The 72,089-nt window shown below is 39.9% G+C and overlaps 2 protein-coding genes and 1 long non-coding RNA gene across 7 annotated transcripts; 1 reads left to right on the top strand and 2 right to left on the bottom strand.

The window, feature by feature from the left end:
* Nucleotides 1–2,877: 2,877 nt before the first annotated feature.
* ARL14EPL (ARF like GTPase 14 effector protein like) lies at nt 2,878–4,264 on the bottom strand. The gene is made up of 3 exons (XM_079331482.1): nt 3,860–4,264; nt 3,548–3,687; nt 2,878–3,193 (listed from the first exon to the last, which is right to left on the bottom strand). The coding sequence occupies exons 1-3, from the start codon at nt 3,983–3,985 to the stop codon at nt 2,971–2,973; spliced, it is 489 nt and encodes a 162-aa protein (XP_079187608.1). The 5' UTR covers nt 3,986–4,264; the 3' UTR covers nt 2,878–2,970.
* An 8,276-nt stretch (nt 4,265–12,540) lies between these two features.
* Nucleotides 12,541–46,449, bottom strand: LVRN (laeverin). 5 transcript variants are annotated; one of them, XR_013777294.1, is made up of 21 exons: nt 45,827–46,449; nt 40,592–40,734; nt 39,309–39,448; nt 37,070–37,196; nt 34,742–34,896; nt 33,270–33,383; nt 31,054–31,194; nt 30,320–30,385; nt 30,121–30,186; nt 28,936–29,105; nt 27,338–27,414; nt 25,387–25,526; nt 23,167–23,222; nt 21,762–21,915; nt 20,800–20,894; nt 20,006–20,113; nt 16,210–16,380; nt 14,580–14,720; nt 13,472–13,547; nt 12,948–13,073; nt 12,541–12,780 (listed from the first exon to the last, which is right to left on the bottom strand). XR_013777294.1 is itself a non-coding variant. In XM_079331547.1 (21 exons), exons 1-21 carry the CDS (start codon nt 46,411–46,413, stop codon nt 12,764–12,766), a joined length of 2,865 nt encoding a protein of 954 aa, XP_079187673.1. In that variant the 5' UTR covers nt 46,414–46,449; the 3' UTR covers nt 12,541–12,763. The 5 variants fall into 5 exon arrangements, 4 of the variants coding, with proteins under 4 accessions (XP_079187673.1, XP_079187672.1, XP_079187674.1 ...); XM_079331547.1 differs by having other exon boundaries at nt 12,948–13,068; XM_079331546.1 differs by lacking the exon at nt 12,948–13,073.
* Nucleotides 25,591–29,226, top strand: LOC306814985. The gene is made up of 2 exons (XR_013777295.1): nt 25,591–25,726; nt 29,069–29,226. It is a non-coding gene; the product is annotated as an uncharacterized lncRNA (long non-coding RNA).
* Nucleotides 46,450–72,089: the final 25,640 nt, after the last annotated feature.

Below are 72,089 nucleotides of genomic sequence, written 5' to 3'. Positions count from 1 at the left end.
ACTTCTCTATGTATTTATGAAAACATTTGATGTATACATAAAAATATTTGTCTTTTACAGCAGTAGCCAGATTAATTTCTGGGCTTTGTCCCTTCTGTTTCTTTCCCTGAATAACCTCACAACATCCCTGTAGTCCTCCTAAGTTGCCTTGCCCTTTCTCCAAAGGTAATATATTCTCTTTTTTACCCAGAATTCCAGCCAAAGCTCTCTGTTCAGCTAGGATGGTTTTCTTCCACACCATCTTGTCTTCTGGTACATGAGGACAGCCTGCAGCCTGAAGATTTCCTTCTTGAAAAACCTGGATTCCTTTGCACCCCAACAGATTTTGACAACCAGGCCCCTTGACAGACCTTCCTAAATCCAAGATGGCAGTTATGCTGACCCCCTTCCTTTCCTCTCTGAGAATTGAAAACTCTATCATTTCATGATCACTGGTGCCCAAGATTGCTTCATACCATCATGTCATCCTCATGTTCACAAAGAACAGGTCCAACAGGTACCTCCCCTTGGCTGTCTTTCTGAAATGACTTGCAGAAAATGGCCTTACATATACTCCAGGAACTTCCTACACTGTTTTCCCTCTCTGCTACATTGTATTGACAGTAGGTATCTGGAAAGCTGAAGCTCCCTGAGAGAAGAAGGGTGATGGTGAGACTCCTTATAGAATATTTCTTCTGCCTCTCCATGCTGTTTGGAGGTCTACAATAGATTCTGACCAGGATATCTGCCTTGTCCTTCCCTCTGATTCTTGCCCAGAAACACTCAACCCTATTGTCACAATTATTAAGCTTGAGACAACCAAACTCTTCATACATGGCTACCTCCCCACTTCTCCTTTCTTGCCCATCCCTTCTGAAAACTTTACAGCCACCTATCACAGTACTCCAGTTGAGCAAGTTGTCCCACCATGTTTCACTGATGATGACTGTGTCACAGCATTCCCACTACACAACGGCTTCCAGCTGCTCCAGCTTGTTGCCTGCTGGAGTGTGAAAAGAGAGGCCTCTCTGCATCCCTCAGAGGGAGAAGAGTATGCAGGAATTGAATTAAAGTTCTTAGAAAAATCAAAATATAAGGCCACACAGACATGAAATAGATGTGTAAGCTTAAGTAAGTAAGTAAGTTTAAGTAAGTAAAAATATATTTTAAGTGCCTTAAAGAGCAAAAGCCTTAGAATCAGGGTAAGAAACAAGCTTCAAAAGCAAGCTTCAATAAGAGCTCAAAAACAGTTCTAGACATTAGTGTAAAAAACAAGCTCCAAAAGCAGCTTCAGTGAAAGCTCAAAAACACAGTTGTAGACATAACAAAAATATAATATTGCCTACATTCTCCACATAGATAGACTATAAGTGCAAATTATGCATGAACTTTTGTATTCTAGAACTAGAATTCTAATAGGTTTAGAAGAAATACTTCAGGTTTGTGTTTTTAGTTCATTGGGTAATTTGCAAATAAAAATCTGTGTATTAGAGTGAGAGCTCTCTCACTCTCTCTCTTCTTCCACCATCATCATCATCACTACCACCACATGAAAGGACAAGAAGAAGAAGAAAAACCAGCCTTTGCTCAGGACTCTATCAGACTGCAGCCTTTGCCTCTCGAGACTCTGTACAGGCTGCTGCTCCTGCCTCTGCCCAGGACTTCTTACCAGGGAGCTGCTTCTATTTGGGACTTTGCCAGAAAGTTTTAGCATGGACTTTAACACTTGTGACTCTTTGTCTGTTGAGACTGATGTGCCTTTACAATAAACAACTTTACAGCAACTAACAATTGCTCTGCTCTTTTGAAAATATAAACCCATAGCAATCTCAACAGTTGCCCAAGCTGCCTGCATGATACAAGCTTAAGATGTCATTAGTTGAGAGGAACAAAAAATCTTTCCAAGGTAGCAACTCAGAAGGAGATTTTGGTGTTAAGTCATTCTTAGGTTCTGTTCTCAAGCTTCTTGTAAGATATCTTTGTCTTGGAGCAGAAGATCTCTGTCATAGAGAATGACATGTAGTAATGGAGAAAACTGATGCCACATTCAAAGTTGGGAGAGTCTCCTCAAAAACAAACAAGCACTAGGACCAAGGTATGAATCCCCCACTAGCAGCATGCTCCTGGAAATCACCTGCAACCATCTGCAGCCTCTTGCCTTCAAGATCTAGAGAGACACTCACTCCTCAAAAGGTTGTGGATGCCTACCGTGAATGAGAACACCTACCATAAGAAGACTGGATGTAAGTTGTTGTATTTTAAGTCTGTCATGTCTTATATGAAGAGGAAACTTCTGTAACTAAAAAGACTTTTCTGTACAGAAGGAATAATATCCACTCTGTCTAACTATATGATTAATGACCAGTGGATGTTTAATGTGCCACATGCTGTAAAAAATAGTGCTGACTGAATGCATTGGTTTCAGTTTTATAACCTGGGCAGCAAGAAAGAATTGCTGAGAGAGAGTGGTTTCCACTCTTTCTTAATATGCACATGAACATGGAAAATAGTGACCTAGTTTCAGAGAACAGTGTTATCTCAAATGCCTGCTGTCTCACCTATATGAGGAATGAATGCATTAGGATGAAAAGGCACTTGGACAAGCCAACACAAAAGAGCAGTGTCACACATCTGAGTAAATGATCAAACAGAGGAATTGGCAAAAAATCCTTATTACAAGTCATGTAGTTCAGCTTCCTAGGGTAAGAAAATTGTTTTCCCATAACAGTTCAGACACCTTCAATTTTAGAAAGTCAAGATTAAGAAAGGATTGACTAAGTGCCTCAGCAAAGCTCACAAGGATGAGGAAGAATGAAATAGACACTTTTACTTTATGGAGAATGCTAAAGTTTGCTAGGTAAGCAGCAATAAAAAAGCACAAACAACACTGTCAGGTGCTTCACTAGAGACAATTCACAAAACCTAGATTTATTTTAATAAAACATGAAGAAAAAAGAACAATGTTCAGGCACAAAAACTAACAGAACATAATCAATCAGGGACAAAAAATGGTAGTGCACTGATGACATCTCCAGCTTCAGTCTCAATCGTATCATAAACCCATTTTCTATTGCATCGACATTCTGGTCCACATTTGTTTGAGTTGCATTTGGGGCAAGGATAGAAGCAACCCAGGCAGTCAATTTCCAGGCAATCACATAAGTCTATGCCATTACAAAGCAGCCTGCCATGTTTGTCATACTTCTTTGTAAATCTGTAAAAGAGATCAAAAATTATAATGCTTCAACGCATTCAGAGACTAAACCAAACACAAGTGGGAAACATCTTTACAACAAGTATTTAGACTTTAACAAACTCACAGAAAAATAAAATACCAGCATTATATCCTAATTGCAACAGCTATTGCTACTAAAAATAAATGCATGCCATACTACATCAAAATTCCCTTAAAGTCACCCAGAAGTATCTTGTTTTCCCAACATAGCTTTCAATGGTAATAAGAAATCACTCTGCTAAATACAGTGCTTTTATTAATCTCATTTAGATTCAGTGAACAGCCTACCAGCTATTTTTTAAACTAAATCAGATAATAAATTAGAGGTCTTACTTGGACTCATAAAAAAAATTTTGTTTCATCTGTGACATGCACGCTTTCTTTTTCTGCTGTCTAGTTTCAGGATTGAAGTCAGCTACCTGAGGTCCTGGATTTTGAAAGGCTAAGTATTTTAATTGTTTCTTAAGTTTTTGCTATAAATAAACAACAGAAAGTTTGTAATTAGTACAATTGGAAAATATAGATGCCAAATGTCTTCACTGGCTTTTGCATGAAATTAAAATTAATATTCCTGATAACTTATAAGATCTTGCTGATTGTTTAAAATGTTTTCTTGTCTAATTACTAATCAAGTGTTACTTTTACCGACTGTGCATCCTGGCTGGAGATGGAACAATCATGACTCTGAACGCATGACTCTGGTACAGCAGCATGGGGTTTGCAAGTTGCCATGTAAGAGGCAGAATTACGGGTTTTGTTCTTTAGCTTCATCTAAAATGTAAAAACAAGTACTATGATTATAAACATCTCAAATGGATTAACTCTCATTTTCACTGTTCCCTCAGATGTCTAGGAATTATCTTTGTCCAAATAACCCGAGGGCAAGAAAAATGTCTGAAGGAGCAAATAACACAGTAAGAAAGCATTTGCACAAGTGAGAAGTATGAGGAAAAAACCCCTAACACACAGACAAAACAAAAAAAAATTTAACTAAGCATGGTTTTCTGAGAAATAAGAGGGTGCATTTTTCTTCCAATTTCATGGAATTCATGTCTGCAGATAGCTAAAACTGCTGGATACTTTTGGAAGCTAAAGCTCCAAGTATTACCATTCCACATAGTCCGTGGATGTTGGCAGATAATTTCAATGTCACTGCAAACAAACATAACCATCATGTTAAACAATCCCCCTTTGGACAGCAACTGTGAACCTTGACCATACTTGTCATTCTTTATGTAAAGGCATAAAAATACATACAAATTTATCTTTTTATCCTGTTATGTAAATGAGCTGCCTTGCCATATCTTAGCTTCCCTAGAGGGTATCATTCCCTTCAGAGACCACAGTGATTTTCCATAAACAATTCAATGCTTTAACTATTTCTCAGGGGAAAGCAGTGGCAGTTCAGCCCAGCCTGCTGATGCAGTGATTCCAAAATATCCATGCACTTGAAAGCACTTTTTTAGAAAGGTGGTTATTGCTGTGGATCTTCAGCTGCATCCTCCTGAAAACATACACGGCACTCTCATGTACCCTATTCAGACATGTCTGCTTTGGACTCTGGGGTAGATTTTCAGCATCATAACCCTTCTTGATCACACATAATGCATTTTTAAGTTGCAAAAAAACCAATAAGGTATGGCATAGTCCTTCCTTTAAGACTACTCTTCTATTTCCCTACTTATTTAGAATTTATCCTAGCCCTCTAAATTACTGCACTGCAAGCTTGATCTGTTTCACTATTGTCATTACTGATATTTCCCTCTTGGTTGCAGCTCTTTATTTTTGTAATGACTGAAGAAATTGAAGGCAATTATAAGTATCTCCATAAAACAATAGTACTGGAGAAGTCATACCAATTTTTTGTGTCTTACTGAGCAGTCCTTAGCAGTAGTATTTTTTTCTGCAGATGTTTCCTGGGAATAGTTTTTCTTGCGGTTTTCTTCCAGGAGATCACTCATTTCACTACCCTTGTGAAATATGCACATATTGGTTAAACATATACAATGGTATAAACATACTTGCAATTTAAAGTTTTAAGGATAGACAGGTGATATCGACACAAGGTTTTATGTATTCTTAATCATCAGCAAATGTAGAACAAAATGTGGCTCAGTAACAGTCTCGATTTTAAAACTGTATTAAATAAGAATATATAAATATATATATATATATAAAGCATATACACATAATATATGTATATAAAGAATAAATACATGAATATAAAGAATATACAAAAGCTATATCACCCAAGCCACTGCACGATTGGCTAAGCGCACGTCGGAGAGCCGCTGGTTCTCGAAAGGCACCGGGCTCGGCGGGGCGCGGCGCGCACACAGTCCCCGCGCCAGCCCGCAGGTGACGCTGCTACCCCAGCCGACATTCCGTGCGGATTCACCACGCTCTTCCCGGAGATTCCAACCAACGGAGTAAACCTAAGCTGCTTGGCTTTTGAGCCTCGCTGCTTCGCGAAAGATTTTTTTAAATAAAACACAATGTGGACCTTTTAGGTTTACTAGAAAAAACGGCATCACTCTTCCAACAAAGTACCCAGGGAGATCTATGGGTACTGTGAGTCTATCCTATAAATGCCATCCATCACCTCTCTGCCATCGACAAAAGTTCAGGATGGATATTAGCTACCTGTTATCAACCCTGTGCAGATACTTAGTTTAAAAATTTTATGTGATATATACAGTACAGTGCCTCATACTTTAACCCCAAACAGAACCAGGAATATTTAAGATTTCTGGAGTTCCTCCAACCCTGCCTCACGTGCTGCCCAGTCTCTCCCATAACCTCTGCACAGTGGCCTTCATCAGTTTACCCTATACTTTAGGACTGTTGCCCCAACCCTGTCCCAGAAAAGATTTTCATTTCACCCCTGCCGAAGGACCAACATCTCTCTAAGACAATCAGGAGTACAAGCCTTAGCTTTCCTCTCTTACAGCCACTTGCTGCAGGGCAACAGTCAAGGTGAGAATAGGAACCAGAAGGAAGTGACTGTGTATTACCTGAAGAGGATGACTTTTAGAGAGGTGAAACAGTCTTCAGCCTGTTTCAGAGGGGTTTTCTGGTTCTTTTCAGTAACTTGAAGAATGACAGATGTGACACTGTTCACAAGGGGAGGCTCGACAACAACAGTTTTAGTTCTGGAACTTAAGTATCGTTTCAGGGTTAGAAAAGGAATTCTACTACCAGGCAATTAATATTTACTGGATGGGGGAACCTGCTTCTCTACCAACCATTTGTTAGGGGTCCACAGGTGAATAAAGAATGAAGGGCAGCACTCTACAAAGGGTGAGTATTGCTCTTCATTCACACTCAAGTTGAAGTCCTGGTAAGGATTTGCTTCCTACATTTCCTTCTGAGTGCAACTATACATCTAGCATTGAGAACGCATGACCATCATCCATGACTTCTTTTCCACCATATGCCAGGTTCAGGAGCAGAAAAGCCACCAGCAGCTACCAGTCTAAACATGCGGAGTTTTCACGCATCCTGTTTTGACAGTCAGCAGTCCCATTTCACTGTTTTGACAACAAAGTCTTATCTAGTTATCTAAAGTTATCTAGAGCCAAATACACAAAATCAGAGACATCATTTTAAATATTAAGAGAAATGAACAAGCATCTTGTTCCAGATGTGTTTCAAATGCCCTCAAACTCAGCAAAATTTATGCAGAGACTGTAGCAGATTTCTATCTCCACAATACAAATACTTTAAGTACATAATGTCAAATTTTAATCTCCAGGAGAGATAACAAAAAATGAATCAAAACGTGACTAGTAAAGTGAGCAGGATTGATTATCCTCCAGAATGTGTTCTGAGGAGAGACAGAAATGAGGGAGACAGACATCCACTATGAAGTCTGCAGAATCTAATTATACAAAGAAAAGTATTCTTGGTCCTGAAACAGATTTTTTCCTTCTACTATTTTTAGTTTGACTGTAGTGACTATCTGGGGGCAATCCATTGAACACTGGTCTTTTCCATAAAAATTTCAACTCTGAGGATAACCACCCATTGCACTCATCTTCCACCAAAACCTGTGTTCTCCCATGCTTTTTGAATACAGCAAGTACTGTCTGGGAGGTGATCACCCACAGCTGAACATTCCATTGTGGCTACAGTGTATGGCTAAGAACTGGCAATTTCAGCCCAGAGCCTTGAAAGAGTGGACCTCAGGCTAAAAGCAGAGTAAGGGAGAAAGTAAATCAGAATCTGTGTTATATTGAGAGTCTTACCCATAACACATATGTTTCTGCTCAGGGAATAGTTTCAGGAGTTGTTGGGATTTGGAAGGAATTACATTTGTTTATGATTCTCATAAAAGAAATATTTTCCTATATCTGGTTTTTCAAGAATTTAATATTTCTGTTTATGATCCCTGCAGATTACACAGCTAAAAGTTTCAGCTGGTGTGAAATGTAGTGACCAGCATTCCAGATACTACAGGCTGTTTGATCTCAGCAGCCTTAAGCTAGCGTCTCTGCAGGGCTTGCCAGAGTGAATCCACATTGCTTTCAAGTTGCATTTGTTTGTGCCATTGGAAAAGTTTTGGCTAAGATATGTAAGCATGTTCATCACCTTCACCAGGATAAAATGGGATGCTGCCCCTATGGCTTTAATCCCACCTATGCACGCTCAGATCAGACAGACCTACTCCAAGTAAAATAACACAAATCCTCATGACTTCTCCCCTCTGAAACCCAGACACTTTCTGCTATATCTGGAAGTGAGGGCTCCTGTAGCTGAAGTTAAAAATTATAAATCATGTGCAACTTCTGGGTGTCAAGCAATAGGCAGAAGAGACCTGCCAGGTACTTACCCACCTTCTGAAACCTGTGGTTCTGAAAGATGTATGTTCAGTACAGAGCAGAGAGCAAGAGAGCAAGGGCGGTCTCGGTAACCTTACAAAAGAGAGGATGGGAACGGCGCAGTCCTGGATTTACTGCTGCACAATTCCTCTGATACTGCAAGTATGACATCAGCCCCAGAGAGACTGAAACAGAAGACAAATAATCAAAATAGTGGTCCCCAGAGGTGCAGGCTGAAGACAATGCCAGGTAACTGTCTTAAAGGACCTCACACTTCCTGTCTCATTAATTGTAGCTTTTATAAAGTACTTAGCACAAAGAGTAGGAATAAAGAAATTGGATAAACTGGGATGAGAGTTCTAATAGTTCTAATTTCTCATTTGCATCTGTGAAAAACAGAGCAAATGTATTTCTTAGAGCTTTTTTTTTTTTTTTCATAAAGGTAAGTAAAGAAGAATATCACAGTAATAAACTACTGCAATTTTTTATTTAAAAAAATTTAAAAGTTACATATTTTTAGGACATAGATGTAGCAAAGAAATATTTAAGGCAAAATGGTTTTGATTCTATTAACTGTTTCCAGAAGTCTAAAATAAACATACTTCCCAGTTACTGAAGTGCAACCTCTTGTTTCAGCTTGCTGCCTTTCAAGTTTATTTGTTGCACTAGTGTAGACAACTCAGCCTTCTCCTGATGACTCCAGATGCCAATTTTCAACATTCTATAATTACTAATGGTCTTCATTATTCTTCTCTAGAACACAGATAAATCCCAACATGTTGTAATCTGATACCAGAGGTATAAGAAAGGTCTTAACTCTTCCCTCCTGTCCCTATCCTATTGGCAGAGAGCCAAATATCCCCTCCCTGACCCTTTCCTAGAAAAAGCCAAGATCTCAGATCCTCTTCCTCTTTTGCCCTGGGACTACCATAAAATAAACTACAATTTTAAGAAAGGCAAGGAGCCTCTTTTGAACTTCTGTTTATCTTATGCTAAGCCTAGCTCCTTCTTATAGATACATAGGAAGAAGTTACAGTATTTAGCACCAACAAGCATCTGAAACTGTCAAGTCTTATAAATTCTCCTTTTGTGGCTTAGACAAATAGCCCAGCATGTCTTTTTATCTTAATATGCTGGATCCACCCATTCTCTGAGGTGTTTTATAACCTAGACAGAGGCAAGTAAATTTTTTATTTACCATCTTTTTCTTTCTCTCCAAATATTTTTTAAACTGATACACCATTCAAGCAGCAGATCTTAGCTGGGTGATGCAAATGCTGCTACATATATCTTCATTTTTCCTCACAGAGTGATTTTGGAGATTTTGTTGTGAAAAATAAACCAGAAATCACTCAAGGGAAAAAAGAAATCACAGTCTCCTGGGCATTTATATAACAACAAGCCGAAACCAAATAGCCAACAACCTATAACAACCTCTTATATCTTTTCCAAGGTTCTTCTTTCTCTATACTCTACTTGATGAAGAAGACAGAAATTAACTTTATTGGTATAAAAATTGCAATTAAACCATCTTATGCTTAATATCTCTTTCCACTTTCATAATTATACTTGTGTAGCTGAACTCTTTCTGAAATGCTTGTGCATTGGTTGTATTTGTTTACCATGGCATATGTGATAACACACGGCCTGCAATCTGGTCAGAACTTACACTGGGTGGGTGTTGGGCTACAAGGATGTAAACATAGGAGGATTAAAATTGTGATAAGAGAGATCAGTTTCAGAGGTGAAACTCCTAGGGGTTCCTACAGGGGCAAGTCTTCCCCACCATGAGCACAGGACTGTAAATACACCTGGGTAGACTGACAATACAAATGTCCCTTCCTGAGTGGAAGGATGTGCAGGGAAACGCATGCGTTGCATTTCTCTTGAGCTTCCTGGTCAGGCTGATTGTTCCTCCAACACCCCAACACACTGCCTGCAATGTGCTCAGTAGCACCTACAGCTAGACAAATGGGGCAGCCTCTTCCTACACGTTTTCAAATTGGCAACAGTCATTGGGAAGGATGGAGTGGACTGGAAGGGGTGAAACAGACAGGAGAAAATCCCACGACAGTCCAGGAGATGATTTTAGTGGCCGAGCTGGCTAGAAGAGAACTTGCAAGGCTTGTGTGAGGCACAAGGGGAGAGCCAACTCCCCTTGTCCAGAGAAGGCTGCAAATCCTCCTAGGCGACGAGCCCGGCTCTGCAGGTGCCGACAGACCCCTCACGGCCATGTCTCCCACAGGCACACCGACACACGGCTTCTGTGCCCAAAGCAGAGGTGCGACCGTATCGCTCCACGGCCCGCGCTCCTCGGCCTGGGAGCACAGTCCCATCTCGCTGAGCCCCACGGTGACCCAGGGCCTGCCCCTGCTCCCTCACAGCCGTGCCCACACCCGCCCCTCCCTCGCTCGCACCTCGCGGCGCGGCCCGTGTGGGATGCCAGGTTACGATTGTTACCGTGGGGAGGGCTCGTGTTCACCAGGCCCTGCGGGAAACGCACAGCTGCAGGCTGCGCGGCTGCCAGTCGGCTGCCGGGGATTCCGTTTTCTTGTTGCCTGTCGATTTTTTCCTATTGACTTGCTATAAGAAGCACTAAATGGCTAAGTGCGTAAAAAGGGGTGGGGGGAACTCCCCTGGTTTTTGGGGAGTTTTCCTCTCGGAATGATAGACACACCGGACGGCAGCTGCAGCAGCTGCGGATCTTTTTGCTCTCGCTCTTTGGCACCGGAGGAGGACAGCCAGGCTGCCGCTCACTGTGGGGAGAAATCGCCGGCACCTGAGGGGCCGATCACCATCTGCTTGTGTGCCCCGGGAGTCCTGAACTTGGCCTCTCCCCGCCTTGCTCAGAGCCAGGCTAGGCTGGCCCAGCCTCGCTGCTTGCTCGCTATTGCTCTGCGCTTCTCCACACGCCACCCGCACCCTCCTCCTGCCCGGAGCCTTCTGCAGCTACCGCACCCACTTTGGCATTTCCTGCTCCTTCCTACCGGCTGTGACAGTAAAGTGCCCACAACCGAGAAGACTGTTACTGTGCCCCTGGTTCTGTTATTAATTCCACAGTTGGTGATTTGTTTGCCTTGTTATACGCACTAGTAAAGATCTGTTACTCCTATCCCCATATCCTTGCCTAAGAGCCCCGTAATTTCAAAATCATAATAATTAGAGGGAGGAGGTTTACATATTCCACTCCAAGAGAGGTTCCTGCCTTCTCTAGCAAACTCCCGTCCTTCGAACCGACACAACAGCCGCGGGCTGAGTGAGGGCAGAGTCAGCTGAGGGACAGGTGGGAGCGAGATTGTGATTGGCTGGAGGAGGGGGCGGACAGCGAAGGAGCACGAAGCTGATTGGCTGAAGAAGTGGGCGGACAGCGAAGAAGCACGAAGCTGATTGGGGGAAGGCCGCGTGGAGAGCAGCACGGCAGCTGTGTCAGCCAATGGGTGCTCTCCTTTTGTTAAATGCGGTTAGGCCTCGGTTTGGTTTAAGTTATGTCAGGTGGAGTTTAAAGTTATAAAAACGGTGTGATTTCTACAGCAAAGGGATCTCCTTTGGATGAATCAGGGAATCCGTGTCCCTGAGTTTCCTATTGGTGGTGGAGAGACAGGGACATTCAGAGTTGTGGTCAGAAGCCAAATTTATTGAGTATACAGGGGCTTTTACAAGGTGTTACTTGTATGGCGCTTATGTAGGGTTCTGATTTTGGTAACAGTTTCCCACTGGTTACACACGCTTCACGACATCACATCACCTGGTAGCATTATCTTATCACAAAGTTTCTTGGTCACCTCTTTCCCGGGGAGCACCTACCTTGTGCCCGTTTCTCCCACGGTTCCTGCTCCGTAAGGCCCGAGATATCAATGCCCATTGTACTTTCTGTTTTATTCACTGTAGTTCCCCATTGCTACAAATGGCTCACCCAAGCTGGGACCTACGAGGCAGCACAAGGTGTGCAGACTGCTCCAGTGGCTATTCCCACTGGGTCAAGGAACCGGCCAGGAAGAGATGGGGAAAGGATCCAGGGGGTGATCGGGAAGAGTTCAGGGAGAAACTCTGGAATTTAAAGTGTGTACTCACCTAGAGGGTGAGTAGATCAGTTGGGGCAAATATGGGATGTGGAATATCTCTGGAACAAAGCAGGAGCTTGGGCCAGGTCAGGCGGCTCCTACATCAGCAAACTATTAATGTGGCTGATGTGAAACTAAGCACCCTGCTGGACTGGCCATGGATCACGGTACAAATGAAACAAAGAGTAAACTTTTTCAATTTCCTTATGTGGTTTTGCCACAAACACGCAGCATGTCTTTCATTTGGATATTCAGAAGAAAACCCCCAAAGGATTCAAGGATGTATCTGTATGTTAGACTATTTTTAGCAATGCATCCCTAAGACCTTATTCAGGAGGAAATTATTCTAGATACAAGACGCAAATATGTTTATAATTTGTTTTCCTAAATCCTTGATTTCTTTGTGAATTATTTTATCCAGAATTTCAGAAGACAACCACAGGACTCATAAAAATATGCTTTACCTTTAATTACAGTTTATAGTGAATACCAATATGACAGAAAATCACAAGTAATATACTGGAAATTGTTTTCCAAGTCAGTTATCTACATTTTTCTCCAACCAGCTGGCAACTTTGATTAGTAGTTTTCTCCTTTCAATATTTTCAAGTTTTGCAGATTCCAGTAGCATAGTAATGGCCTCTCTCTCATCCTCTTCCAAAGTAGCATTATAAAAAACCTGCAGCTGAAGAAATAAGCACATGAGCATAGTTTATGCATCACTTGCAGCAAGCAACTGTGTGCCTGACAGATGCTTTTGACAGAGGTGCACAGAAAAGGGGCAGATGACAGAGACTAAAGAGGGGGTGGGGGAAGGTTACTGATTTACACTAACGTGGGAAAGCTCCTTACATATCAAGAATGTGCCCTTTTGCTGTTCCTCTAAAATCCTTTCAAATGCAGCCAACTTCACTGGTACTGGTGGTACCACACTGTCTAGGACTAGTTGGGTAGAAGAATCCTCATGTGCTGCCTGTTCTACAATCACAGAACAAGAAATCTTTCTCATCAGTCTAATAGGCAAAAGACAAGAGAGGACTGGAGAATAGTAAATAAATATTTGGGGGAAGCAGTGATGAGAAAGCAATATGAGAAATTATGAGAATATGAGAAATTAAACAGATGTCAGTATGACAACCTAACAGGCCAGCAGCCCAAATGTTAGTATATTTTCAGTAGATATCAAGGCAGAGATTGTCTCTACAGAGAGACTTTATAGAGGAAAATGAGACAGTTATGAAAGAATTTATGGGGACTGTGCTCCAAACATGAAGATTTGGAAGACATCAACATTATGGTCAATGGTTGCTTTGAAGAACAAAAACTTGTATTTACAACTGGCAATGAAGTTGAGACTAAATGCTTCTCTATTTTACCTCTTGGATCTGTACATCTGTTTTGACAAATCTTCCCATGACTTTTAGTACATCATGCAATAATTCATGCCCATATCTGTAAAAAATGAGATAAAGTTCCTTGAAATAACACATTAGCAAATATACTAAATTTCATCTCATTTCAAAATATTTGCACTATTTAGTGATTATTTACTATGCTGCAAACACCAACTAAACTGAAGTTTGCAACTATGGACTGTTTTCCCTCTTTTAATATTCAATTCAGTCATTTGAGCCACATGAAATACAATTTTCATTTCCCAGTAAGATCTGGTATTTTGTACTTTGGTAATGTGAATTCTTTTAATGAAACAGATAATCTCTAAGCCCAAACTGAGCTAAAATGGGTAACCAGTAATGTGTTTAAAAAGCTGGTGTTCCTGCTGATATCCTGAGGGTGGCATATAAATAAACACTTGCACTATTCTTTTAGTTTGAAAAGAATGGAGCATTTTTCCAGCTAATTTCTCATCAATTTAGAACACAGGGAACAAGGGAACAAGCTGATATGACACAAATGTGCTACAACTTGCCTTTTGTAGTGTTAGCAATAATTTACACATTGAAATGCTCCTGAATTCCTGATTTTGGTTTTGCTGCCACTAATGGATCACAGTGGTCTCCTCTGCCATCAAAAGCAGCTGGAATGTACTGTGTCACAGCCCTGCTGCTTTTCAAAATTGCCAAGGAGAGAGGGAATCTTCAAAAAGACATCAAAAATACTTCCTTTGCTACACTCACAGTTTACAGCATTTACACCCACTTGTAAAATCCTAGTGGCTAAACTCACTTCTAGAGTCAGAATTCCTTGGGGTACTTAAAAGCACAGAAACAGTCATGAACAGACTAATTTCTAAAGTCTTCTGTGTTTGATGAGCCATTCTTTGTCATTAAACCCTGATCAGAATTAAATCCTTTGAAAACTTTGCTCTGCACACTTAATTAAATCAATCATTACAAATAGCTATCTCTGAAAGTACCTAACCCTAATCCAAATCTGCACCTGAATTTTACAGCTCAAACATAAAGACAGAGGAAGAAGCCAAAGAGCCACCGAAATTAAAGGAAGCCAAAACTTGTTGCTTACCCTTGACTTAAAAGTGGCCAATTTTCCGTGACAAATTCCCAGGCTATACGGTGCCCAATATCCTTAGTCATTACATGTGAGATGATGACTGAAGTACAATTGGAAGAAAATAAAGTGTCACTGAGTCCATATTGCAAGTATCTGTTAGAAAAGCAGGAAGGAAATAAACCTGTCACTTGCTGTTGCACAACAGAAATATACAGTATTGCAATCTGGAAATATAATCTGGTTCACAAGAGTTCCTATCTCAACAAATATCAGCATGTGTCACTCTGAACTGCGTATTCAGCTTAGGTTTTAACATTTGTCCTTTCACATTGACTCTTCACTTCTTAGTAAAGTGAGTGTATAAAATATCAAATGGACATGGATATGTTTCTTATTTTTGTGTCAGAAAGACAACTGTTCCTATCAGACTAGCTTGTGGAAGGACAGACTGCTGCTCTCCTTCAGGCAATTCACTTCACTGCGACTCAGATGGAGCCTGAATGTAAAAGTATTTTTTATACAAAAAGAACCTTTTTATAGGATCCCCTATGACAAGGCTCAAAGATCTTCATGAGGACTAATGGAGGATTTCAGAAGTATTTCAGGAATTGTCTTCTAATGGTGTCAGTAGCAGTGAATGCCTGAACATCTTGAAAAGTAATTATTCTCTTCGGTGTCTCAAAGTTTTACCTTGCATTCTTCTACTTCCAAATGAACCCTTTAAGAGATGTTTTCTCATAGGATCTTGCAAGCAGCTGGTTTATGGGTAAAGTAGTTGGGTTGGGTTTCTCCCCTCTGCATACCACCACTATGCTTAACATAATGCACAAAGAATTGTGAGGGCCAGGAAAACCACATCTTAACATTCTTCACCCCAAAACACTCCCTGAGTGGCATTTCAAAAAACAGATTGGCTCATCAGCTACTAAAGTACACGGAGGAAGAAGCTCATCACAATTCGCTGATTTACCATGGAATGGTGCTAGCCTGTTCCAAGGAAAAGGCAATTAAGCATCATAGTTTAAGAGGGAAATTAGTATAGCTGGTTGTGCGTCTCTTTGCAACATTTCTTGTCTTATTCTCAGTCATATTTTTCTGTCTTCCCAAATGACCACCACACTAGAGCAGGTGGCTGGAAGGACTAAAATGCTTTTTCCACACCTTTAGACCCGTGGGGTTTATGAGAATGTTTGAATGATAATTCTTTAGATCATCATTGCCAACATTACATCCCTTAACCAATGCTTTAGGTGATACATAATGATCCATTAGAGAATTCAACGTATTTTTACTGACAAAGATACAAATGCCAGTAAAAGAAAATAAACACATTGTTCCAAACTGTGTTCTGGAAACATTTGGACAAGATGCTTTGATACATGTCTTAACTTTTTGGTTGGCTCACATGGAGTTGGGACTTCAGACTTGATGACCCACAAGCTGTATTTGCAGAAGGATTGTTTATTTGCGTTTGTCCCATTTTTTATACTTGCTCCCTAACAAAACTCTTTAAAACTCTACCAGTGGTTGACAAGACATATACTTCTGTGGAGGCAGACCTTCGCCAGCTTTGCACAGTAAAGTATTTTTGTTCTTGTTCTTTATTTCTGCATACACAAAGATACACTTTGATCAAGATCACCTGTGAAGTAACCATGGCTCTTTGGCACAGCTCAAGGCATAGAGCAGAACATCTTCATCTTCCTCTATGGAGTCAGTGTGGTTGTACATTTCCCAGGCAAAATTCCATTCTTTATCAGTTCCCACTGCAATGCCATAGCAGGAAACTGTTCTTCTAATTAAAAAGGGAATTCTGCAAAGCAAAATACAATTTAAAGGTACTGTACTGTTGTAGAGGCAAACCCTGTTGTTAATGCATAACTGATGTTTATTTACAGTTAAAAGATACACAGTTAAAAGATACACATATATATGCAAATATAAAATAGAAGTGTAAATAAGGATAGGGAATCTAATTGCTTTAGTCATGATTTAAGCAGTTGAAAAGCATGCAGCTTAAAGGAAACCAAAAACCCCAATATTTTTCGAGCAGTTGGAACCAGACTATTTTGTGTACATACAGTGTCAATGCCACTGTTCCCACCACGACCTAGGAAATGGATCACACCATTAGAGTGTACTAATGCATGTATGAATCATCCCAGACAAACCTTTTCTAATTTTTTTCAGTGGATGCATCCAGTAGGAAAAGCCACTTACAGGGAAGAAGGAAACAGAAGGGACATTTTTCCATGCAACTGGCAGCCTTCTATTACTCCCACCCCAGGGAAGAACCCTCAACATGGCAATGAATTTCATAACAGAAACTAAATGTAAACATTACTAATACAATGCTCCTTATGCTGAACAGGAAATTTCTCCTGTAGCAATGATGTGTCCCTGACATTATGACACTGTTAACACTTTCCAGTGATAGCAGTATTCTACTATGTAGCTATCTGAAAACAGTTTGAACTAATGGTATTTTGAACTAATTCCCTACAGAAGAATGGGTCCCGTTGCTGCACGCAAAACATTTGACTTCCCTATGTCATACTGTTAGTCTGCTTATTATTACATTTAGCCAAGATTGTGAGTAGAGGAGTAAAAATTATCCTCCCTGTGATCAGGGGATACACTTGGAAAAACAGATAAGTCTCTGATCAGAAAAGCCATTCTTCAGGCCCAAAACTGGAAACAGGAAATTCAAATTTAAATGCTACTTAAAAATTCCTGAATTTCAGCAGACTATCCTAGAGAAAATGAGGATGATGACAACAGAGTTATTTATTCAGGAGAAAGGCTATATGACACCAATCTTTAGAGTACAAGGTAGAAAAAAGGAAGTTATAAATTTTGGAGACAAAGGACTAGCAGGAAAGAGGGAGAGAGTCAGAGGTGTTTTGCATGACAGACACCACTTGTTAGTGAAAAGGCAAAATGCAGGGATTTTGGTAGTTATGTTGTAGGTGGGGGATTTCACTGTCATGCTAACAGAAAGTGTGAGCATGTTCTATATTTACTTTTAAAAATAATTTGGATTCATTTACCTAGATATTTGCTGGAACATAAGGGATTTGCCATAAAAAATGAATGTAGAGTAGTTATGTCATGCTAAAGTATTGTCCTGTGAGGAATCCCTCTCTAACACATCTGAGTTACAGGGTTTGTTTAATAATCTTTTCATAATGTTGCAGTAAGAGTTCATGGTGAGGTAATAACAGGGTAAAGCTATTTTGCTCAAAGTACAGTCATTTATTTTGCTACTGAAGCTGTTCTAATAGTTGCAAGACAATGTTGATTAATAAGTGTAAAGTTGTTGTGTGTGAACAGACAGGTTCTGTGTATCATTTGGCTGTGCCTCTAATGTACAACCTTTGAAGCAGGCTGGATGGGCAGCCTGCTCTGAGGCAGTGGTTTGCTGGCTGGTAACATCTGTGCTGGCCCTGATGTGGTTTATGTTGTGTCCAGTATAGTCCAGAAGAGCTTGAGGTTATATTAAGTGAGGGGTGTGACTTATTAATCTTGAAGATTTCCCTGGGAGCAGCTGTGTGATCTGACCTTACTGGCCTGCCAGGATCCCTCATTTCTACATCTTGGGGAAGATGCAAAAAGCTCCTGGAAAGCAGGGCGGGTTGTTTCATACTGTTCTTTTGGAACCAATCCAGAAATGACATGGTCATTTCTTAACTTTTGGGGGTAGTAGCAGCATATGTGAACTTTTAGTAAAAAAGTAAAATGGATAGAAATGCTGTCCCTCCCCCATGCTATTTTCCTTCTTTCAAAAGGCAAGCCAGTAACAGGACCTAAGAGAATACATTAATTTAGCAAGCTTCACTACACTCCTACAATGAAAAAATAGTAAAACTGAGAAATTGGCTGGGGATTACAGCTCTAGTTATTTCCATGAAACAGATAAAAATGCACTGTATCAAGTCCAGTTATGTTCTGCCAGGAAGAGTTTGGCAATGTTCAGCTGAAAGTTGATCACACAATCTGAAACAGAAATGCGTTACTTCGTTCCACAGATGTGAGAATCCTTCTGGGCTCTACCTGTGGCAAAACAGCTGCAGTGTGCTGTTATGAATTTGCTCTCAGCATGGAGAACAAAAGAGCATCTAAAGGGATTTTTCTGTGAAATATGGGTCAAAAGTGTACTGTGCCTGTTTCCTTTCCTACCCTTCATTAACTGCATGGGAACAGTGTTCTGTCACTTGAAACCCAAGAAGTGTCCTATCTTCTATGGGGTTTTCTCCTTAAAGCATAATTATTTTCTCACTTAAACAAATTCAGAATTTCATTTTTTCCACGCATGTAGCCCAGTAAAATCCATTTTAACTTTTCTCAATGCCCAGAAGTACAGCAAAATTAATATTCTTTGTCAAATTCTAAACCAAATCAGCTAACATATTTCACTGACTTTTCAGCTATTCAAGTTAAACAAGAGATTCAAATGCTATTAATAGGGAAAGATGACTATTTTGAAAACAGACTGACAGTTCAGCACAGCATTATTGCTTTTAGTGTGGAATTGCAAGAATACAAAATGTGTGTATGTAGGCTATTTAAACTTTTCAGTCTAACTACAAAACTCAGTTTGGCTTTTATGAGGATGATCACTATGAAGCTATTTTAGAAAACTCAAATATAATAGTGCAAGTTCAGTTTCTTTAGCCATCTACATGTATCAACATACATCAAATAAAACAAAATATTTATCACAACTACAACAAATAAAAAGAAACTTTAAATATTCACTCACCGGTGCCAACACTATTTGATTATTGCATAGAAAGACATCAAAAGAAAGAAGGAGGAAAAAAAAGAGTAAGAATTTCAATACATTGAATTTTTGTTTTTTTAATGACGAAATACTTGAGTACAGAAAGCCTCTTTCTGGGGGAGTCCATTCTCACAGACCAGACACCTGACCACTGGTCTCCAGTGCCAGAATAAGGAATGTTCCCAACACCTCTTTATATGAACACAGAACATGCAAGGCACCTTGATGGGCTCACTGTGGGCAGATGGCTGTATCATGCAAACATCACTCAGTATTGTTAAGAAAAGCTTAAAAACTGAGTTGGTGTACATGACCACCTGAAGGCTGTATGACAGCAAAGGGACTGGGCTATATAGGATATTAGCTCTAACAGGAGGTTCACCTGTTACATGGCTAACCAGATTTTGGTCTTCATGGCAAAATCTGTATCCTTCAGCCTGGAAAGTCTATGTAAAAAGCAGCAATCATGAAATCATCATAAAGCAGGAATTTGTGGAAGAGGAGGAGGTTGGGCAGACAGAGTTGTCTTAAATTCTATCAAGAAATAAGAGCAGTGTACAGAGGCACTTTTCACTCTGCCTGTCTCTTGTAGCAGCCTTTAACTTTCCACCTCCCTTAGACATGCACACCTCTACAAGCAGATCACTGCTCTTACTTGTACTCAGGGCTGTCCCTCCACTTAGCAAACAGTTCAGATGACAGGTCCAAACAGTCTTGGAGGCCCAGCCAGCACACTGTTGCCATAAGTTTTTCCAAATACATTCTTGAAGAGAAGTTAAAACAGTAAGAATAAACCATATGCATACACCACATTTGCAGTACTTGAACTGTGCCGGACCACCACACTTTCAGAACATGATGCCATTAACCCACAAGAACCTCTACTACAAACAATTGAGTTTTAATAAAATAATTAAACAAACAATAATGGTCTCCAGATGTTAATATTAGTGGGTTTTAGTGAGGCAACCAATGTACTATATTTTCTGTAAGTTTTTTGTGTGGTTTATATGTCTCTTTGAAGTTTTAAGATACTAGTTGTGTCTAGTCCAAATTACTCTGATATTTATGCCTGTGGCTGCAGTGGCCTATCAAAATGAAGTATTTAAAAATTTTAGTAATTGATCCAAAAATCATATCATAAGTTCATTGCTGTCAGTTTTATTTCATCTAGCAGCAGCCTTTTGGGCCTGCTCTTTGACAAACAAGAGCTACCACTAAGATCCTTAAACTATCATCCCTTATGCTCCTGTCCTGACAGTGCAGTTTCACTGGAGGTGTCATCATAAAGAGTACACACTTACAGGACAGTAAAATAACAATTCAGTTGCATTCACACTAGGTAGAGATTTTTTCCTGTATCTTGTATTTAAATTTACACGAGCAAACTGCAATGTATCAGAGTCAATTACACCAGAAAAAAACTCTTAATAAAAGCAGGATACTTACTGAGCAAAATAATCATCTTCCAAAGCATCAACATTTTGACGGATAAAACCTGCATAATAATGGTATATTGGCAACATTCTCTTTAAAAGGTATTTCTTTTAAAAGAAGGGAAAGAAAAATTACTTTCATTTAGATACAAGTTTTTATTTTCCTTATTTACTCAGAATTATCCTGAAAATTTACCACTATTAATGTCCTGAAAACACAGGACATTAAATAAAATATAAACTGGGTCTAAAATGCAATATACCTGTACTCCAATTCAAACTGGCACATTACCATTTCACATCACTAGAACCTCTGAACTTATTATGGAAGACAACAAATTCTCCAAGAAACAGGAAAAACCCTTTTCAATAGGAAATACTTTACTCTTCTCACTTATTTTAACATGCCTTTATTTTTTAGAACTTAAGAGAACTAAAACTGTGGGATTGTACTGCAAGCAGAAATCTTCAAATAGAAGTCAAGGAAATGTGCCAATACCATCTCAGGCAAGTCAAGCATGGGAAAGAATAATTTCATTGAGTGTGTAAACACAGTTCCTTCTTTCACTCAATGAAGGTGAATGGAAAGCAGTATGAAGCACAAATACTATATGCCTTTTATACATAGCAGTGTTGGTCTTTTCACTTACTACTGACTGATAGTTCTATTTTCCAGATTTGCAGTTTCAAAAAACCAAGGACAAAGCTTAATGTAAAGACTGTGAATGTATTTCTGCATTTCAATAACAATCAACTCAAGATTCAACAAGACTTATCATTGACTAATATGTATAATTAGGCACCTCCTACTATTTAAAACAAAACAACTACTTGATAAAAGTCATGTAAAAGGACTCACAAGCATTCTGACTCATCATAGTCACCACTACATTATTTTAAATTTAAAAAGTATTACTTTTAGACTAATGTGTTTGCACAGCCTAATATCTTTGGTAACTAATAAAATGGTCATACCTTTAAAAGTGGATATACTTCATGGTTCTTCAGTGTGCTTTCCAATTTATCAGGTATTAGATTTAACAATACCATATTCCATATGAAGAGTTCATCTTCTCTGGCAAGGTATTTTGTTAGCTCAAGTGCTGTTTCAATTGGAACATATCCAAATCTATGTAAAAAACAACAAAGCAAAACAAAAATCCCCACATATTTTAGCATACTTATTCACATTAATTGCCTACCCCACATAAATCTGTTTGTTTATGAAACAGGCAATAAAACATCAGGATACTATGTAGAAAGTAACCTAGAAAAAGCCCCGGGAAAAAAAACAAAAAAACAAACAAAAAAAAACAAATATAAAGCAATGGTGATTTTAGGAGCTGAACTCTTAAAACACTTATTTAGGAGTCCTGTGCCACTATCAAACCAATAGGCCAGGCATGGCAGCATGCACACTGTGTCTGCTGGTGGCTGCAGGATATGGTACAAACACATTGACACCATGTGTCTGTCCCACAGAATCAAAAAGAAAAGCACCACTTTAGTTATAATACAACTTATTTTTTTTACATTGTGAAACAACTTATTTTCATTACATGTTCTTTTCTGGAATATGTAAAAGTCGAACAATTTAATTCATGTGCACACTATTTGTGGAATTGACAACTTCAGCATGGCATTTCTGTCCCTCAGTGTGGAATAAGCATGGAATACATTTTTTCACAACAAAATTCCAAGTCCCTCTCCTCAAAAAAAAAAAAATTTTTTTTGGTGTACTTAACATAGCAGCTCTGAACTTCACAGTTACATTTCTTGTTAGCTACTAGTTCTGAGCTCTCTTATGAGAAAGGACATTTTTATGGGAGACGAAATCAGATTTTTACTTCCTCCTGTCAGAGGTTCTTCCAGAGGCCCGAAGCAGGGCAGTGTGCTTGGGCCACCTCGTCCCTGAGATCCCTGATCACAGGCACACCCTCATCACAGGTGTCTGGTGCTTCTGGTACTCCTGGTGCATGTGGGGCACAGACACACTTAGTGCTTCTCAGCTCCCTACAGCACTGCTGGCCTCTTTAGCACCACTGACCTGAACAACCAGGTCATGACTCATCAACTGAAATTAAAGAGGTTTGGACATTTGGACTATTTTTTTTTTCCATTAAAACAAATGCAGGTTAATCCCTAAACTACTCATGGCAGTGCCACAATTTAAAATAATTTCCTTGGAAACAAAACAAAATTTTGAAGTAAATCACTCAGCATTGACAGAAGAAGGGATTAAATAACACCCCCACCATTTTGTGAGAGCAATAGCTCTTATGAGGCACACATGGGTAGGAATGAAGGAAGCAGAAGCAGAAATTTTGAGTGTAATCATATTGTTTAATCAATTTCAGTAACATATTGGAAACATACTTACTCTGTCAGTGCAAAAACATCATCTATCAGCTGGAACCTACTGACAGCGGGAATAGCCTGCAGAAAGCATTCATGTAGTGTTAGTGGATTTCAACATACCATTAAGAGTTTACAAAAAGTTTTTCAAGGTTTCAGAAGGATCCCTAACAGGTTTTCTATATCAAAACATCGTACAAAACATTGCAAAATGTATCCTGCATTTTAATCTGAAATCATTTATCTGTTTTAAGAGATATTTTTATGTATATACACACAGAGCTCCATAATATAATTATATATTATGTTGTATATAAATATGTAACTACAGTACATTAACCAGAGAATTTCAGGACTCCTCTTACTCTCATGCTGTAATTAAAATTAAAGCATGGAAATGCCACATTTCCTAAAAATATCCTGATTACAAAATTTTGGTACATTTTTCCCTTTTGAGGTTTAAATACAGAATCTGTACTCAATGCAGAGCAGTGTGTCTAGCACTGCCATGAAATAAATGACCGAGGCACAGCCATGGGTGTACCTCTGTCTACAGCTCATGCTCTTCTGGCAGGACTGCTGTCCTCCTTGTGCCCTCCCTGTTCCAAACCCTGTGGTTTGGTTACTGCTCCAGCAAACATTCCCCCTGACAGCTGGAAGCACAAAGCAGGGCAGAAAGGCAAAAAGCTGAAAGCCAGCAGGGTTTGGGCTGACTCCCTCCAGGGAGGAATGTGGAGCTGGGTGGAAGCTGTGTGTTCTTGTTCTGCTTCTTGATACCAAGAAATATTACACACAGCATGACCACACGGAACAGATGGTTTTGCACAACTGCTACCATGAGCACTTCCTACCAGGAAGCATTACCACAAAGGACAAGCAGTTTGACCACAGTGCCACCCACGGCACTTTGCACAGCTGTGGTTAGTAAGGCATAGAATGAACCCTGATTTTGTATATGGGTGGGGATTGTGAGAATTTAACACAAAATTGTAGGCACAGATCAATGTGTCTGTCCTCCTCACCCTTTCCGGAAGGGATGCCTTATGGTCAGGCTTGTGCCCTTGGCTATGCCAAATGTTGTCACTCAAGAAATTAGGCTTGTGATTGCCACCGTATTGTTAGTACTACCCAAAACTGTTCTGTAGTTAATGCACTTATCACCATCAATCCAAAATAACTACTTTGTTGCCTTTAATAACCCACGCTACTCCTGAACCTTAGTGACCAAACCTATAATTAATAGACAATCCCTGCACCTCCTATCCAGCCCATAGTTACATTTTTGCAATACTTCATGGTGCCAAAAAAGGGTCCCAAATCAGGACACGCCCAATGTCCTGATGGTGCAGATTTGCTGTGAAAGGAAGAAGCCTGGAAGAAACAAAGCACAGTGCTGTAGGAAAGTTTAATGTGCTCTGATCAGCTTTGTGTCCAGACTTTCTAGAGGAAGATTGTACTGATTACTGTTAGGTCAAAAGGTTAAATTTTCTCCCTTTTGCTGCCAGAACCAATGAGTTGACATTACTGCTTCAGCCTCTGGCTGACTGTGGGTTTAGGCAACATTGAAACCATGCAACCCCATATAGAGTCACATTTGTTCTGTACCACCTTCTCCTTCAGATCAGGCCACGGCAAGTCAAAGGTATTCTATGTCAGTGTCTACAGAGAACTGAAAGAGCTCAAATAGAATTGATTGGAACTTCTAGGAAAATCATTCACAAAAATCCAAAGCAAACAAATGGGGAAAAAAGCCCAAAAATCCACAAAAGCCCAACCAGCCAAATAACCAACCTGAAAAACTGAACCAAACTAACCAAACTGAAAAATCCACCTAAAAAATATCAGGTTGTTTGTTTTTTTAAAGTCCACAGGCAGAAACATTGTGGTTTGACAAAACGTAGAAATAACTCTGGTAATTTTCCTTCTTCATGGTTACTTTATACCAGCTAAAGCTCAGTCCCACATTCATACTGAAAGCTCAATGAAACAGATTTAAGGAGAGCAGAAAACCACAAGCAATTGACACAAATGTGAAGACAAAATGTAATGTAAAGGTGTTTTTCATGCTTATGTGAAACGCTTCAGGCCTGTTATCATCACTACAAAAAGCCAGTGACTTCAGTGGTGCAATTGTGAGTTTATCATTATTCCAGGTTTCCATCAATTTGATTCCAGGTAAAAACTGCATGAAAAAATATATGGAAAGAGTCTGCTCATAAGCTTGAGAAAACAAACATGATCTTACCTTTGGGTCATCTTCAAGCAAACGTGCTAATCTCTTCAAGTTTAATTGGTCATAGTTCACTCTGTAGTATCCACTTATATTTACATTTAACAAGATCCAGTCATATTCTGATTCTGACACTTGCATTTCAGGAAAATTTTCTGTAAAGTGACATTAGAATGCATCATTTTGTTTTCCAAGCACTGCTTCTTTTGCATGTATGAACAATGGACTTGGTGTTCCTCTGAGATATGAGACACAAGTTTGAGACTGGACTCTAAAAGAATTCCCCCAAACTCAATGCACTTGAGATCTCAGCTCTGCACAGCAGATTGCCTTCAACAAGCCAATGATTCCTCAGGTACTGAGCACCTTGAGATTCTAAGGGGTAGCTGGAAACCCACTTTGCTCCAGCCCTTTAGCTCAAAGGCAGGTGAGGGAGTTCAGAGAGTTTACCCAAGAGTAAGCTCTCAGGATGAGGAGCAATACCCTCCCAGCCATTGTAGGACATGGACCCACGGGACACCTGCTGCTCCCAGCTCCAAAACACAATGCCCAGGGAATCACAGAAGAACTGACCACCTACCAGTATTCAGATAAATGCAGATCAAGAAAAAAAACCCCAAACAACTGGTAAGTTTAACCGAGAGACAAGAAAATGCTTATTTTAAAGATGACAGTCTCACAGTCCTTTTGAGTTACATCACTCACTAACAGTTTCCTCCCGCAGTCCTCACTTATTCATATGTTCTTGCCTGATTGACTACTCCTGAGAGCTTACTGTGCATTGGAGGGGCCAGTGCAGCCTTGAAGGCTCTAGGCTGCTTCATCAGAAGAGTATTCTGTTTTCATGTCCTGATTTGAGAAGGCAGACTCTGTTAAGACACTAAGTCAATACTGGTGACTAGTCTACACCCATCAGTGTAGCTTTACTCTGAACAGAGGACCGAGACTCCAGTGTTTAGACAGAGCAAGTACTGCAAGATTCATCTTTGCAATGCAATATACATGCATTTTTTACTAATTTGCCTGTCTGTATATAGTTGAATTAATAATCACTCAAGCTATCTTACTGCCTGAAAAAGAAAGGAAGTAACTTTTAATCACTGCAAACAGAGGGTGGAGAGCTGCAATACACACAACATATTGAAGATTTGTCCTTAAGCATTCTACTGCATTAGCATTAGCCTGTGCATCTTCTTTTGACTCATCTAAAACCTGATACATGGCTTAATTGCCAAAGCAAAATAATTACCCATTTTAACGATCATACTTCTTTCTCAAAAAACCCCCAAAGCTGTTGGGAAGCACTGAGTTAAGAAAGAACTGAATTTTTTATTTGGTTGGAGATACCCATATAATCACTTTCTATAATAAAATTTTTTTAATCCTATTATTTTGATAATTTTAAAATTTAATTTGCATAAACAAATTAAATTAAATGCTGCTGAAAATAGTGATTTTCTGTTGTTACAGACATTAATGTGTTACAATATCTGGGACTTCCCACAGCCAGTATTAATTCTTTTCAGTCTTCTGTGTACTACTTGAGCTGATAATTTTCTGGTATTTCACAGCTGAGATCCTGTCTATACTCAAAAGCTTGTATTAACATCAATAAGATCTCTTGGGGGAAAAATATTACAGAAGCATGAGGACCGAAGTTTGGGATTTGTGTAAAAAAATATAAAATTAAAATTTCTGTGGAAATTTCTCTACTCATAATATGTGTTGTACCATATTATCAAAAACTCAAGCTAACACTGAAGTTTGATGCCAAATCAAAAAGAACATTATATTGACCTAATTGAAAATCTACTGCTATTGTAACATAAAATCATTACAATGGATAAACAGAGACATTTCTGTCTTAAAGCTTTATCTCCCTATTCAATTCAAATACATAATCTCTTTTTAAAAGACTTTGGAGTGTTCTCATAAGTTTGGTTTTATAATGTTTTATATTACTTACTGCTGCTTGTATCTAGCCAGGTTAAGGGCTGTGATGATCCATTTCTCATCCAAGAAATAGGAATAATCCAGGTGTTGCTTAACAAATAAAAGTATATGATTAAAATATAATAAATATCCCCCTTAATTGCTGCTAAACCACAGTGCAGATTAGTTCCATCTTACAATAGCATCCATCTACCTTCTGTCCTCCCTCATGCATGCAACCTCATCAGATAATGGTACTTTTGCTGGATCAGCATTTACATTCTCTAAAATATAAAGTTACATTTAATAAGGAGGAGTTTTGGCATGGCTTTAAAAATTTAGGAGTTTTAGCATGGCTTTATAAAGGCCCTTATATTAATGTTATTGTTCAGTGCTAGATATTTCAACACCATTGTCTTTCTATGCTGTCTTTCCTCCTCCAGGAGGTAATTTTATTCTCCTCACTTTTTACACTTCATCCTGTTTCTGGAGACATTAAAGTTACTTTTCAGAAGCACATCTACAAAAAAAAAAAGTCCCAGGAAAGCAATACAACAGTCTTTCCAACAGCTGTAATTTCTTTTCCAAGGAAATGTAAAACTCCTTTCTGGTAAAAGAGATGAAAGCTTCAAATGCCTGAAAAGTTCTGTCATATGGGTCCTGGGCTTTCTAATACCCACATGGTAATTTGTGCTTGCTGACTGTAAAGGACTTCACACTTGTGATGTGGAATTCTTTATCTGAGCTAACCAAGAATATTGAATGCATTAATGCTTTGCAGTTCCTGGAGATCAGGAGCAAAGGAAACTCTGTAGCTCTTGTCAAATTGTCTTTTTTCTGTTTGTATTACCAGCAATAATTTCCAAGAAAAAACTGCTTTGCATTTTGCTCTCCTTTACACTTTTTCCTCACATGACAACTCATCTCATGAGCTCCATCCATGCACCCCAAAACTCATATTAATTGCTCCTTCATAAATATTCACACCCTAGCCAGGAGTTTCCAAAGTGGGTGACAAAAGGCATCTATTTCTATCATCATTTTCAGACATTTAAATAAGTTTTCAAAAGCCCCAGGCACTTAGCAATGCTCACTGGCAAGAACTTAAAACTGTTCTGCTCTGAGAAAGGGATCATTTATTTAGGTATTTAAATGCATCCCTTTTATCCTTGTCAGGCAGCAGACACTGGGAATATGTGCAATGGAAAGAAGCTAAGCATGGTTCATCCAGGCCCTAGTCTGGACACCTAAGGGATGAGGAAAGAAAAAAATTCCAGGCAAAAATCCTCCCTGCAACACACTCATCACCTACATCTGTCTTTATTATTATGTGAATGGAAAAGCCACTATTCCAGAGGAAAGCAACTTCTGGGCTAAACAAGCAGAATTTGCAGAACTGTTGCAAACTCCAGCAAAATCTCAAACAGATTTTACTTGACTGCTCATCACAAGAAAAAAACACAAGTTAAAAAATCAGATGGTCAAAACATGTTGTTGTAACAAGAATTTCCTGTAAAAAACATGAATAAAACATACAATAAAATGTAAAATATATGTGTGTATGTATATATAAATATATATATATATAATAAAATGTAAAAAACATACAATAAAAGCATGAGCTAAACCTACTTGTAAGAATCAGTACTCTTTCTATTATTTTTATTAAAAAATTGCTCCTGTCTGACTGTTCCAGTAGTTAGATTTAATGTTAAGACTGGAAACCCATTTTGGCATGTCCAGGAATCCATTATTTGCTTTACAGGTGCTGGCAGCTGAACTTCATCCTGTGCATCTACAACCTGAAAGAGAAATTAGAAATATTTATGATGACAGGTGCTTACTGATATTGCTTCAGTGGATCTCTGGAAGTGTTTCTAATGTAACAGAGAAAATAAAGCTTAGCAGCTTACTGGTCTTTGACTCATGAAAAAAATCAATGCAGCAAAGTTCAAGGAACCTTTTGATATTCTAACAAAGACATAAGACAGGCACAAACCTTTTTCAGGAATTATAAAATACTGAGATGACATTTTTCATTCTACAACCTGCTGCTAACCTTTCCCTTTTTAGTGTTAATATACTTACACATCTCTATGGCTGTGACAGACTTGATTAGTTAATTTCATTCAAATAAAACTGATGGAACACTAATATTTTTAAGTGACACAATAAGCAAACTGAATTAGTGAAGACAAATTGAAAAATACATTAAGCTGGAGCCCCAGCTAGTGTGAATTGGTACATTCTTCACTGGCTTAAAACATGTGGTAACCTTGCATATCTTCCCACTCTAAAGACAGAGTCTGCAACACAAACAGGAAGGTGGATTTAAAAAAAAAAAATAACCTAATATAAGCATCTGTTTTCTTAGTCAGATCTCTGCCAAAACCAATGAAGGGTGAAATGCTGAGTTACTGCCCTGGGTATAGACTTTGCTGGATCTGTGACACACCAGCATCTTGAATCAAGCCCAAGGCATCACACACACTGATCCAGCAAAACCTAAGCTCCAGAACAATAGGCTATGCAATTTCATGTAGGCTTATGTAATTACCATGAAACCCAAAACTTCGCCTGGTCCTGATTTCCTGTCTCATCTCTCTACTCCTTGTACTCAGTCCCACTGATCTTATGTGCAGCAAAGCAGCCAAATAACCACTTGAGAAGACATTAGCTGAAATAGCCAGCAAAGCAAATTTTATGTAGTAGAAAGACTGCACTACAGATAATCACATTTCAATGAAATACTTTACACCTTAAATTTGGACTGTGCCAAACACCAGAGAAAGTATACTAGAGATATAAAATGAGTACCATCTGGATGTGGGTCCAGAGATCATCTTGATTAGCATTTGAGAAGGAAAATTCTTTCAGATACGACTGTGAGGAAACAAAGAGAAACATCAGAATTCATGGAGATAAAATGAATACCATCAGGAAGGCAAGCCATTTGTACAACTGACATTTTCAAGCTTATAAATGAAGATGAAGAGGGCTGTTTTTTTAAACTTACCGTAAGTGCTCTGACAAACAACTTTTCAGTCAGGAAGCCAGAAAGCATCCAGGTTATAGAAGCCCCCTGGAGTACAAAAAAAAAAAAAAAAAAAAAAAAAAGTCTGAGAAAAAATGAATTGTTATTGCAATTACTGTCGCAATATTTTTTCAAATGTTCCAGAGATGCTAGTTAGTCTAGACCTGGTGTGGGAGACAGGAATGTGACATGTATGCACTGAGTTCATGCAGCAGCAGCCAGTTTATAGATGAGGGCTTTTACACCCCCTTTTATGGGGGGTCCAAATTTCCCACTCTGACAGACGTGATTGGTTGGGCTCTTAACTCTGCCCAGCTGAATGATATGGGTGCTTCCATGGTTCCAAGGCATTGGCTTTGTTTGAGATTGAATTCCTATCATCTCATACCTGGGGTACATGCTTACTTCTACTGTCCAACGAACACCAGCAAACCAGGCTGGTCGAGTTGGTGTCTGTCCAGCCAAATTACCTGTGCAGCCATACACCAGCTATAGTTGTCACATACACCCACACTTCATATTTCACAGAGGTTAAAAATGTTTTTTAACCACTTCCTTCACAGCCAAGTAGATTTGCAACACTCAATAAATTTGCATGAGCAGCAGAAACACATTTTGAGTGACAAAAGAGTTTTGTTCAACAGTTCCATCCAAATTTACCTTGAACCATTAGCTTAGAATCTGTGAGAAATGGGAAGAATGTTCTATTTTTTTACCTTGCTGTATGTGATGTTGTCAAACAGAGACATTAAAGAAAATGATCCTTTGATCTTGTCTTCACTCTCTGACAGTGATCGAGCTATTCCACTGTCCTCCCTTAAGACAGGTTGCACAACATGAGCATAAAAGATTTTATCCTGCAAGAAGAAGACAACTCTAAGTGAGCTGAACAGAAGATACTAGTCCTTTGGAGAGAATGAGGAATATGGAATTAGCACTATTATGAATCATTTGTCTATAAGCAAACTCCCCCACTCCCCAACTTTCTCATGACATACAAGGGACCTGATCCCAACATTTTCTACATGCAGCATTAGTGCTCAGTGAAAATATTACATCTTCAAAGTACCATGTGCTTGGGTCTGACAGTCAATTACAGTGTAATCCTCAAGAAAAAAAAAAAATCAACTATATTAAACAGCAAATGAACAAATACTGAAAACCAAAAGCCTGCATTTCATTTACTTCTGTCATGAATATGGCAGCATTTTCCTCCTAAAATTTCCCATTTTTTTCCTGTAACCCTGAGCAATAACCTAAAACCTAAGCTACTGAAAGTACCAGGGTTCAGCTATGTGGCATTGCTGCTGTCACCCAGTGAGAAATACGGAAGGAAAACAGCTCCTCAGAAAATGCCTCCTCAATAAATGTCACCTGCCACGGTCAACAGCTCAGAGAAGGGACTGGGGCACCCCTCCTGCAAGAACAGGCTAAGAGAGCTGGAACTGCTCAGCTGGGGAAGAGAGGGCTCAGAGGGATCTCATCAGTTGTACAGCTGCAGGAAGGCTGAGCAGAGGACAGAGGCAGGCTTTTCCAGTGGAGCACAGTGGCAGGGCCAGAGGCAATGGGCACACACTGAGACACTGGAGGTTCTCTCTGAACACCAGGAAAACCTTTTCCACTGTGCAGGCAGCCCAGCATTTCCCCAGGTTGCCCCAAGAGGTTATGGAGCCCACGTCCTTGGAGACATTCAAAAGCTGTCTGGGCACAGTCTTGGGCAGCTGGCTCTTGAGTGGCCCTGCTGGTGCAGGGAGGCTGGACAAGATGATCTGCACATGTGCCTCCTAACCTCAGCCATTCTGTGACTCTGTGAACACCTATGGCTCAAAAAACTGTGCAAGAAAGACCTATATTCTTGCACCTGTGTTATTAATTCTGCATTCCCAAGGCACATTACCTAGCTGCAATGTATCAAACAGAATTATTGCCCAGGATTAAAATTTACTTATGGACAAAAATGACAACTGCTGATTTTTAGAAAGCCAAGCTTCTAAATTAGATTTCAAAGTAAAAAGAATTCAATAATTTATTTCCAATTTAAAATTTGGAGGCCTTTACACTTTTCAGTGTTATTAAGATGCTTGCTGCACTGTAGAGAATAAAGTGAGCTGTTGTTGAAATTCAAAGATGAAGCTAAGCACATCCCATGACATAGAAATCCTCCTGACAAAATTTGTTTGGCATGCCTTTTTAGTTTCCATTCAAACTTGCAATTAAGAGCTTTGGTAAAAGTGAAAAGGAAATTGACAAATGGTGTTTTGACTCAGCCAGATAAAAAGCAATCCAGACTTAAGGCCCTTCCTTCCTCCAGAAGTTGATGGCACCACAGACAGATATTTAAGATTGCTCAGGCAAGTGCATTTCATCTCATGGCTGCCATTAGCAGCCCCTATCCATCTGTCTCTGAATTTAACAATGGATGGAATCTTCTGATATGCTGTGGGATTTATGCTTGTTCTCATTTGGGCAGAATGGGAAGGAATTTTACCCTGATGTTGGATTAGCTATGTGCATTATATTTGTCTTATCTACAGCCAGATATCCAGGACCCAATAGGGTAAGCAGACTTAAAATGACCCAGCCTAATCTCTGCCTGGTGAAGATATCTGAGGACTGGGATAATTAGAAAAGAGCTTGGCAGGTGAGGAGGAAAACCATCACCTACAACAGGACCCAGGAGAGAAATCTGGGTTTGCTATGTGGCAGATCTAGGGCAAAATATCCACTCCTTGCACCAGCTGAGGAGAGCTGGATATGATCACATATTCTCCAGATGCTGTCCCAGACAGAGGCTACAAGGAAAGAATCAAGACCTGCTGGTCTTTCTCCCAGGAGTGAAGTTTCTAGCAGCACTGCTTAATTACCTTCCATCTCCTGCACCTTCCTTTCCTTTGCCCATGATGGAACTTTGCTAGCAAGTGTTGGTACTTACCAGTGAAAGCTTGGGCTCCACAAAGGTAGCTCCCAGGTATTCAAAGTAAGATGCCAGGCCCTCGTTGAGCCACAGATCATTCCACCAGTTCATTGTAACCAGATTTCCAAACCACTTAAATTGGAAGAAAAAATATCTCAAAATCTCCTAGGAGTGCTGTTTTCATGTTTTTTTGCAGGTGAAACACACAGGCTAAAGTAACAATATTTAACATCTACATATAAATTGAGTAAAATACTGAATGTTCTTTCAAATAGTGAAAATTCAGTATAAAAATAAATACTTCAGCAAAACTCAGAGCAGTAATTTTTTTAAATTGCTTCATCTATGATTTCATACCATAAGTGTCAAACTCAGTGTATTATGTAATTTTTATAGAATATTTAATTTTAAACACTTCTCAATATAAGTTAAATTTCTAAAATATCATACCAGGCTTGAAAGTAGGGTATTTATCAAGAAATTTTAAAAAATCATCTTTCCATGCTCTTAACAAAGTGAGGTTGTCGGAGCAATGATACACACAACTGGTAAAATAACCACTTTGATAACCTGCAAATCTCCCTCATGTACTTGCCCTCATGGTAAGTACAGAACTTCCAAAACAGCTGCTCTGTACTTTTATCTGGCATTTAATTAACAAAATACTGATCATTTCTGGATTTATATTTTATTTGCTAATTCTTAAAACCCAGAACTACAAGTCTATTTTTAAATCAGTTTTAGCTACTGATATTTATTTAATCGGCCTGCAGTAAAACCACTCTGTTCACCTGAAGGTCTGTGAAGTTACAGACCTTGTCAGAAAGGCATAAAAGTGCCCTAGCCATATTAAGCTTTTTTGCTGATTTTACTAAGTGCAAATAGCTATTGCTCTGGCAAGTAACAGGAAATTAAACATTGTCAATAAGGAAGTGCAACTGTATTATCATTCCAAATTATGTAAGAAAGAATTTGGAAATCTCTATGAAAGCTGGGGAAAGATCCAGTTACAGTGCAAAGTATGTTCATGTTAATTTTGTTCAATTGTACTGTGGGGTGTATCTTAGAGAAAAACTATCTTTTGCAGTATGTACATGCACTGCCACTATGAAAGAATCCTGATGAACCCACAATGAATGTCCCAACAAAGTACTAAATTTATTGTATAGAGAGTACTGTCATCCCTGCATCCCTAAAGCATCTTCTTTCTTGCAATTCAAGTACTGTGTAAGGAAAAAAAGAGTATCCCACAAAGAGTTTTGTATCAATGAGTCCTGTACAATAAGTACGCAGTCTTTAAGCTGACAGAATCTACTTTTAACATTGTTTTATCAGCAGAACATATGATTAAATAGGCTTTCAGTGCTCTAGTTCTCCCAGTCTCTGCTGTTACATGATTATTTTGCTTCTATAATCAGTAACTGCATCATCAGCAACTGTGAGGAAACAATCTCATAGCAAATACATGCACAGAATTTTTTACCACATGCCTGGTGTCCTAGTTCATGTGACACAATTAAGGCAATAATTGCCTTCCTGCTTGTGAATTCATCACTTGGGAGGTTCATCAAGGATGCTTCTTGGAAAATCATTAGCCCCCAGTTTTCCATACCACCTGCTCCAAAATCAGGCAGCGCCACCAGATCTAAATTGATTCAAACAGACACACATACACAAAAAGTTACCTTAAATATTTTCATAAATAAAATGCTCAGATGATTTTAATGCTCACATTGGCTCAGCACCCCTCTGAAGGATACCACATTGTAGTGCTTCTTTGTGGTATTACAGCAACACTTGCAAATGATCACTGAAATTTTTTCTTGTTGTGTTTTCTACCTGTGATGCCGTTCTTTCAGGAATTCTCATAATTAATTCCTGCAAAGCCCAGATCTGTACTGGATCTTCTACATACAAATGTTCTGAATGAAAATGGGGTTTAGAAGAGAATATATTCACTGCTGGCTGTCAGAAATCTACCTCTGTGAGCTCCTCTTGTGTTTGGATAAAATAAAAATTACCTTTCTCTTCAGCCCAGCAACTGGCAAAAAGAAGTCTTGTTCTTTCAGCTGCGTGAGTAGAGGTATCTTTTCCACTCTTGTTTAAGAGGTGCCTTAGAAAGATCATCTCTTTATTTACACAGTAAGACTGTAACCTCTGTGCTGCCCCTTCTGCATTATGCACAGCATTAGTTTTCCAGTCCAAACATGTGACCCAGACAAAACACCAGGGTCTTAAGGAAAGACATAGTGCTTAAACTCAGCAGCAAAGATCAAAATTTGGGAAAAAAAAAGGTATGCAGAACATTTAGAGGTAGCTGACCACAAGAAAGCTGCAGTCCAAAAGCAAGGCAATTAATGCAAGCATGGTGCTGAATCCCATCACAGGTAGGCTGCATCTCAGCTGGGATTATTGTCTCCATCTACAGAAAAGGAATTTCACTTTTGCTGAGGCAGCCCTTATCCAGCCTCGAGGCAAGAAACTTCACTTACAACTGCATTAAAATCAGGTGTAGACAAACCCTTAAAGACCTCCGGGTTTAAATGTGTTTACTCTTAATTTCAAATTTTGAGTTTGCAATAGAAATCTCTTGCATTTACAAGGAGGCACTCTTGATTGGTCTAATTTTACTATTTTTTAAGTGAAACTTCAAAGACACTGGGAAATCCAATGTGTGCTGCATTAGAGTGGGGATGGTAATGGTATTAAAGCCTTCTCTGAAGCTGAAATCCTACCTAGCAGAAGTGTACAACTTCCTGTTAGGAAGTTCCTCTGCTTCTGTTGTGTAATAGTTTTATGTTAATGAATTAATGTATCGACATTTCTGCTAAACAGAAGAATACAAGCATGAAACAGGATAATCTACAACCTTGATTAGCTCATAAGATTACTAAAAGGAGAAAATTTAAAGAGTGAAGACTGTATATATTGCATTTTCAAAAAAAAGTGTAGTGAGTCATTCTGCAAGTTATTAGAAATATACTGGGAGATAATAAATTTACACAGATTAGCATTTATTTATTTCAAGTGCCAAATTACAGATTTGACAAATCAACAAACTATACAGTCAAGAAAAGCGGCAAATTCCTTTCCCTCAGTCCTGCAATCTGGTAAAATCCCTGGCAGCTCCAAAATTAATTTTAGATAAGAACTGCTTTCTGTCTTCTCAGTATTCTACCGATTTTCCCATAAAATTTATGCTGAAACCCTTGGGAATCCAAGTGCAAGTAGCAAAAAACTGTACAGTGAAACTGCATGATGTCCTAATTTTTCTTGACTGAAGCTTGATTGAACCAACTTATGCAATGCCCATTTGAAGTAGAAACAATGTTTTCCTGCAGGGCAGTCCTCCCTGTTTTTCTGGGGAGGAATGTGCAGGAACATACACCCCAGGCAAGACAGGAAGACACCAAAGAAAACAAGGAATGCTTTGTGGGGACACAGGCTACATACAGGCAGCTTGGATTTACTGGGAGGACAGAGGAGCAAATCCTTGCATGTTGTGGTCTATGATCCCAAAGACAGACACGTGACTGAACTACTCCTTTATCTCCAGTTTGTTGTCCCACCTGCCCCTTTTATTAGGAAAATTGGTTTTAAAAGAATGAGTGGAATGCGAAGGTAAGAGTGCTGAATTGAGGTTAATAAAAGCCACAAGACAGAAAGGAAAATTCAGTGATTAAAAGTTTAGGGATTTTATTTCATGAATGTGGTAAGCTGTAAAAGAAGAGTCCTGGGAAAAAAAACCCCATAGCTTCTGTGAACATTACACCATCAGCAGCCATTTCTGATCCATTTCAGAAAGCAAGCCATCTCACCTGTCTTTGGCAGAGGGTAGCTGACATTCAGTATGTCTTCCAGAAATGAAAATATTTGGCCTGTGATATTTAAAGCATAGTCAAGATACCCATTTTTAATTGCCTCCTTCCGAGCCCAAATACGTATCTGCAATAAAACAAGGAAGAATTATTTTAAACCCTAAACAACCCTCACATTTAATTTGCATCTCTTCTGTGAGTCATTGTTGCACACCAGACCATGCAATGAAGCTTTTAATTAATAAAAAAAAAAAAACAACCCAGCTGAGGTTTTACTGGACCTAACAAAATGCAGCACAGTCCCTGATCCTGCTAAAATCTAGGAGAGCTTCAGTACTTCAAAAGGATAAAGATTTGAATACAACTATACATTGCAGGAACAAATGAAGTTATAGCTTTTATTTTCTTAAGTGAAAAATGCTGTAAAACTATTCAGAATTGCACATCTTAAGCCAATGTATCCAGTGAGTGTGTCTGAGTGGCAAGCTTCCATTTAGCCCACCTGAAGAGAGAGAAATAGATGTCCAGAGAGCTTTTGCAGTCTCAACACTCACATTTGTCCTCCTGAACTTTCTCCCAGACCACTGGCCTCCCCTTTGCTGGAGAGAGCAGGTGACATCTGAGCAGATGACATCCATACCTCTGAGTGATGAAGGCCACAGCAGCAAGAAACCTTTCCTCTCCTGTGTCTGGTACTGACAAGAGCAGCTGCTTGCCCAAAAATGATGGAGTAGCCTGAGAAAAGGTTTATATCTCTATCTTTGAACAAGACACTCCCTGCCAGATGCCCAGAAGCTCAAAACCTTCACATTTCTTGCATCTAAATGCAATGCATGATCTCACAAGGAGCTGCAGAGCCAACCCTAAGTGCATAATTGGGAACCATCAGTATCTAATTCATAATGAAAAGAAAAAAAACCAAACACTTAAGCATATTCAATCATCAGAGGCCTTCTTTTCAGCCAAGGCTTCAGAAGAGATTCAAAGAACTGATCACTTCATTTTGCAAAATCTAAACACAACTAGCATCTTAAAACCCTTATCCTAGTATGAGCTTTGAGTGTTTCAGATTACCAGAAACCTCAAAACAGGCACAATATTATGCTCACACAAATACTGTGGAGGATAAACTGACATCTCTGTCCAAAACCAATGGGTTAAATATGCTCTCCACTCAATCTCACAAACACAGGTGGTGCCTTTTCCCTGTGAAAAACAGCTTGTTTGAATACTCTGCTCTGTTGAGTCCTGTCAGTCCAAGAACTAGGCCCAGGAAAAATCCACCACAGCCATAGCTGTAAATATCCAACAAGGTCAACATAGGAGATGGCAGGTCTGACACACTAAATCCAATCTTCTCTTTAAAAAAAATACAACACTCTTCTTTTGAGACAATCTCTGCACTGTCCACTTACATTGTCCCACCTTTCCCCAGTAGGCTGAGAGTGAACTAACCATAAAGTGCTCTCATTTAATAAGGAGACCAAGTAAATTCTGTCTTTAATAGCTGTATGCTTGAACTTACTATTTATTTTGGAAAAACTTGATACATTTTTTCCCTGTTGAATTTGAGCAAAGGCAGAGAAACTGAAGCAACTTCTGCCCATACACTGTTTTTTTTTTTTTTTTAACTGATCTCTCAACAAGCCTTGGCCATATGAGTCCAACAGCAAAACTGAATACTCATAGATGAAGAAACTTCAAACCTAAAACAGTCACTTTTGGAGGCTAAAAAATGTGCAGACTATGGAACAGAAGGTTAGTATACTAGTATACAAAATGTTTGGAGCACAGTGTTATTCCTACTGATGTCCCCATGTGACTTCTCCAAGGACCTTGAGGAACAAGGCACCAGTGAACCACTGAACATCAGTGGTTTGTCACAGCAGTGGAAATGGGTGTGTTTTCCAACTAAGACACTTAAGAAAGTAAGAAGATTGTGAATTACAACCAGTACTTTCTGCAGAGTAGTTGCTCCTAGGCCATGCATAGGCCACATCCACTTGTGCAGTTGTATGAAATGAACAGGACAAGACAATAAACTAATTGTCCCAAGGGAAAGATTTCTGCAGAAATATCTATGGGACAAATGTTAGCAGCAGTTTTGCAATGTAAGCAGATAGTTTGGGAATGGTATTTAGCACAGTTAATGTCTGTGATGTCTTCAAACCACATGATGCACCAGAGGGCCAACTTTTGTTGTAAATTCCTATAATGTGCTCAGCAGCCTCATATCTACCTCATTTCCCCGCTCAGTTCTGCTGACATAACCGAAATCACAAATCACAAAAGCAGTCAAGTAAGTTGACATTTTCAGCGAGGTGTTAAATGTAGTAACTGTCCACAGGCTTCCATTTTCATCCTTCACTTCAGATACATCTAGAAAAAAAGTCAAAGAAATATTCAAACCAAAGTTCTTCCATAATAAACAAGCAATTTTGTGTTTTCTGCACAGGTTTTTTTCTTTACCCCTTTCTTCAATATGGTGTATTCCTGCACTAACTCATATGTTTCTGGTAGAAGAAAAGCAGCCAGATTTGTTTCTACTGACACATATCAGAGTCGTGACCTGCCATGCAAACAGACAAAATCCACTCCTGTGCTTCTTAACTGAAGTCTTGGAAGGATATCAAACTCCATCAATTTTAAGTTGCAGGCAAGCTGAGGACAATTTATCCCATGATACCTATCTAAAACATACAACAAAATATTGGTCAGGTTATCCTAAAAATTATTAAATACTTAATCAGATACCTTCCCTCTAAGTAAGGAGGACATAAGCAAAATTCTTTGGGGTAGAAAATGATTCCAGTGATTCTCATACCAATCTCACTCATTGTAATTCCAAAGTGACTTAGTGTCCATGCAAATTACTTTTATAGCTGAAAGTTACTTAGCTGAAAATAAAGATTCATTCAAAAAAAGAAGGAGGCAAAAGATCTAATGGATTTCCCTAGGAATACTAATTTAGAAAATTTGTTTGGGATCTTGTATCCCACACACATCCCTCATGAGATTCCAGCAAGGGACAGAAGGAGCATCTCTAGAGCCTTACAGTCCTTCTGTTCTTATTCTGCACATACAGAAGAGGCTAGAATGTCTCTGCCTGGAAAAAAATTTGTTTGTGTATGTAAATATCTTAACATCTATTGAGAATTAAAGTAATCCCTTGATGTCACAAATAAATTTTGCTTTAAAATATTGTCACACAGTAAGACAGACACTAACTAAGCAGCCAATACCAGAAATCAAATACTGTGCAGCCTCCAGCAGGCAGAGGAGAGCACACCACAACAGATAAAATAATTTGACAGAATGATTACCTTCAGAGACATTAATTATAAAAAACAGTGCCCAATTTTTTAAGTTCACAGACACAGATTTTCTGTGCCTTTGAAGACATTAGCAAATGGACAACAGGACATTTTTGGATGTCATAAACTTCTCAGATGAATGGCACACTTTTAAAAAGTAATGTAGGGGGGAAAAAAAAAAACATACATCAGCTTGTTGTTTACCTACCAATAGCAGGCATATTGGAAAGAGCCACATAGCTTGGGTCATGGATAATTCTGATATTAAATGTGGCCTTCATGGCAGGTTCATCAAAACATGGGTAAACTCTCCTGGCATACGTTGGTTCCATTTGGGAGGCAATGAGCATGCTGTATTAAAAGTGCAAATAAGATTAATCCAGCACGCTACAGCTGATCAAAATACATACATAACACATAAAGACATCAAATTAGAAAAAACAGCAAGTGAAACATGTAGATATGCAGATTTGAAAAAGATTCAGCTATTATTTAAAGTCATGGCTAAATCCCCATACCCAACAGCCAGTTCAATTTGCATGTTTGTAGAGAAAAGCAGCCTTTTCAAATTGCATCTGGGTGTTTTCCCTCACAGGCTTTTTCCAGATTAAATATTTGGGCATTTACATTATGTTTGCTAAAACAGAGTCAATTAAAGTTTTGCACACAGCAGACCATATCTCTTTACACCTGCTCTTCTCCCTAATGCAAGCACTCTTATTAATTAATCATACATTTTAATAAAACATCGTGATAACTGTTAACTAACTGCATATGCATGCACTTGCACAACCCCTGAGCATACAGCACCAGTGCTGTCCCAGTGCACTGGCAAGCCCAGAAAAATATTCAAAAGGGTCCTTTATGACAAGGAGCTACACCTCACGTGAGGCAGACCTCTGTGGCACACTGTGATGGATGCATTCCTCCTGTTCCACCAAGTGAGCTTTGCTCCACTCAGATGCTCAGCAAGCAGGTCCAATCAAAGTTAATCCTACTGTGTGAGGCTGTCAGTGAGAATTCAGCAGCAAGTCAAGATTGGAGACTGGATTGGTAAATGGCAGGAACTGCATTAATAGCAGAAAAACTGACTACAAATCAATCACTTTACACTGTAATACCTGTAGCTATCAGTCTGTTGAGCTCTCCCTCCACAGCACCTGGCTGCAGGGCAGTGATCTCCCCTCAAGGAGGTACACTCCTCAAGGTAGCCCCTTGAAGTTGTGAAACCCTTTACCTGGCACCAGACATGGATGAACTGGTGACAATTTTACCTGCACGCAACGTTTAAGATTTGTATCCCATCATAACTCTAAGTGTAGAGCATTGACTTCTAATCCATCTGTACTTACTAAATACTAAATTATCTATTTGTACTTAATACTTATTAATTGTTAAATATTAAAACCTTAAATGTACTGTTGGAGTGATCACTGACTCTTCTCCTCCAACATACATTTGCTGGAAGTAAAAGATAAATCAATGTCTTGTGGCAGTACATCTGAGCTGTTCACATGAGGGCATCTATCTGTACCAAGAATTAGAAAAAATACACACACAATGGCCCTCAAAGCTCCATACCTACCAGCAGCTGGGCACACAAGAACAGCATAATCTCCTGCTTCTGTGACCTCACTACTACAGGGCAACTATTTTTCTGCTGTACTTGAGGTGCTCCCCAAGAGTTTATTCACATCAGGGTCAGAAGCGCTCATTCTTAGCACTGAAGCATCCCAAAGAAGCCAGGAGCCATAAGGAGCCACCAGGAACCATCAGTATCTGAACCTCCAGTGTGCAACGACTCAGATCAGCACTACATTCTAGTAATTGATGCAGCAGCAACTAATAAAAATCAGTGTAAATACTGTGTTCAGTTACATTTCAGAATGCCTGTTCAGCCCTACCCAGTCAAGTATTTTATGTGCAGAGTGGCTTCCAAGCAAAATTCCAAAAGGATTTTGAAATAATGATGTGAACAGCAACATGCATAAACTCTGCACTTCATAGAACAGATCCTCTAACCCTGAAGTAGCACACATGAGCTTGTTCATGGCAGTACAAGAAGATCTCTGTGCAGAATGATGGACAACAAAACCCCTGCAGTGTGTATATTTGAGCCAGCAGTGCTAGAGAAGAAGAGCAAAACTGGTTTTTGTATTTTCCTGCCTACCCAGGTCGTGGTATGGACTAGCACAGCTACATGCAGAATACTGATTCCCCATTTCAAGAGGAAACCCTTGAGACACTTAAAGCTATAGAAGTGTGAGCTTACCCCCTTTTTCCTTCCTTTGCCCCTGTAAGCACTGAAGACATAGGCTATCCTTTATCCATAACAAGGACTCCCATTTTTCAGTGTTTTCTTCCATGTGTAAGACATGATCAGGTGGGCAGTAGGAATTGTCAGCAACAGTAAAGACTCATACAGTCAACAATGGTCAAGCTGACAACAAAAAAGTTTCTGTGTTGAATATTCAGTGAAGTTGGAGCTTTTGTTTATTCTTTTTTCACAGAGGTAAGGTTAATACTTCTAAAAGCAGCTGGTACTCTGAACAGCTTTCCCACCCAGCGCAAGAGCAGTGGGGTTAGGTGACCAAGAAACATGACCAGTAGAAAAGAAAATTCAGATGGAACAAACATTTCAGGGACTTAACTTCTCAAAGCTTGCCTTGCTCAGACTCTTCTGAAATGAGAGGTCTCCAGGGGCTCTTCAAGCAGAAATCACAAGACCCACTAAGGCTTTTAGTGCATGCAAGAAATACAGGATGGCACGACAGTAGACAGATGTCACCCTGTCTACTACAGCTGCTGTTTTAGTCAGGTGCTTTCAGCTCAGGTGCTGAAAGCCTCTGCAGGACACCGACTCAAGGGTCTGCTGAAGACTCACATGAGACACATTAGAAAAATTACAAGGCAGTCTGATGGAGGTGGAAGTTTCCTTGCAGGACAGTAACTAGCTTTGTACTGACAGCTGAGGGGCACTGAAAATTTGTATATCATTCCTCATCTATGTAATCCATTAGAATCTAACTTTTTCCATCATTAATAACTTGACAGATCTCACAAATCATTCAAAATGTATCTCCTTAAAAAAAAAAAAAAAAAAAAAAAAAGCAAAACCCTTTCAGTGTTATTGGAACCCATCAGGTTAGGAAATGGCTGGTAAAGTGATGACCTAAATCTTAGTGAAGGAAAAATAACAAGACACTATTGCATACCCTTGATTCAGAGAAAACCTTTTTTAAAGCAGAAAAAATATGCAAAATCATTCACTAATACCAGTTATGTGTTCAGAAACAAATAAGAAAACTGTACACATCATCTGCACTCAGTGGATTTTCTTTGATGTGTTCCACTGTCTAAATACCACTGGCATCTTTTTAACCAGACTGCAATCTCATATTTCATTAGTGCTTTGTGATAACCTAAGAATGAAAAGGAACATTTGTCATAAACCCTCTAAATAACTAAAAATTTAGTTGTACACATTATTGGAATGATTTTAAAACTTTTTTTCTTATTTTCTAGTGTTACAGCAAGGCTGATGATAACTTTTTTTTCCCCCAGAAAAATGCCAGGAACTCTGTATTTTATACAGCCTGAATAAAAAAAAAACTAGCACCTAATTCAGTGTTTCTTATGTTGCCTTATATGAAAAGACAAAACCCCTTGTAACAGTATTAAAATTGTAAGATACAAAAGCCATTCTTTATTGGAAGCTTCCAGGTGCCTCCACAGTTACAGGATGTAATGGATTTCTATGATTTTTACAAGTTTAACAAACTATCATATCTAACAAACATTGTCCAATTAGAAGAGCAGTTTTAGGTAATTTTTCTATTTGGTTGGTCCAGGGCTTTTTTGCTCCACTTCTTGTTATGTCTTCTCAGATTCTGATTGCAAAAAAAACAAATGTTCTTCTTGTAGGTTCTCTACTTGAAAATAAGACTAAACAGTATTTCAGGAATGTTTTAGAAGGTTGGCTTATTCCCCTAAAATGTAAGAGAAAGGGTAGGAAAAATACCAGTATCTGTATAACTATGTATAAATGGTCTAAAAAGCTACAAATACAAGAAAAAAACTTTAAAAGTAAAAATCTTTGTGTCACTTAGATAGGACTTAATTGAATTAGTACCATGTCAGAAAACACACAGACACAGAATTAAGTACTTGTTCCTTTCTAATTTTGATTTTTATAAAACTACGCAAATACAAAAATTCTAGACTTTTCTTACCTTAAATTGCACAAATAATCCTGTGAACAGCAATCAGTGAATAAAGAAATAGCAACTCAAGAAAAACAGAATGTGCTCCCTAAAATACTTATTGTCATATTGCACTTTTCTCTAAGGCTTCCCAAATTAACATATTTTTCTTAAACAAAACAAAACAAAACAAAACAAAACAAACAAATCGCCCCCCCCAAAACAATAAACTAACAACAAAAACCAAAAAAACAAACACAAAACCACACACAAAAAGCCCTGTATAAGTTCATAAGTTGCATTTTCCAGATGTGGCAGACAATGGTATCAAGATTCACACATGAACTGGCAGCTGAACAGCCAGCTTGTTGAGAAGAGCCACACAGTCCTCCCCTATTTAAATAAAAACTATTAACTTCATTTTGTGATGTTTTGTGGTTTCACATCCAGAAAAATAGGAAAAGAAGAAAAGGAAAAGGAAAAGGAAAAGGAAAAGGAAAAGGAAAAGGAAAAGGAAAAGGAAAAGGAAAAGGAAAAGGAAAAGGAAAAGGAAAAGGAAAAGGAAAAGGAAAAGGAAAAGGAAAAGGAAAAGGAAAAGGAAAAGGAAAATATTATTTTGAAGGTGAAAATATTTTAGATTATTTGCTACTTAGTAAACTCACACTGCCCCAGCACTGGTTTTGCAGCTCAAAAGAGAAGAAAAGCATTCTAATAGCACCCACAAAGCAAATCCTGGGCTGTCTGGTGATAGCTGAACAAGTTCACGTGCAATAGCACCTACGAGGCATAGCTGTTTAAAGCAGCCACCCATCCTACTCCACCACGCTTCTGAAACTGCATGTGGGCAGCGTCTCTAAACCCATACCCAAACACCCGGGCAGAATCCCGAGTTCCTGACCAAGACGCGCTCCCCAGCTCGCAGGTTGAGGCGGTGGGGAGCTGTCAGCGGACACGCTGGGGCCGGGATGAAGATTCTGAGACGGGCTCCGTGTCCCAGGCACTGCCTGCCCCCATCGCTGCAGCCAAAGGCACTGAGAGCCTGGAGTTGTCCTGCCGGTGCTGCAGGTGGTCACCTGCCGCCGGGGAGCCCGGGCAGCCTGGCCGAGAGCACAGCCCGGAGTTCGCTCCCTCGGGATGCGCTCCCTGGAGGAGCTCCCGCCGTGCGGAGCAGCCTTCCCTGCCGCGGTTCCAGCTCCCGCAGCCGCCCCGGGCCAGGCGCAGGCTCGGGTCCCGCCGCCTACCTGCTCTGCCCGCGGTCGGTGTAGCGGGTGAGGAAGAGCCCGTCGAGGTCCTCCTCCAGCCGGCCCTGGAAGCCCAGCTGCAGCACGTAGCGGCGCCCGGCGCGGAGCCGCCCGCCGAGCTGCAGCACCGCCACCTCGCCCGCCTCGTCGTGCCGCAGCCCCGCCACCTGCACGGCGGCGCCCGGCTCGGACAGCGGCCCGCGCACGGCGGCGGCCCCGCGGCTCCGCAGCCCGGAGCTGTGCAGCACCGCCGCGCCCGTGTCCCGCAGGCAGCGCACCGTGATGTTCACCTGCCCGCTGAAGGCGAAGGGCCCCGCCTGGCCCGGCCGCACCCGCGGCCACAGCTCCAGGTCGTAGTGGAGCGGCAGGAGGTGGCGGGGCAGGCGGCGCACGGAGCCGGCGGCGGCCGCGGGCGGCGGGGGCGCGGCGGGGCCGGGGGCGCGGGGCGAGGGCGGCGTTGGCTCCCGCCGGCAGCGCCCGTAGAGAGCAGCGAGCGCCAGGAGCGCGGCCAGCAGCGCCAGCAGCAGCGCGGCCCCCGCGGCCGCCGCCCGCCGCCCCACGTAGAGCCCCCCGCCGCGGGGCCCCATCCCGCCGCTCTGCGCCCGACGGCCGCGGCCGCGCTACTTACGGGGCGGGGGAGTGAGCGAGCGAGGGCGGGCCGGGGCAGGCGGGTTCCCCCCGTCCCGGGGAAGCCTGCCCGGCAGGGGCTGCTCGGCGGGGCGGGCGGCCCGGTGACACCGGCCCCGTGCGGGCAGAGGCGGAGCGGAGCCTCAGCCGGGGGAAGCTGCCGGCTGCCCCGTCCCGTCTGCCTCGGCAGCCTGAGGGGCAATCGCCCCTCGGGGCCGAGCAGCCGCTCCTAATGTCCGTGCGGGAGATGCGGGATGCCGAGGAGCCCCCGGGAATGAGGGATAACGGCGCTGCCCGGACAGACGGAACGGCCCCGGGTGGTCCCGCCGTGTCTCAGCGCAGGGCGGCAGCTCGGGGCAGCGGAAAACTGCGGTACCGGAGGCGACCGTCGGGCCGGTGATGGGGGTTCCCCATGCACCGGCCAGAAAAAGAGAAGAAAAGAGAAGAGAAGAGAAGAGAAGAGAAGAGAAGAGAAGAGAAGAGAAGAGAAGAGAAGAGAAGAGAAGAGAAGAGAAGAGAAGAGAAGAGAAGAGAAGAGAAGAGAGAGAAGAGAAGAGAAGAGAAGAGAAGAGAAGAGAAGAGAAGAGAAGAGAAGAGAGAGAAGAGAAGAGAAGAGAAGAGAAGAGAAGAGAAGAGAAGAGAAGAGAAGAGAGAGAAGAGAAGAGAAGAGAAGAGAAGAGAAGAGAAGAGAAGAGAAGAGAAGAGAAGAGAAGAGAAGAGAAGAGAAGAGAAGAGAAGAGAAGAGAGAGAAGAGAAGAGAAGAGAAGAGAAGAGAAGAGAAGAGAAGAGAAGAGAAGAGAAGAGAAGAGAAGAGAAGAGAAGAGAAGAGAAGAGAAGAGAAGAGAAGAGAAGAGAAGAGAAGAGAAGAGAAGAGAAGAAAAGAAAATCCCAAACCGGTCAAATATTCCTATGTCTGCAGGAGAAAATACGAGAAAATGGCAGAATCACCATTTGAGGAGTGCAAGTGCTGTGGTTATCTTTTCTCGAGAGAAATCTACGTGTTAGATGGTCGAGTCTGAAAAATCTTTGGTACATAAAGGCACGACCAAAGTGAGTTTCTAATAAATAGTTTAGAGTCTCATTTCCTGGGCAGTTCAGTTGAGGCTACAAACATCACTGTGCCGTCCATACATAGTTAACCCCATTATAAGCAATAGGATTAATCCCGTGTTCCCATTTAAACACGTACTTAAAGGGTTTGCCAGTTGGAGCTGGATTGCCAGTAAGATTGAGAAATGAAACCTTGTAAAATTTCCTGGTGTTTTTTCTCTGTTGCAGCTCCTTTTTAAAATCTTTATGAGCCGTGCATTAACAGGAGCAGAAGACAGGAACAGTGGCTCTAGGGTACCATTGCCTCAGACTCTTTGTAAATAGGATTACAAGTAGGGTTTTCCCTTCCTTCCCCGCCCCCCCCCCCCATTTTTTTTCCTTCTAATTTACTTCCAACAAACACACACCACCGGCATTGCCTTGAACCCAAGATAATTTCCTGGGATTTGTAGTCTGCACAAGAGCCACCTTCACCACCAAACCTCCTTTTGCAAAATTGAGGTGCTGTTTGGTCACCAGAATTAAAGCAAACTCACCTCAATGACCTCACTCTAAAGGTTGTATCTTCTGCTAATTTAGTTGTTCATTGAGAGAAATAACTTTTCCTGTTGTCCTATACAGAATACAGGTATTGCTTTCCTCATGCTGGGTACAGCTGGGTGGGCTGCTCCAGGTCTAGGTAACAGCTCTGAGCCACTGCACTGTGAAAATTTCATGTTCCAGCAGAAGACTATGATCTGTTTTCCAGTTGCTTGAGGGATGGGCTGATGGAATGGCCGATGTCAGAGGGAATACCCTCTGACAGCCTGCTCCACTGGTTGCATCTCTCCCACTCTCCCTGCCTCATCTGCTGCCTGTCCCAATGCCTTTGCTGCTGCTGCCCATTAGGTTCACAACACGTTATCTTTTGGTGCTAGCTCACCCACCTTCCTTTTCTTTTTTCACACAGTTTGACTTGTATGTTTCTGTTTCCATGCTTCTTTTCTCATTTGGTTTTCATTTACCCAGTGCTCCCCACCCACACCCTGTGACCTTTTGTTTCCCTGGTTCCAGCCTTCGCTCTCTTTCCACTCGACCCACCATCCTTGCACATGCCTCACATAACTCTACTTTTCAGCTTACACATCAGCAGCTTCTCACTTTTCTCCTAGCATATTTTGCAACATCCATCATATTCCTCTCCTATTAAGACTTTACAATAATCTCCAGCCATCCCTTGGAGGTTGCAAGACCTCCAGCCTCAAACTAACTGCCCTCCAAAAAGCATGACCTGACCTACTGCATGTCACTTAAATAAGTCACAGAAAATGCATTCAAGCACTTAGGACAGTATCTTTTCCTTCTTGTTGACATTGTAAGCTTGGGAAGCAGTTTGTTGTACCAGTCCAAAGACTTCTATGGTCCATCCCACAGAAGAAGCACCAACACACTGGGTAGACTAGGTAAGAAGAATATGGTCCCAGAAAGATCAGAATAGAAACAGCACTGCAGAGAAGGATATAATGGGAAGAGAAGCACAGATTTTGTAGAAAATTAAGGAGGATTTCCATTTCATGTTTTCCAAATTTTTTTTAATTCATCCTCAACACTGTTCAGTAAAGCCACTCTCATCCACTTGACTCCTCAAAACAATGCACAGGCAAAATTAAACCTGAGGCATTTAATTCCACATCTGTGGAAAGAAGCAGAAATTCTCAGTGATGAGTAGTGCAGACCCCATGGGAAGGTAGCCCTTATTAACACTGCAGGGATATGTTTCAAAGTTTACAGTTCATGTCTGTGAAACACCATTCATTTTCTCTTGTTTTCAGTGGAGAATTCAAACATGCTACTTTCCTCCATTAACACATAATAAACCAACAATAGTTATGATTTAGAATGAATGCTTTTAAAATTGTTGCTTAACTACCTTTTTCCTCTCAAACAATTTATAATCTCACAAAGTGACTGATGGGTGAAGGCCACAACTGGACATTCCTCTCTTGGTGGGAACATATATACCAGGGAAAGCTAGAAGTGGGAAAATAGAGGAGTTTCTGGTTCAAATATTACAGTTTATCCCTTCTGCTGAACTTTGCAAAATTGAGCCATCTGAATGACATGCTCCTGGACCTGAAGATGCAGGAGTCCAAGACACTCTGACCCAGCAAAGGAGGCAGAGTTTTTTAATTCAGGCCATATCACAGATCAAATCCTGACCTTGGACAGAAACAGAAGGCTTATATTTAAGTCAGAAGAAGCTTTTAATACATATCTGAAGGTAGAAACAAATCACCTGCTATAATAGAAGTCAGACAGTTCTGTTGCTTGAAGGAGCACCAAAGCATCTGACAAAGTTAACTATCGTGTTTCAGGTGATGGGGTCTGTGCCATGCTCACCAGCTGTTCAAAGCACTGTTGCTGTCCCCTAAACTTTGAATAACAGAGAAAGGTCACATCTGACAGCATGGGATCTACTGTCTATTAAGGTGCAGTAAGGTAAACACTTCCTATGGCAGCTGGCCAGGAAATTTCATGTGTTTCAAGTAGCAAAATGTTACTGTGACCCTCCCCTAAAGATTTTCAAGATTTTAAGGTTAATAGTATTGCTGTAATAAAAATATTGCAATATTATAATAAATCATATCTTTTGAATGCCAAGGAAAAGGACAATCATATGTTTAAGCAATGAGAAATAATTTTTATGTTGAAAGATGATCCCCTCAATCACATAAGAATGTGATTTTTTTCATTCTAATTTGAGAATGAGTGATGGCTTATATGGCAATTCCAGCATTCAGTTGAGGATGATCAGCACTCCTGAAACCTTGTTTTTAATAGATTTGATCATGTTTCTTCTTAGGTTTTTGGGAAGTGCCTGATTTCTTCTGTATTTTACAAGATCAGAACTTCTAGGCATGAGGAATCCCTGTGCACAGTGAAATCCCCCTTTCCCCCTTTTTTTAAAAACTTGGTCTGCTCATTTCACAAAGTGTAATTTGCTCTTCATCATTTATTGTCCTCCTTTAACAATAATGTATCACAGCCAAAAAGGTTGTAATGCCTGGGAGCATCTGTGGCAGGAACTATCCCATGGAAGATGCTGAAGCTGCCATGAAAAAGTTGCACTTTTACCATTGCTCTGAAGGTCCAAATGAGTGGATACTTCAGGAAGTTTCACAAACACCTCAAGTAGAAGGTGTGAGCTACAGGGGACCATGCACAGTTTAGCATAGCTGCAAGTAAGTTTTACACAGATGAACAAAGCATAAGGAGGTGATGACCTTATCTTCAGTCTTAAAGAAGTTCCCAGCTTTCCTATGGACTCAGGATGAACACTTTATGTCGTTCTTTATGGAGTATGTATCTTAATGTCAAACTCAGCACACATAATAATTGCTACCAAGTAACTAGAATTAAACTTGAAAGAATGACACTTCTTTCCCTAATAAGAAAAAAAAAAAAAAGCCCCAATAAACCTAACCAAGTCAACAAAAACACAAAGCAAACAAAAAAGTTACCCAAAAAAGCAAAGACCAAACTCATCACCAGATTCTGTTCCACTGTGTCTGCCCTCAAGAGATATTGTACAGCCCTGGTATTGTGAGTGGATACGAAGTTTAGAAGTTGTCACAGCAGCAACTGAACATACATCTGTATTTGTATCAGCAAGACTGTCTTAATTAGCCAGTACAGTGCAATACAGAAAGGCAATGTGGAGATTTCAAATTTTAAAGGGTCGCATTTGACCAAGCATTGCAATGTCATCAAAAAGCATGAAATTGAAAATTCAGGTTGATGATCTTGAGTGAGGTGTCATTTTGCAATGACCACCATATGAGCAAGTTATACATATAATACATTATATAACCACAAACTACACCTCTAATTAAATAGTTGTATGCAAGGAAGCATGCTTGAAATGCTATCATTATTGGCAAGGATGTGCAGTCTACAACTGGAGGGTTTTTTTAACCCGTGCTTTGACCAAAATATGTTCCTTGGTGTTTCAGACTGACAGGCCACAGATAATCCTCTGTCTTGCAGACAATTAAACCATACAAAAATGTGTAAATTCCGTTCTCGTTTGATGGGCCAGCTGTGAGCTGTTGACCAGGGCCTTGCTGACTGCCTCTGTAGATCTGTGTGCTACTGGGATGGTTTGGATCTGCACAGCAAATGCTGGGTAGGAGCAACAGCTCTCACCACTGGAGAAAGAACAACCATTGGAGCAAAACAAAGCTATTTCTTTGGGTACTTCTGCTTGTGAAGGACAACAGAGTAGTCCCTAAATGGTGTAGGGGAAACAGAATAATGATGAATCTGTGAGCAGAGTCATGGTGCTGAAGACTCCCTCCAAAGATCTGAGGGTGCACAAAGAAGCCAGCAGGATCTGCAGCCCTGTTTGAAGGCAGGATACAGAGGAAAAGCACCTCCTCCTCAGGGAGGGTCAGGAAAGCATTTCTAGGAAAGGTGAAGAGATCCACAGAACAGTATGGAAACCAATAAAGAAGTATGGACAACTGTCATAAAAACCACTATCCAGAATATGAACAGAAGATGACAGTTAAGGAGGGTGCGTTTTTATAAGTTTTTGGGGGTTTTTGAATAGCTGGTGATAGTATCAGTTGGCTTTGAAGTTTTGGCAGGCAGTCGATAAACTAAGTCTTGCAACTGAGGCTGTATGGCAAAGAAACATGACATTTTCATCAGTCTGCTTAGCAAGAAAAACCCCTTTGGAACAATGCACTCTGGAATGAAGTTTTGAAAGAAAATTGTTGCAGATTTAATAAAGTAAGGATGAGTGTATTCACGAAACTTGGTTCCAGACACCATTTAACCTCTTGTCTTGTGAAATTTAATGTTTTCTGATTATTACAGCACTTTAAAACAACTTGTAGAGGTAACAGCTTTTCTCCAAATATGCCAACATTTTCAGGCTTGCATCCTGTCAGACTGCATGGAAGTGGTTAGTAGATTGATATTGCTTAATATGATGGATGGTGTAATTTTTTTAATCCTTGTCTCTTTTTATTTTGTAGGTTTTACAAGCTTTTGGATGCCCATTATTTTTCTGGGAACTTAGCTGAAATCAACCAGGAATGCAGTACTTGTCCCCCGAGTGCTAGTCATTCTGAAATTTATCAGCTCTCTAGGAGGAATATCAAGTAAAACTTTGAAAAACTGATGTATTGGGATATTCTAAACTTTTTCTCACCCATGGAGTTGGACCAACAGATTTGGATCAAAGACTCATGTGTCTCCTCTCATTTCATCTACTTTTGTTACAAGGAAGGCTCTTGGATGGTTTGCAAGCCTAAGACTGCAACAGCCAAGTACAGGAAATGCCTCACAAATCTTACTTCAGCCCTAGAGCTGTAGGGAGCTGGAAGGGAAATAGGCAGAACCTTAGGGTATCCAGCTTGCTTTCCTGTTAGGACAGGGGGATAGAAGAAGAGAAAGCTGTGGCTGTTCCTGTTGGAAATAACCTCTTTCATCTGCACCAGGTGCCAGCCAGTCCAGCTGTCCAGAACACTGGGCCATGCTCAGTTTTTGGCAGGACCTTTGAAGTGTCTCTCCTGGGGCACACTGTGCACTCCAGCCACTGATGGGCATTCAGCCCAGGACACAGAACAGAGAGGTCCAGGGCATCACAGATAATCCGAAGTTAACTCCCTGGAAAGGCACATGCTTTTGGGGCTATGTCCTCTGTACTGACTGCTTTGCCTCTTTAGGATCACCATATCTGTAAATGTTAACTTAATCTTTCTTAGCCCATTCTCCTAAGAAAATGCTTGATTTTTCTGTACTGGGAGTTAACTTTGAATAGCCCAACCATTGCACATCTACAGCAAGCTCCGCTGGCTCATCATTATCAAAAAAACAATAACAAAAAAGAAGACACAATTCACATTCCAAACTATTGTTTAAAAACTGTCCTCTAAGATTAGAAACTGTTTGCCACATTTTGAGATGTGTTAGATTTTCAAAAACTACTGAGAAAATAGTACAGTTATTCCCCCACACTTTTTTTCTCCCCATTAAAATCTTCACTAAACCTGTCAGACCTGAAGATTATTGGTGGTAATTCCCATGCTGACAGAGGCTTAAGCACCCAACAGTCCAACAGATATAAAGTTCACACATCATCCTTATCCCCAGATTCCAGGTACCATATTTTGAAAGATAGACTTCTTGAAGAAGTTTACAAAACACTCCCTCCTTTACTGGTCCAACAAACCTGCGCTTCACTGAAGAATGTGGCTACATCTCAACTGGTGATCAAATTGGCCAGAGCTCTGTATATCCCTATAGACCCTAGAGAGCCTGTTTTCCAAGGCCTCATTCTGGCAGGCTTTTGGCAGAGATATACTGAAGTTTGAGCATGATTTATAAAGGGAATAAAGCAGGTCTCCAGTTTAACCTCTTAGTATGTTCTTCTGGCATCTCAGAGCACAAGAATTCTTGTTGCAGTGCATTGCAGTTCTTCATTTCTACTTGCTAGGTTTGTTCTGACAAACCCTAAAATCTGATCTCATCTATCTCCAAATGCTCCAAATGAACCAATGAGACAATTAAAAACAAAAAAAAAAAAATTCTCTCCAGAAGCCTGTGTGATTAGCTGGCAAAGAATTTCAGTATTTTTGGCAAATCTCTGCACTTGGTGACATGTGACCTGTCTCAACCTGTCTCAAGAAAGCATGTATCATGGAAGAGGCTCAAAATAAATAAATACAATTCATAAATCTCTTGCATGGATGGACCCAAAGAGGGAATGTGCCCTGAGCTCTTGTACAAATCAGTTTTCTACAAAGATTGTGATATAAAATAACACACAGAAATAGGACACCCCTACTCACAATAGGATAGGAATATATTTCTCAGTTAAAATAATGTGTGTATAATAATAATGCTGCTAGCCACTAGACCTTGTATTTGGTGCTGAGAATACCACAATAGAATAAAAGATGTGGGTGAGTCTCTTTATATTAAACAAACAAATAAACCAATGAAACAACCCCCAAAAAATCCCAAAAACCAAATAAAGAAGAAATCAAATACAACACTTATGTGTATTTGTCTATGTTGGAAAAGCTGAGCTACAAAAGAGGATTTTCTTTCAGGACTAATGATACAGTAGATGCCTTTGAGAACAGCTCAGTAACAATAACAGAGCTAGGAAGTATTTCTGACCCTTCTTTTGGTAAAGATGTGTGGGACTGCAGGCTGACCCAAGCCACCAACTCAAGAGCGTGCTGTGGTGGTGGTTTTTGAGATTATGTGGGAAAAGCCTCAGGAGAGCACAGTCAGGATGCACTTCTGAGGAAGATGGCAGTAGTGACATGAAGATCAGTGAGAAGAAGACTCCAAGCTGATGGCAAGGTGACAAGAGGAAGGCACAGGGCCAAGAAGGCAGCAGGCTGCACCTGGCAGGTGTACAGCTCATTAAGTGGATAATTTCTGAATCAGCCAAGCTGCAGGAATGTTAACTTTATTATAAAGTCAAGATGAGGAACTTGGGCCATTATGATCAATCTAAACCATGAAATTATCAAATCTCTATGAGGGACAGAGGAATGTGTCAAAAAAAGGAGCATCCCACTGTTCATGTCTGGTAGGGGGGTGAGAGAAACAGTCTCCATGCCAAAAAGTCCCAATACACAAACTGAGAAATGTCTGAAAACTAAGACAAGTTCAACCTAAGAAAGTTTGGGTTCATACAACATATGTCATTAGTTTGTTCTGGAAACAGAAAAAATGACATTGATGAAGTACAGAAATGGGCTGCCAGCCACATTCTTCACTGAAATTAGCAAATGTAGTTGTGAGGTGAGGGAAAAAGAGAGCTTAGCAGGCAGATAAACCAAAACAAATACCATGGGAAAAGCAAGGACATCCTGGCAAAGTATTCAAAGCTCCAGGCCTTTAGAAGCTCAATGCTGACATTGCGAGAGTGTGGTTTTGTAGGGCTAGCCACTCAAAAGAAGAGGGGCCCCAGGATTCTTCCCTTCTCACCACCTGGCAAGCCTTTGGGATGATATGCTGTGACTGGATTTCACATACCAGAATTACTTGTTGAAGTGTTAGCTAGTGACTTCTGGTAAATTTATAATACACTCATTAACTTGGAGAGAAAAACTCTTGATGCCTTTTCAGAGAACTTTAGTCCTTACCTCACAGTGGTCCCTAATTGGTACCATTCACATCTTGAAGAAACTCTTTGGCTCACTATACTTCCTGTACTGTGCTGGTATCATACTGACTCAGAGTCATCTTTAATACCAGCATATCACTAAATCCCACTCACAGCCATTGTGCACCACCTCTGTCCTCACACCATTCCCCTGGCTCTGGAGGGACCACTGCACCCATCACAGATCACAGGGCATGCACACATTTTCAGTTCCTGTCCCTTGCATTATGAATGGGTCTGAATTTTCTTCCCTGGGGTCACTTCTGACCAGAATGAAGGATGTATGATCCCAGCTGCAATTTTAACCAGAATTTAAAACTGAACCCCACAAGATGCATGTCTCACTCCCTGAAGTTGACCATTCAGGAGAGATAAACCTCAAAGCCCAAGCAGATGTCCAACAGAACTATACCAGGATTATCATGGGCTTATTTACAAATGAGAAGTTTTAAATAACTTCTGTTCTGGGAATTCATGGGAAGCTATTGGAAAATTGTCGAGCAAGTTCAGCTTTTATTAGCAAACCCACACCCATTTCATGCACATTTCAAATGATGTCCAGGATGAACATTATTTGTATTATTTGTAGTGCTTCCTTTTCTGAAGTAACAAATCCTCCTGGTTTTAATTACCCTTTTCAAGCACCTCAGTCCGTTGACTCATTTAATATTCCCTTGGTCCCTCATTGCATGACTTCTTCCCTCACCATGTGCACGAAATAATGCATGTGCCAATAAAATGTGAACTCTGAAATGCTCCTTTCTGTAACAGAACAAAGTGTTCTCTTTTCCCTTCAGTTGACTACTGTTCCATACTCTGCTTAAGCTGATGGCACCTTAGAGGTTATAAACAGATCCTTCACAGGAAAGATTTTTCCTGCTGTGGTTGATAGACAAAGATGAAGCTCAGCATAGACAGCACACATTAGCAACAACTACTCATCTCAAAAAGGTTGTTTAAAACTACCCTGAGTCTTAGCAGGGTATTCTTCCATAAATCAAGACACTTCAAAATGTAGAAGAAAGGGCAACAAGAAAAGTGAAAGTACTAAAACACAAAATGATTTTGGCATGAATTGTGAAAGGCAAGAAAATAATTCCATGGCTGTCAAAAAATGACACAAGTGCTGGCCTTCCACTGCAGCAAAGTTTTGGAAACCACTGTGCAGAGTACCATTACACACATTTTGCTTATTCCCTTTTTGCCTGTTCTGCATCTTGGTCCATAGATAAACTCATTTCAAAGTAAAGACATCTCATGATACACAACATTGTAATTGGGACACCCCTATATTGCATAGATTATATTGAAACATATTCAGCAAAGGATTCCCCCAAGTATTGCGCAGGGGAAGGCTGAGACACCTACCTGTACAAAGAGACATTTGTGAGCAGTTTTTTAAAGCTGGATACAAGCAAGAGTACATTAGAACCCAAACCTTTACAACAATCTGCCCCATTTAATTTCAAATTACGCAGAAATCTCAAATATTGAACCCTATCATCTTGCCTGCATTTTGACTTAGGAAACACAAAGGGAAAATACAGATCTCATCTCCTGTCTTTCAAGTCTCTGGATCATAATCCCTGGCCAATGCTATCATAAAAGAGAGAATGGGTGCTGACTAGTCCAGAAATTATATAGACAGCAATGCAATTATTTGGTGTTATATGGTGTAGAGTATTTAACCACTACTTCTCTGGGCCAGGAAGACATTGCCAAGTGTGAAAAGCAATGTAGACCACAGGGGACAATTCACCTTCCAAAGAAAAAGCAGTACCCTTGCCATTACCTCTTCAGTAGCTGCTTCTCCTGATATATATCTTCTTTTCCATTGGTAATTAACTTTCCCTTAAATAATTACTGTTTGAATGGTAATGCACACCAACCTACAGTTACCATAATGGTTCACTCCATTCTCAGTTTCTTTACTTCCCCCTGATCACATTCAGTGTATTAAAGGGTTAATTCCATTGCTAGAGAATCTTCTACAACAAGTAGTAGTTTTTCAAAAGAATATTAGGGGGAATATCCCAAACAAACTTTTTGAATCGAAAGCAGGCATTTAGGACTCCATCTCAAAACCAGAACTACTGCATGCAGCCATTTTTGTGGGTTTCATGTCTCAAACTGAAAGCATTTTCAAAGTTTAGTTGACAAAGTTATATTTAAAAAAAAGTGCAAGTGAGCCAAAGCCCTGGCAGTATGCCACTTTTGTTACACTACTTAATCATTCTTTTCCTTCTTTCACATAATAGACACCTCAGTTGCATAAACATATTTTATTGTATCATAAAATGGCAGTCAGGGATTGCTTCAAATATCTTAATGATTCCTTGCTGTGGGTATGTAACGAAAATAATGACGTTTGGAGTGTATCCCAAGAATTATCTCAGCACTCTTCCCAGATTCATTGTGTCAACCCTAAGACAAAGTGATGTGATCATAGTAGGCAAGAGCTAAAGACTTTACCATGGGGAATGGTAACTTCATATTAACATCATGACTGTCCTTATAAAACTGCAAACAAGCTAACTTCTGCCAAACAGCTTTGTTTATTGGTATCTCTGTTGCCATGCTGTATCCCTTAGTACCACCAGAGAGGGTCAGCTCAGGAAGGTTCCCCACTACCCCAGCAGCTCATGGCTCAATGACACAATGAACACTGCATAGGGAAGAGAGGGCCAAGCTAAAAGTACTCCTAGGAGAGACATCTTCCACTTCTGCAGACATCAGTTTTCCTTGCCTGAACTCTTGTTAGACTGCTGCTTACATATCCAGTACTGTAGAGGAACTTACAATTCTTGTCATCCACATATCTATCCAGCAGCTGTGAAATAAGGATACTCACCAGCAGTCTGAAGAAAACGGGTCACAGACACCAAAAGGGGTCAATTGCCTCATCTGCCATCTAACCTGGCAAGCATGAATGCCTCATGCAGAAATCTGAGGGCATGGCCAGTGCAGCAGTTTGCCACACCAGCACCTGCCACTGCCATGGCTGCTGCACCAAAAAAAGCAGCTTTCCTGAAATTAGCAAAAGGGGAAGGAGGCCATGTGGTGGGAACTGAATTGGAATTGGAAAGAAGTGTGGGATGAAGGCATGTAAAAGCATGAACATTGCAGGTAAAAGGAAGGTGTCTATAATTGAGGAATGTCATATCTATTGCCAATTAAAAGAGCATAAATTTCTGATAATCCCTTCCAAAAAGTTTGGCATCATGTTGCTCTAAGTATATGCACATTATTACTTTTCTGCCGTCTAACACTGAAACAGATCTCAGGATACCTTCATAAAATGCCACATCTTATGTACAGGCTTTTTTGTTCAAAAGAAAAACACTGAATGCAAACACACACAGCTGGTTAGGGCAGTTAGAGATTCTCTTGCTCTATATTGTAAATTCTCTCAGCACTGTGATTTCATTTGCAATTAGAAAAAAAAGATGTAGACAAGCTGCACAACAACATTTCTAGGATTTTTAAATTAAAAGCAATGCCAGGAATGGTCCAAATAATCAGAGAATTGGAACAACAGAGTTCCAACAGGAGGGATGGGAAAAAAAAGAGGAAATTCTTAATGATTCTTCCCTTATTTGCATTTCATGTTTTTATGTTTGTAGAAAGACTGTTGCCTCAAAACCAAAAGAGAAATTATTAGAGGTCAGATGTTACAACTTTTACACTGAATGCTTAGTGTAAACATACTTCTTTGTAGTTAAGCTAGAAAGTTTATATGGTTGTTTCCAAAAGTATCTAACCTCTTCTGTGTAAAATTGATTACAACAAAAAGTACTGCAGTATCAGAAAATGGGTATAGCTAAGTAAGCATCTCACCTAACAGAAAAGACCAGCCCCTCTGATAGCCCTGGGAATCAGATCTTGACCATAAAATTCACTGGAATCATCGAGTGAAATGAATAAAAGCTGTGCAAAAGCACAAATTTCTAATTCCAGAAAAACAGCTAAGCACCAGATAACCAGCAGCAGAAACAGCAAGTAGCAAAATAATACCAGGGATTTTCATCCAGCATGCTGGTATCGCAGTTTTTCCTTCTCCTCTCATTTTTTTAAAATTCTATTATTTCTTCACTTACTCTTCAGAAGTCTGTCACAACTGAGGTAGTGTGCTCAAGGCTGCATCCTTAGCTTTACTTTTGCCCACTGTAGACAGAGAAGTTCATGGCTGTTAGCTAACACACCTACCCAAGCAAATCTTGCTACATGCCAAGGGGTAGAATACGTGTGTGTCTTGAGCAAAAAACAGGAAACATTATTTTGGTGAGAAATATTAAAGTGATACTTTTGAGTTAATGTGAAGCAAAACACTTCAAAAGTATCAGACTGTATAATTTCCATGTTGTTTAAATTTTGAAATGTGTTTTAAATGTTCACATCTTAACTTTATAGTCATATTATCATTTTTAATATAAATTAGGAAACAGTGAACAATTAAATAATGACTACAACTTACTACCCTCTGCAATTAATTTACAGAATAAAGCTTAATATACTTATTACTGAAATATCTACAGTACTAATAAAAAATTATTAACAGATATATAATAAAATGATAACTTTAAATATATCTACTACAGAAAAAGAGGCACAAAAATCTACAAAGTTCCAAATTCAAAGTGAAGCATTTAGAATTCAGCAAAGACCCTTCAACTAAAGTGAAAGGGAAAATATATAGAAATGCTGGAATTTTTCTCCAGTTGGGCTTTTTGCTGCAGCCAGCTCTGTACTTTCTGGGCATGTGATATATACACACATACACAGAGTGTCTCTGTGACAGTTCTGGTGTGTTAGCAAACCTTCAGCTCTGTGGAAGGTGTAATTTCATCTTACACATCTCTAGTGACAGAACTGGCTTTAATACTTCCTGTCCTCCTTCAGTCTTGACTATTTATTCCCACCTTCCTGCAGCTGCTCACCCCCTCCTGCACAGAGTCTGTGAGAGGACAGGAAAAGAACATAAACCTCCCCCATGCTCCTGAAGAAGAAATATGGAGAGTGGAAAAAGAGAACCAATGATGAGGTGATAACTGCCCCCTTTCTATTCATATTTAATGAATTGCTTCTCTAAATTCCATGTAGACTGTCAATGCCAGTGCAGTATCATTTTCTAAGTGACAATCTAGTATGGTTCTCTTTCCAGTTAAAATCAAGATCTTCAAGGGCTGGCAAGACACTCCAAACTCTGGGTTAGCATAACAAAACTGTTTCTTATCCTGAATACTGGGATAAAGCCAAATTACTGCAAGTGATATGACTGCCTTCTAAACTTTGTGTTTAGACTGCTGAATTAATGAACTAATGACTTGTATGGGGGCTACACCCTCTTCTTGGCAGCACTGGCTGAAGATGGCAATCATCTTGTTACTGCATGAAAACAAAGAAAGCACTTTTGGAGGAGCAAATGGGAAGGGTACTAAATAATCTTTTTCTGAACCACATCAATATTACAATTTCTCCTGAGCCCAGAAAATCAAGAAAAAATACTATCCTCCAGCTCTGAAGTTTTTGGTTAGAAAGTACAAAAGGAATCTCACATAAATTACTGATTCTTAACTCTCACACAGCCTCCAATGAGTACTTCATGTCAAAGTGGTTTAAAAAGTCCTAAGATTTGGTAATAAATTTAAAACAGTTCTCCTCAGACTCTTTCTCAAACAAAGAAAGATAGTATAATGGTATGATGGATGGGTGCTTATTTTTCAGTTGAAGTCACTGTAAGATAAAAAACTTTATCCAATGCAGATATAAGAGAGAATGGAAAATGTGAAACATCTGTATGTGAAAAAAATGTAAAGGATTTATGGAATGGTTGGGAAGGCTTCTGCACAATGTACAGGCCATACAAGCTTTTGTTTTTCATCAAGAGACAGGATATACTGCAAGAGCCACACTCCTTGCCAGCACATGGTAAGAAAAACAGAGTAGTTGGCGGAGGCACAATGCTGACTTTACCACGTGTTTGGAGACTCTTGGTCCCAGACCTATTCATTTTAGCATTTTACCACTTTAGCATTTGTCATGTTAGGCTGTTTAACAGAGAAATCTTTACCCTAGTCTTTGCTGCCTTTAATTAAACTGGCTGCATGCCCAAACCTCTCAGAAAGATTATACAGTATATATTGCCTAGGAGCATCCAAAAAGGCCTGTCCTCTGGCTCTCTACATATTAAATTGTTGTTGCTTACAATGAGCACCACAGGGCAGATGCAGATTTAGAAAACACCTGAAAACTGGTCCAGTAAAAATACTGATGTACTCATCAGGTTCATTCAGCTCTAATATGAGGAAAGACATAAGTTCTCTTTGGGTTCAGTGATTTCGTGGTTAATTTATCTGGGTTTGACAAGTGAGAGTAAAACCATGATCTTGACTTTGCAGATAAGGAATCATGGTAATAGAAAGCCCTGGGGAGAAAGCACAGACCAAGATTGATGTTCTGTTGTTGTTATTCAGTAACCAATAAAGCCAAATCTATCAAAACACAGCTAAGCTATACAATTACAGGGCTGCCATTTCCACTGGCCAGCAACCCTTTTCTATGCTCAGAGGTCAGGGAAAAGCAGAGATACTGTTTGAGGATGTATTGGCATACTCCAGGTCCTCTAAAAAACTGATAAGCAGTACAAGGTTGGTGTCTTGAATTACACTTTCACACTTTCTACACTGCATCTGTCTCTGCAACTCATCTCAGGAACTCCTTTTCACATCTGCTTTGTCTTGCGACTTATCTGTCTTAGCCTTGCACTTTTTAAGGATTGCTATGGCTGAGTCCTCCCAAGACTTCCAGGAAAAGGGAGGCAGGACACACTTTGGCACAAGAAGTCAGCACAGAGTCTCAGATTGATGAGCAGCCTGCAATCCCTCATGTATGAATGACAAGACCTAGTGCGAGGCTTTATAAAGGAGTGATGACGTTTGATAAAGTCTATCCAGGTCAGAAGAGCATTTTGTGACACAGAGCCCTTCTCCAGGCAGGTAAGGCAAGGTATAATGAATAGGAACAATAACTAAAGGCTGCTAGAAATTCTGGGAAATAATGAGTAGAAGCAGCAGCTAGACCTACTGAAACTACAGGCTACTGAAAAGGCACAATGGGCATGCACCACACACAATGGAAGGTACATTCATTTGTTAAAGACAAAGGGACCTTTTGTATTCCATACAAGTAGAAAGAGAACAACACAGGGGGGCTGAGGAATAGGAAAAAACATCAAAATTTTTCACATGTACAAAGTAGTAAACTGTGCTGTCAGCATTCAGAGAGTGAATCAAGCATCTCAGTTGAAACAGACAGACGCTTAATTCTCTTTACAATAAATAGGCAGACAGGTATTTAATTCTCTAGAAATTTTAATCTCTTTGAAAGCAAGGGGTTGTTTATTAAACAACCGTGTCAAACAAAAAAAGTAAGTAAATGAATCAGAAACGTATTTTATTTGTAACAGCTGTATCAGTAACCAATTAGTAAAAGTTATTTTGTGAGCTGCAAGAAAAGCACATACAATTTTGCATCTTTTAAGTTAGTTATTTGTATGCTTCCATTACATGGCATTTACGTGTATGAGTACCTTATTCTTTCAGATCCAGTTAAAACAGCCACTTTCCAAAGCATACTGTCTTTGTTCTTGAGACTTTAATATAATTGCTGTAGCCACGTAAAGAAAGCTATCCCAATGTGATCAACATGAAAAGATCTCTGGAGAGTAATCAAGTTACAGCACTTGCAGTGATGTGGATTATATAAAATATAATGAGTCAACTTTTAAATCCTAGCAAGAAATATTGGAAAGGACTTAAAATAAAGCACTGGCTTATGTGAGGATCCACAGTGAAAGAAAAAATACATATAATGGAAGGAAATAAGTTAATAAAAGAAGATGGATTAGTATTCATGGAAGGGTTAAAGCATTCTTTTCCATGAGCAGCAGACAGTCTCATGTTAATAATATATGCAACGTGCTTGTGACATCATAACTCCCATAAATACAATGTATTCGATTTTTTTAAAATTACTTCTTATATCTGTGTTTATTTGTTAGAACACAGTTGGCATGGCAAATAAAATTTCCCAAACCTAAATACACTTTTCCAATTCTAAATAATATGTCTTTTGGGAAATGAGATAAATCTAGTGGCCCTATTAAACAGAGCAGAAGCTCCAAGAGAATCTGTAGAGCTCAACTTTTGTTCTTTATACATCACATAATTAGGACTAGGAAATAAGAGCAGACACTGTGTCAATTTAATAATTAATAGGTGAACCCTCCAGCTCTACCACATGAGAGAGCAGCCAGTTGGTTTTTATGCTAAACTTCATACCCACTGAATTACCCAGCTGCCGTAGGTTACTAATTGTTAATTTATATATCTGATTTCCCATACTACAATCATTTCATGTCATCCTGACGTCTCAAATAGCGAAAGCTATGCCCACCAATGCTAAATGGCAGATACACAAATATTATCAGTGCATCTAAGGAAGAAAGCTTTCTCAATTTCTCCTTCTCACCTTTGAATCTATTGATCCATTTGTCTGTGTGACAAAACCAGACATGACAAAGACTTTTAACTATCCAGGTGTTCTGCACCTACAGAAAAAGACCATGAAACAGAGCATGGCAGCTGAAGCAGCTGCTACACGCTGTTCCCTTTGTAAGGCATGGCAGGCCACCCACCCCACGGGCCCCGGCCACCCCCTGGGCACCTGGCACTGCTTGGCTCATCAGCTTGCTCTGAACTGCAGCCAGTGTTTGCCCCCTCACCTCAGAAACACAGGGGCTGGGAAAAGAGACAAGAATACAGAAGCAAGTGGTGAACTGGAGACACTGCGAGCACGGCAAGATCTCAAGTTACTGAGATGAACATCTCCTGGGATACAAGAAGGGAAACTGCCGTGGTGTTGGATGACAGAGTGCATGGCTTTGGAGGAAATCAGGTTTCACTAGTTCTGCTACTCATGGAATAGCTTGTCTTTCCTTCAGGTTTACTTCCCATGTCTCAGCAAGGACATGGAATGTTGCTATTCTAATAGCAATTTCTGACCTTTTAGGAACTGAATTTTAATACAAGTCTCTCTTTCCTGAAATTAAATTGCCATGGGATATTGCTGCTTGAAAGTAATATTTAGCTAAAGCTGTCTGGATAAAAATGGGTGATATTCCAGTTCCAGGAGACAATAAACATGTCCTGCTGTGAGAAAAGTAGGAGAAAAATGCATTTTAAAAACTCAAATGTGGAAGTCTTCAGCTGAAAGAAGTCCCTGCATTGCAATATGTAGCTGCCTTCTCTCTCCTAAAAAACCCCAGAGAGTTTATTCTTCCTTTTGCAGACATTCACATACTTCTATTTAACAGGAAAACTGAGAATATCATGCACCTGGTCTGCATTCCTTTTTCAACTGGAATAATTTGGTTTAGATTTACTCATATTAATTTAGGGCCAGAAATTTTATTACACCTTTATCCTTCTCAAAATATAATGTACTCATATGACACTCCAACCAATCTGTTTTGTTTGCCTTCACAACTGTCAGTCAGCTTGGCAAGGGACCAAACCCCAAGTCTGGATGTTAGGTGAACCCCAAAAAGCTCCAGGCCAGCAGGAGCTTCAGAGCATGCAGAACCTTCAGGAATCACCTGTTCTGGTGCTATAGATGTTGGCACCTTTCCACTGAGTGGTTACAAGGTTAACTGGACTTCAATATATCCTCAGGAAGACATATCTACCCAGACACTGATTGTTGTGTTTTTCTGAAGCACCTAGTCCCAGTTTCTTTTCTCAGCATCCCCATGCTTGGGTGGATAGATTCTCAGAAACCTAGTTCTCCAAATCCACTGCAGAAGCTAGACCATGAAAGCCAGCTGGCAAAAAGACACACCAATCCACTTTCATTGTTTCAAATATTGTTTGACTGGTTTTTTCTGAAGTGGTAGACGGAGAGTTGCAAATCCTTATCTTAAGGCAGAGCCTATCATTAGTTCATTCATCTACAGCTGGGCAAATTACAGGCAGGGATTTTTATCTGTGTAAAGAAAGAACTTAAATTTAGATTGCTTCTCTAAGAACTTTTCTGTTTGCAAATAGATTTCTAACTAGAAAAAAGATAACTATAAGCAAAGGTCCAAAGTTATTTCATGAACTTTGGCTTAGGACAGCAGTAGTTAAGTGGTCAAATGCCTTTTAAATATGGCCTAATGGACCTTTTTGTCTTTGCACACACAGCCATACTGTGAACCATTTGGGAATGTTAGGATTTTGTGGTCTAATAGGGTATGTGGTTTCAAAATGATGCTGAGCTTGTCATTGAGGGTGACCCTGGAGAGACAGACTTGTTTAGATCACTTCTTGCCAGTCCTTGCTAATTTTTGCACTCTTTAGAGGAGTTTGTGTAAACTGTAATATCAAAGAGGCTTCCAGAATTACAGAGGTCCCAAAAGAATACAAGAGAGTACAAAAATGCATGAAGCAACACTGGCAAATTTGACCACAGGGTTCAGCCTCTCTTCCTACTTCCAAGGCCCTTTATGAAACTTGCTTAACCCCTCAGTCCCACTAAAAAATACTCAGTTAAATAAAGCTACTCTGTTCTCAAAGCAAGATCTAGCTTCAGCTTCCATTGTTCCTGTCACAGACCTATGCACAGAGGTGCAAGGGCATCAAGGAAGCTGGTTTGATCAGATTTGCTTGGTCTCAAAAATGCAAATTGTAGATTTATTGATTTCTTTCCCAGTGTGCAGACATACACACTGTTTCCATTAATTCTGAGTGGAGACCCAAATGAAAAGTTCAACTCTGTTACAACTAGCGTGACTTTTTTTGAAAAACACATTCTCTATGGTCAGAGCTCTGGATTTCCTGGTCCTGTTTCCTGGTGCTTAAGAAAAAACATACAGAAAACAAAAATGTCCATCTTTCTGTTAGTTTGAGATGTCACATACTGAGAAAAAAAATCATCTTTTATAGTGGTTTTGATACAAGGTAGATGAATGTGTTGGATATTACATGTTTTCAAAAAAAACCCAAAAAACAACTATGCAAATAAGGTCAAATTTCTTGTGGTTGAACCCATGAAGTAAATACAGAACATATTTTGTTTGTTTGGATGTTGGGGGAACAAACTGTTTTTATGTAGTCATATTACACAAAAGCAAGCACTGTAACGTATTGCATTTCAAAATCACATATTTATATAATAGGGATTGTACTTGTATTCAACATAATCAGTCTCAACCACAAAAACTGGAAACAATTCTGAACAGTCAAACCTTGTCAAAAAACACCTTTGTTTTCTAAATGCTGATATACAAAGGAGGAAAAAAACCTACAGGATTGAAGTAAACCTTCATATCATTAGAATCCAATTGTTAAAAACTGTTTATTATACGTAACATTTTTACACAAGTCTGATTCACTGTGGCCACCTTTGAAACATCCTGTCTTGCTAAACTCCACTAACCTCACAATCTAGGTCTTCATGATGCTGCATTTTACCTTAATTCCCACACTTGTGTTTCACTAGGGAAATGTCTGATAAAAATAAATAATGTAATTCATCTTTAGTGAATAGGACTTGGCAGGTATTTTTCAAGTCTAACTAGTAAGGAAGATGGTATCTTAAGACAACAAGTTTAGAAGGGATTGGGATGAGTGCTTGGAAAGTTTTCTGACTTTGAAAATTATTCCTGCACCATTTAGGGAGAAACCTAAGATTTTTCAAGATTTCCTGCAAAGAAATTGGGAATGAAAAGTTCAGAGTAGACAATAACATTTTATTAATTTGGAATTACTTTTTCACTTCAGTGCTTTATCTGTCCATGCACCAGTCCTGCTTTGGTAGCTGCTTTGGTTTTAAGCAAAAATTGTATGCAGTAAAAACTGTCATTAGAAACTCCAGTCAGCTCAGATTCACTCTTAACAGATGTGGTCAGAACCAAGCACCTCCTACAAAACTCTAATTTTGCAAAATCCATCATCTGCTGAATTGATGCCTCTCTCTCCAGATAAACAGCTGCTCTGTATTGATTTACAAGTGATTGCACGTGGGAATTGCTATGTGGTAGAGAACTGTGACATTTCTAAATAAACAATGATGTTGTGCACAAAAATGCTAGACTCTGTGATCCACTGAAACATGAGATGGATTTCAATATTCTTAGAGGAAGAGCAAGTTTAGCTGATTAGTTTTAGGGATACAAACAAACATGGTGTGTTTCTAATTACACCATAAGTCACAATAGAGTGCTGGTTAATAGAGTAGTTTTGTGCCTGAAGTTCTACAACCTCTTCAAAAAACAGTCTGCTTGTCCTTCCTCCTTTCCCCAAGCACAGTTGCTTTCTTAGCAGCACTACTTAATCATCACAGCTGGAACAGTTTGGGTCACATAAACCAATCTCCTGTATGTGAGATTGTTCATGCTGTTGCTACAAAGCTCTGCACAAGGAAGTACCACAGGGTTGTTGTTGCTTGTGACAAGGAGTGTGACTGCTTGAGTGTGGCAGAGCTCAGCAAGTGTTCTACTACACTAAAAGACCTGGCAACATCCCAGTTGTACCTGCTCAGACCACATCAAACTCAAAAACATTTAAAAATCTACTTTTCAGGATTATTCTCAAACTCAAATGGGAAGACAAGAACACACTCAAACACAACCCAAACTTCAAAACACAAAATCCAGGAATTTAAGTATATTGGTCTTCATAACCTCTCATGGATTTATTTTTTTCGGTATCCTATTACTTCTTAATTAGGAGTGATTTTTCAGACTGAAAGTGCACCTTAAGACAGCCAGATCTCCAGTTTAATGACTGCTTTATTTTTGTGTGATTCTCTTCAACAAAAAACAGAGGAAGAAGAAGAGTGGGTACCTAAAAGAGAAACGTTCTTTGGGGTTTTTTGGTGGAAGAATGTTTTTTGTTTTAAATTGCAGAGAAATGATAAATTAAGTTTAATTATGACAGTTGTGCTTATTCCTTGGTCATTGTGTACACTGCAGAGTCATCTTGACAAAACTGCTCTGTTAGTAAGGCTATGATTTATTCATCTTGGACAAAGTGACTTTCACAGTTACAAAAGGAGTTCTGAAAAGTAGTAAAATAATAAATTACTGTACTTTTATCTGCATATCTCTCTATCTACCTACCTATCTCATCTCCCCCTTAACCTTGTCCCTCTCACTTAGAGACAACTCCTACACAACTTTGAAATGTCATGTTAATGGATTTCCAGTATATATCAGATCCTATTTTCCTCCATAGCAAACTCCTGGAGCCCTACCTTGATTCACATTCCTCTCTCTTCCAGTCCCTCCACCCAACAAATTCCATAACCAGAAAGTGACATGCAGTACCATTTAACTCTAAGTTCATACTAAAACAATGCACTGATGAAAGTAACACAGTTTTTATGTGTTCACTCCAAGGTTAAGCAGCTGTACAGCTCTCATTTGGACCTGTATACTTTGGCAAATATGGTAGCATAACTCATGCAAATTCTCTACCATTAATAAGATTACATATATATATATATATATATATATATATATATATATATATATGTATGTATACATACATATGTATGTATATATGTATGTATGTACTTTATATTATTGTGTCTAAAGAGACAACTTCACCCATATTTCTCCTCAGGGGCTTGATAGGATCCATACTGTTAATCCAGTCAAATGGCTCTGCAGCAAAGCCACAGCCCCTACTGATTTTCTCATCTAGCAATCATCTAACAAATTTAACCTCATGCCAGAGTCTTCCAGTAGCATCTTGACTCCTACCCTCCCATCCTAAATTTGTGAGTGATTTTCAGGGTTTTTTCCTTCAGAAATTTCTACATATGGCCTCTGTGTGCCTGTCCTCCTTCCCATTACTTTTTCCATCACCTCTCTCTCAAATCACTTTTTCCAAACTGTGTTCAACTTCTTTTCTCTTCTTGCCAAGAAACTCCCCTTTTCAGTTTCTACTCGCATCCTTAAGTTTTGTGTTTCTTTCATTTGAATCCATTAAATTAATGGATTTTGTCAAAACCACTCTCACCTGATGTCAAGCAAGAAAATTCAGTGGCCTCTCACACAGAAACACTGGATTTGCAGTTCTCTCTCCAGCTAAAGTGAGGGGTCTGCAGCTCCCATGTGTGCTGTAACCAAGTGAATGAGAAACTGTAAAGCTGAGCTGTCCAGCAGATCAGATATAAACCCATGCCCCACACAAACTGACCTCCAAACCTCTCATCTGTTACATCAATAAGAAGAGTAATAACAATAATGATGATGATCATGATCTTATCTCTACAAAAACTTCAAATGAGTCTTTTTTTTATACTGAAACTCAGAAGCTAGGGAGGGGGAAAGAGAACAATTTTGCTAAGGCAAAGAAAACATATGGTGTAATAATTAACGTGAGGACAGAAAAAAATTATAATGTATTTGCACTGTCCCTGTGCTGAAATCCTGTGTGCTAAACAGGTCTTTGGCCATTAAATGTTACTGGAACTCCCAAACCTTTGGCACAGTGTTTACATGTAACAGAACGACTAAGTGGAAAGCCACTAGCATGTCTTCTGGCAATAGACTATCTCTATTTTTTTCACTGTTTTCCCTAACTTGAAACACCCTGCATTCAGCCTCCCTGCTGCTGTCTAGACACAGCTCTGCTTTTGCCATCCACCCTGGGGTGAGTCTGTAGCCTGCAGCCACAGTAGCACATTCTCAGCTCTCCCATACACGCTGTGAACTGAAGGGCTCACTGGAGGCTGCAGTTTCCCCAGCCCTTCTAAAGAGTCCAGGCTCCCTGCCAACACAGCAGATAGCTCCAGTTAATGAAGATGTTACCAGATGATAAATTGTCTACACCTGGTGAGCTAACACAATGCTTGCTCTCCAAAACCACTGGCCTATAGAACTGCACAATGCCCATTGTGTAAGAAGGAGAACTGGAAGTTCACCAGCCCCAGTGCCCTGCCAACTCAGCCAGGTCACCTGGAACAGTAGGGTCTACAACCACCAGGGACCACCAGAGAGACCCCCTGGACAGAAGAATACAGGCATCAAGAGGAGGGGAAATACGTTAATGAATCTGGGGAAGTGATTATCATGTTTATTCTGGGACAATCAATCAATATGTGTGTAAAATGCAGTATAGCTGTCATTTACTTAATAGGTAGCACAGGTAGGAGGGGGCTAGGGGAAAAGGGAGACTGGAGACCTCATCTGTTATCACTGCTTACCTTGAATATTCACCCCACCAGCAGCCCTATCATAGCTTTGCATCAGAAAGTGCACGAACACGGTGTAATACTTTCTTATGTTCACAAGTGCTAATAACAGGTAGTACTTACTTAGAAACAGATTTTCTCTGTTCTCACATTTAAATCCATTAGTCTTCCTTTCATCTTTGTTAGTGCTTCCTCATCACTCATGCTGCCTTTAGAAAAATGGTTGTCATAAAAGCAAAATTAGATCAACCAGCAACTGTCAGATAATACACACATATCTTAGCAGTTTAAAGCTCGTGCTTTTGTCTTTAGCCAAAAAGATTTGGGTTTGCAATGGCTATTTTCTCTCCCTCTCTCTGACTTAACCCAATAAATTATTTCTCAATTCTGTCACACTTTTATTCCCAGAGTATAAAACTACCTGTTTAGCTCCATCTTCTTCCACAACCAAATTACACTTGTTTTTCTTCTTTTCATAAAACAGCTGTTGTGTTCTGCTAACCCAAAACACTAGGGTGAGTATTTTTGGATATTACTAAGTATTTTAGTAAATTGCAGCCAAACTAAAGAGATACTATAGTGGCATTGAACTAAATGGGCTGTAACAGATTTTTAAGAATTGAAATTTGCAAGCTTTTGCAATCTGTTGCACTGATGCCATGAGGGAAAGGATGAGCACTATTTCTTATCTTCCTTCTGATTTCCAGTGTAACTCTAAATTGTAAAATACTCTCTCTGCTCCTACCTGCCAATTTTTTTCCTGAAGATCATCTCTGTGATAGCAGCTCTTGCTAAAGACCTGGATTAAGCCTTTATGTAGCCTCACAGCCCTAGGAAAACTGTTAATACCTCATGAGGCTTCCTCAGATGTTCAGTTCTACACTACAGTCTCAAGTTACCCTCTGGCAAGAGGCTTTCATGCTAACTTTTATTCTCCCTTCTTTGCCTGCACTATGGTTCCAGCATGCATGTCCACAGAAGGGCTTGTCTCTAATCAACCTTAACCTGTCCTTGATTTTAAAGCAGTGAGGAAAACTTCAGCCAGGAGGCAGATGCTGGTTTTAATGTACTTATATATAGAAACATATTCAAAGGATCACTGAACGGTTGGGATTGAACATTAAATGACACATAGTTCCAAACCCCCTGCCATGGACAGGGACAAATTTCACT

Source organism: Erithacus rubecula (genome assembly GCF_903797595.1).
Source record: "Erithacus rubecula genome assembly, contig: SUPER_Z_unloc_4, whole genome shotgun sequence".
Taxonomy (NCBI): Eukaryota; Metazoa; Chordata; class Aves; order Passeriformes; family Muscicapidae; genus Erithacus; species Erithacus rubecula.
This window is presented reverse-complemented; position numbering and strand designations above follow the sequence as displayed.

Bases quoted from the DNA above. Each gene is read 5' to 3' on its own strand.
- ARL14EPL (XM_079331482.1), bottom strand. From the start codon at position 3,985: ATGAAGCTAAAGAACAAAACCCGTAATTCTGCCTCTTACATGGCAACT. The intron at 3,688-3,859 runs GTAAAAGTAACA...GTTTATTTATAG, and splicing joins CCAGCCAGGATGCACAGTCG to CAAAAACTTAAGAAACAATT. The intron at 3,194-3,547 runs GTAAGACCTCTA...TCTCTTTTACAG, and splicing joins AATTTTTTTTATGAGTCCAA to ATTTACAAAGAAGTATGACA.
- LVRN (XM_079331546.1), bottom strand. From the start codon at position 46,413: ATGGGGCCCCGCGGCGGGGGGCTCTACGTGGGGCGGCGGGCGGCGGCC. The intron at 20,114-20,799 runs GTAAGTATCCTG...CTTCTCTTCAAG, and splicing joins GAAGATGATTATTTTGCTCA to AATGTATTTGGAAAAACTTA. The intron at 14,721-16,209 runs GTGATCTTGATC...CTTTTCTAACAG, and splicing joins GAGCCATGGTTACTTCACAG to ATACTTGCAATATGGACTCA.